Source organism: Budorcas taxicolor, chromosome 11 (genome assembly GCF_023091745.1).
Source record: "Budorcas taxicolor isolate Tak-1 chromosome 11, Takin1.1, whole genome shotgun sequence".
Classification (NCBI taxonomy): Eukaryota; Metazoa; Chordata; class Mammalia; order Artiodactyla; family Bovidae; genus Budorcas; species Budorcas taxicolor.
Genome location: NC_068920.1, coordinates 83,580,235 through 83,652,323, shown reverse-complemented (window position 1 = coordinate 83,652,323; position 72,089 = coordinate 83,580,235). Strand labels below are relative to the sequence as shown.

Below are 72,089 nucleotides of genomic sequence, written 5' to 3'. Positions count from 1 at the left end.
GGTTAGAGTTGCACAACAATGTGAATGTGCTTAGGGCCACTGAACTGTGCAGTTAAATATGGTTAAAAGAGTATGTTTTATATTTTGTGATTTTTACCAATAAAAAAATTCTCCCTCTTTAGCACTACATTGAACAGAGAATCTCAAGTCAATTTAGAAAAGCAATTATCTTTAATTTAAAAAAATCTACAAAAGTTCTAACTTTGAATTCCTGAGACAATATATAAAAGAGAATGAAACTTTTGCAAGTATTACCCGCACAGAGCCTCTGAATCTAGAAAAAAAGCTGATGTGGTAGAATAGATAATGCAGATGAATATGCTTCCCATAGTTTCTGGATTTCAGCTGATTGAATATGCACAGAAGAATACAAATTTTTCTTTCTTCTAATTGGAGTTCATAGCAGGTAGTTCATTCATTCATTGAGTATGCATTGAGTACCTATTGTGTACTTGGCAATGTAGATAAGTAGGATAATTAGAAGAAAATCTTGAGTTACTTATAGTTTTATAGGACAGATAAATAAATGAGCTGGAAAATAAAATTTAGTCTCCTAAGTCCTATAATATGGTGTTTGTTGTTGGACAGGGGAAATATCAGTCTTGGAGTGTTCAGGGATGGTGTCTAAATGATCGTGACACTGAATATTTAATGCCAGGGATGACATGATCAGATTTTCATTTAGAAAGTTGTCTCTGACTGCCAACAGGGGAACAGATTGAAAAGAAGTGAGGTTAGAGAAATGGAAACCAGTCAGGTGGCTGTTGTCTTGCTAATAATAGCTCACACTGAATGAGTGCTCACTATGTGCCAGGCACTTTTTAAAAGTACTTTACATATATTTATTTAATCCTCACAGCAATATTATGAAGTGAGTTGCTTTTCTTCCCCCCTCATTCTTGCTTTGCAATAGAATAGGGATTTTAAGAGTTTTCCAAGGTTGTACAGTTGGTAAGACACAGAGCTAGGTTTTGAATGCAGTCATCTGGCTCCAGAATCCAGGCTTTCAACCATTATGATATGCATCTGCCTCACAGAGTTATCCAGAAGAGAGATTAATAAGGTGAAAGAAGTGGCATTGGGGCTGGTATTGAGAGGATTCTTGGAAAGATACTGGTGAGCTAAAATCAACAGGACTTGATGCTTGATTAGATTAGGAGGCTAATGGAAAGGAAAATGCCAGGAGACTCTTTAGTTTTTGGCTTTGGCAGTTGGGTGAGTGGAAATTCCTTTCACTGCAATTGGGATCCCAAGAAGTGGGCTGGTTTTGTTGTTTAAAAAAAAAAGTGAATTCTGTGCATGCTAAGTTTGAGGTCTCTGTGGAATATCTTAGTGGAAACATTTAGTAGAGTGTTAGAAATGTGTGGAGATTGAGATCTGGATTGGATATATATATTTAAGAATTATTGGCATATTCATACATATATATGTGTGTGTGTATGTAAATATATACATGCCTGTGTATGTGTGTGTCTGTATACATATATATATACACACATGCATATATACCATATATATGTATATATGGTTAAAGTAATTGAAGTGGGTACGGTCATACTAGGAAAAGTTTTAGAGTACAATGAGAGCTAAACAGAAAACTGTGGGCAACCCTGTTTAAAGGAAGGGTACAGGAGAAGATTCCACAAAGATACTGAGAAGGATGGAACAGAGAAGTAGGAGGAACCTGAAGAGAGCCATGGAAACCAAAGAAGAGTTTTAAGAAAGAGGAAATGGTCTTAGGAGAGTCAAGAGCTATAGAGAAGCTAATCTGAAGGCAGAAAATTCAGAAGTTTACAATTTTGGTGAGAATAGTTTCAGTAGAGTAGTGATTGTAAAAGCTCCACACTGCACTGGATTAAAGAGTAAATGACAGCTCTAGTAATTTCTGGTGGAGTCTTTAGGGTTTTCTATGTAGAGAATCATGTCATCTGCAAACAGTGAGAGTTTTACTTCTTCTTTTCCAATTTGGATTCCTTTTATTTCTTTTTCTGCTCTGATTGCTGTGGCCAAAATTTCCAGAACTATGTTGAATAGTAGTGGTGAAAGTGGGCACCCTTGTCTTGTTCCTGACTTTAGGGGAAATGCTTTCAATTTTTCACCATTGAAGATAATGTTTGCTGTGGGTTTGTCTTATATAGCTTTTATTATGTTGAGGTATGTTCCTTCTATTCCTGCTTTCTGGAGAGTTTTATCATAAATGGATGTTGGATTTTGTCAAAGGCTTTCTCTGCATCTATTGAGATAATCATATGGCTTTTATTTTTCAATTTGTTAATGTGGTGAACCCAGCAATCCCACTGCTGGCATACACACCGAGGAAACCAGAATTGAAAGAGACACATGTACCTCAGTGTTCATCGCAGCACTGTTCATAATAGCCAGGACATGGAAGCAACCTAGATGTCCATCAGCAGATGAATGGATAAGAAAGCTGTGGTACATATACACAATGGATTATTACTCAGCCATTAAAAAGAATACATTTGAATCAGTTCTAAAGAGGGGGATGAAACTGGAGCTAATTATACAGAGTGAAGTAAACCAGAAAGAAAAACACCAATACAGTATACTAACGCATATATATGGAATTTAGAAAGATGGTAATGATGACCCTGTATGCGAGACAGCAAAAGAGATACAGATGTATAGAACAGTCTTTTGGACTCTGAGGGAGAGGGAGAGGGTGGGATGATTTGGGAGAATGGCATTCAAACATGTATAATATCATATAAGTAATGAATCACCAGTCTAGGTTTGATGCAGGATACAGGATGCTTGGGGCTGGTGCACTGGGATGACCCAGAGGGATGGTACAGGGAGGGAGGTGGGAGGGGGGGTTCAGGATGGGGAACATATGTACACCCGTGGCAGATTCATGTTGATGGCAAAACCAATACAATATTTTAAAGTAATTAGCCGCCAATTAAAATAAATAAATTTAAATAAAAAAATGAAAAAGTCATATCACAGAAATCATAGACTTCGTAGCAATAAAACCAGTGTCATAAATACCGAGTGTAATAAATTGGAAGATTAAAAGTTTAATTGGCAAAAAAAGAGTAAATGACAACTGAGAATATATAGACAGTTGCTGTACATACATCTTCAAGAGCAGTTTTATAAATTTTCAGATGGTAACTTTTATTCATGTCTTATGAAAATAATTTGCCACCCTAGAGAACCAGACAGGATTATTTATTACTACCTACTGGAAATTAGCAGGTATTCTCTATTTAGTGAGTTTTGAGACATCAACATTTCTTTCCCATCAGCATATCACTGGTACATGAAATTCTATCATTAATATTGCATGGCTGTGAGCTAATGCTCCTGGAGAGGGGATAACAGAATTAAGCTTCAAATAGTTATAACCCTTATATGAAAATACATTTATTTTGTCTTTTTCCTGGAAGTGATAAGAAGAGAGCAATTCCATACAGGTAACTTAGGATGAAAGTCGGTGAGGGAGGAGGCACAGAACTAGGGGGAAGCAGCTGGAATTCAATACATGGCGGGTATATCTGAAGAATACATGTTCATGTATTTGGATGTAGAGGAGGATGGGCAGGAAATGATAGTCCAGAAGATAAATTGTAATTTCTTCCTGCTCAGCTTTGCATAGAGCTCACCCCCGTCTGCAAGCGTCTGCTGCCCCGACTGCGTGTAAATGACCACAGCTAATTAGTGCAACTTACAAGTAGCAGTACATTTCACAAAACATCTCTGAATACTTCTCGAGTTTCTCTTTGTGTCCTTAAGGGAGCAGTTGTTAGTAGGCATGTGGCTTGTGAAAGTGCCTTCCTTTCTCATACAGTTTGAATGATGAGGAAAGAGTAGCAGAATACTGGCTATTTTGAGGGAAAGGAATATAACAACTGATGAGATAGCTATAGAAATATCTTTTGTCTTCTTTATGAGTTTAGATACTATTGATGTTCAGAATAAATGCTTGTCAGTTATGTGTGTGTGTAATCTTAGAGGTGTACTGTCCCCATATCCTGGGAATGTGTTAACAGATACACTGGCCAGCTAAACACCTCATTCCACTTTGGAAGTGTGCTGTTGGAGGAAAGAAGCATGGATCTTGAAGTAAAATCAATGTCTGTGGATACAGGGCAGAATTCTTAAAAAGAGGATGGAAATTCTCCTGAGCAAGGCTGGAAAATTGAGACAGTTTAAAGTGAGGACTGAGAGGAAAGAGCTCATCCTAAAGCAATTCCCTGAGAAGGTTTAATTCCTTGGATTTTCCCCTCTACCTCCCATAAGGTGGCAAACTATGAGAAAAGTCACAGTTAACATATAAAGTTCAGTTTAACCTTATGACCTAACCTTATTTCTAAACTTCATAAAAATTCTGATCCATCTCTATGTGGTGGTGGTAAAGATAACATAGAAAGAAGGGAGTTAGGAAAGCAGACCCTGCCTCCATGTCAGAGTTTCTTCTGCTGCCTGTGGACTATTACCCTTTACAGCAGATGACAGAATATGGTAATTGCTTCCTATGCCCACTGTCCCAAAGTTAGACTGCAAGTTGACATGAGATATTCAGAGGGGCTTGTGACTGTCACAGGAAAGGCAAGGGGATATTTATAGAACAAAAATGAACTCAAAGCCACAGTCTGTCAACAGACTGAGGGTGTACATGTTTTTAAGAATAAAGAATGCAATGCATGGCATCTGAAGGAAGGCTGTGGAGTAGATGTTTTTCCTAACGTTGGTTTGTGGGCTTCAGAAGCTCTAGCAGCTCTTGAGTCAATAGGAAGAATGAACCCCACCCTTCAGTGTTATTGGTACTTTCGTTCTCAGTGATTGGAGCAATGGGCAGCCATACTTTCCTTGGTTCCCATGGCAGTGATCTAATTTTTGTCTTTTAATCCATTTAAATATACCAACATGTATAATCTGGTCACTAGTAACAGAAAAATTCATTTGGGTTTCTCCTTAAAATGGCATGGAGAACCCAAAAGAACTTTTTGGCCAACCAAGTAATACTGGTTATCATCCTTGTGAGAAGTCTTAGGAGACAATCTCAAAGCTTCAGCTCGAGGCGCATTTCACTTAAAAAAAAAAAAACCCTATCTTTCAGCTTAGTATGTTACTTGATGGATTTTATTTCTATGTGAAAAAGAAAGTGAAAGTGTTAGTCATTCAGTCGTGTCTGACTCTTTGAATCTCCATGGATTGTAGCCTGCCAGGCTCCTCTGTCCATGGGATTTTCCAAGCAAGAATACTGGAGTGGGTTGCCATTTCTTTCACCAGATATCTGTATACCCCTCTCTCAATTTGAAGAAATATTTTACCATGTTTGCTTCAAATCTCTGCCCTCTGTCTTCCTCTGTCCTCTCTCCCCACTTGCCCCTTCTCCTCTTCTTTCTTTCCCCACCTCCATCTCAAAGAAATACAGATTACAAATACAGCCAAAGCACCATCCCTCTCCCTCTTTTTCTCTTTTCTTCCCCAGAAGCTGGTGTGTTTCATAACAAACATGATGTGGAGTAGAAAGCATGTTGCCAAAAGATACTTACAGTTCATTTACATATATGTAAATTTTAAAAGTACATAGAACAATACTATGTATTGTTTGATTAAAGAAATAGGAAGACTCTTTCTGCATAATAAATAGAAAAAAAATAACCAATTCATGAGGATTTATGTTCACAAGCAATAAACAACTTGCAGCAAGTCAAGATATACTGAACTGACATATCCACTCAAGGACATCTTAATGTTCTAAATTATTAGTCAATAGTAATGTGTCTTCATATACTTAATAAGAATACTTTTAGTACTAGAGCTACAACTACTCCTTTTTTTATCAGTTACATATCTTTTTTGGTATATAAACCTAGAGCCTTATAGATATGAAATATACTGCATAATAAAATGCTTTCCTTGGTTGGGTTTAGCTGGTAATAAAGTAATTAAATGCCCTGACTTGGAATTCCAACTGATTTACTTCAGTAGAAATTACCCCATAAAATTCTCACCCAGTTGTATAAGCTAAGTTTCCATTCTATTGCATTTTAAATTATTTATAGGGATGCTGGGGTCTAGGAAAATGGAAACAGCAGAACTATATAATACACTAAGGTTAGCTTTTTAAATGATTGGTCAAGGTATATGTACTTAATAAAGTTAAAGATAATATTAACAACCTAGCAAGTCAGTTTTCTCTGTGAAGCATGCCTTAATGCATAACCCCCAATAAACTTTCTTTTCTTATTCTTATCATTGAATTGCATTATTTTTGTTTTTTTTCCTCTATTTTGTATGTTTACTTTTGTCTTTTCTATACTCATAGTGTCTAACACAGTACTAGGCACATAGTAGGTATTGATGAATAATTATATTTTGCATGGTTTTAAATATTTTAAAATAAAAAGAATTTATCTTAGGCATGCTGCTGCTGCTGCTAAGTCACTTCAGTTGTGTCTGACTCTGTGTGAACCCATAGATGGCAGCCCACCAGGCTCCCCCATCCCTGGGATTCTCCAGGCAAGAACACTGGAGTGGTTTGCCATTTGATCTTAGGCATGCTGCTGCTACTGCTGCTAAGTCACTTCAGTTGTGTCCGACTCTGTGCGACCCCATAGATGGCAGCCCACCAGGCTCCCCCATTCCTGGGATTCTCCAGGCAAGAATACTGGAGTGGGTTGCTATTGCCTTCTCCGGATCTTAGGCATAGGATTATGTAAATAGGAAACACGAAGGTTGTGGTTCTTTACGAGTGTAAATTTACTGTTTCACCCATCTGATTCTTCATTCTGATTGTTAAGATACTAAGAAAAAATTGTAGAGTAATCCTAAAGAAAAATATAATAGGAACTAAAAAATAGAGTCTTTTGCATGGTATTTTAATTATTATGCTCTGGGTTATTATTTGTGGTAAAAAGTGTTCAACTAAAAAACTAGATTTGATTCATTGAATAGTATCAACTCTTTGCCATTACAAACATGAATCCATTCTTATTTTTATTCTTCTTACTGCTTTCTTCCTATCATTTTCAACTAGGTCTCCCGACTTTCCCTTTCCTGTTCTTCAATAGAACTTGGTCAGATTGTGTTGTTTCCTAGTGACATTCAGTATTTAGAGATTTTATCCATTTTAAATCTCATTCAAAGTTCAGTCTCTCCTTTTTCCATATACCAGGCCCCAGAGTGTTAGGATGGGAAGAAAGGAGAAAGTTTCTTTACACAAAAGATTACTATGCTAGTCTCCTTCCTTTGAGTTGCTGCTGCTGCTCTGGTTAACAAGTATTAGTCATCTATATCCTCTGTGTGGCTGGTGCCCACATGTTGGCTATCTTATGTATATGTATGTACAGAGGGTCAGAGGCTTCGAGGAGCTATGGGTCTTCTCACTGTACAGATTCCTACATTGGCCGCTATAATGCCAGATTCATCACTTCTACCCAATTTTTTGCCTTAAACTGCTGCCACTGATACGTACCCCACAGTCTTTTGCACCTGTGTATATATAGATTGTTGGATGGCATCACTGACTCAATGGACAGGGGTTTGGGTGGACTCTGGGAGTTGGTGATGGACAGGGAGGCCTGGCGTGCTGCGGCTCATGGGGTCGCAAAGAGTTGGACATGACTGAGTGACTGAACTGAACTGATATGTGTATATGTGCACACATGCAAGCATGTGTGTGTGTGTGTGTGTGTGTGTGGTGTGTTTTCTTCCAGCATTTACATTTTTTATGGTTGTACTAGCCAAATGACTATAGCCCAGTTACCATCAATGATGTCCATTTGACCTATGGGAAACTTACTTACCTTGAGCACCTCCAGATAGAAGTGGAGATTGCTTACCTGCAGGGCATCCCAGACCCTCTGCCTGTCATCTCTCTCCAGCTGCCTTTTCTCCTCCAAAGGCACAGGGGAAGATCAACAATCCCCCTTTCTTGATCATAACTCCACTACTGAATGAAATAGTAATCACAATTTTTTGCAGGAATCCCCAGTCTCTACAGTGATTCGCTTGGCATCTTCCCTCCTACTTGGTTCATGGAATTGTCTGTGTATACGGATAGGATGTAGGAAGAGTAGCCTCTTCCTCGTGTTCCCCATCCATCCTTAGTCTTAGAGGCTGCCTTAGAGGCTGGGGAGGTGGGTAGGAATAGATGCTTGTGGTAGCAAAAACATTTCTGTGGCCTTCTTGTGATTCTATGAAACTTTCTGACTCTAACCTTTAGTGGTTCTCCTTGTATGTGGGCATATACATTTAGTGCCTCTTAGTCCTCAGGTTTAGGCCAAATTTCCTACCATATTTTGAATTATAGACAGTTTCCAAAATAGCTGGCAATCGTCGATTCTTCCTGCTATTCATGCCTTTCCTTGTGAGGTACCTTCTCTTTGTGTGTGAACTGGATCTAGGAACTCATTTCTTTTTTAAAAATTTATTTTTAATTGGAGGGATATTGCTTTACAATATCGTGTTGATGTCTACCATACATCAACATGAATCAGCCATAAATATACATATGTCCCCTCCCTCTTGAACCTCCCCATCACCTCCCAGCCATTCCCACCCCTCTGGGTTTTCACAGAGGATTGATTTGAGCTCCCTGAGTCATATAGAAGATTACCACTGGCTATTTTATGGGTGGTAATGTATATGTTTCAATGCTACTCTCTCAATTCATCCCATCCTCTCCTTCCCCCACTGTGTCCACAAGTTTGTTCTCTATGTCTGTGTCTCCATTGCTACCCTACAAATAGGTTCATCAGTACCATCTTTCTAGATTCCATATATATATATGCACTAATATATGATATTTGTTTTTCCTTTCTGACTTACTTCACTCTGTATAATAGGCTCTAGGTTCATTCACTTCATTAGAACTGACTCGAATACATCCCTTTTTATGACTGAGTAATATTCCACGGAATATATGTACCACAGCTTCTTTATCCATTCATCTATTGATGGACATCTAGGTTGGTTTCATGTCCTGTGTCCTGGTGCTGCTGCTAAGTCACTTCAGTTGTGTCTGACTCTGTGTGACTCCATAGACGGCAGCCCACCAAGCTCCCCTGTCCCTGGGATTCTCCAGGCAAGAACACTGGAGTGGGTTGCCGTTTCCTTCTTCAATGCATGAAAGTGAAAAGTGAAAGTGAAGTCGCTCAGTTGTGTCCGACTCCTAGCTATTGTAAATAGAGCCACAATGAACATTGGGGTACATGTGTCTTTTCAATGATGATTTCCTTAGGGTATATGCCCAGTAGTAGGATTGTTGGGTCACGTGGTAGTTTTATTCCTAGGTGCATAGAATCTGGCAAAAGTGATGAGATATGACTCTGGAATTTAGGTTATAAAATCCTGGCACTTCTATCTTATTTGCACTCTTTCTCTGAATCTTCTCACTCACTTGCATTAATGAAGCAAGCTGGCATATGTGAGCTACATTATGGAAAGGCCCACATATCAAGGGGCTGAGGGCAGCCTCTGGTCAACAGCTGTAGGGAGTAATTCCTACCAAGAAACATGTAAGTGAGCTAGGAAATGAATCCTTCCCCAGTCAAGCTCTGCGCAAAATCTTGATTGCAGCCTGTTAACTCTGAAACAAATGACATACTTATGTGGCACTGGGATTTCTGACTCACTTATTATCCTGTGAGATAATAAATGTTTTAAGTCACTAAATATTGGGGATATTTGTTATACAGCAGTAGATAACTATTACATTCTGCTAATTCTCTTTGTATCTTCTTTGTTGATATTGCAAGGAGTAGGTACTGACATAAGCATTTCATTTGTACTCATCTAATTGTCAATTATCCTATAACATACGGTTTAATAAAGCTTATTTCTTAGGGATTTTTAAAAAATTTCTTTTGGAAATTTGAAGTTTATTCTCCTCATTTTCCTTGTCTGGCAAATATCTTAATTATCTTTCTGACCAGGCAAGATGTCAGGTGATTTTGCTTCTGAGTTTTTTGATGGCAAGTCTAAGTATTAATACATTGCTAGATAAAGAAAGTTTGACTGCCAGCTCTATTTTTCTTTAAAGGTCAATAGATTCACTAGGAATACCAGGCTTTAACTCAATATCTGCTTTGAGTATAGCCCATTATAATATAGAGTTTTAATTAAAAATTTTTAAAGAAATATTTTCAGTCCTTTTTCTCTAATGCTAGTCAAGAAAGGAGTGAGATGAGAAGGAAAGCAGACTTTCCCTTTCCCTAACGAAATATACATACCTGACCTTTCTCCTTGAAGTGTCTGAAATATAGTCCTTGAAAAAAAACCTGCCAGATTGAGTTTCTTGAGAATTTTTCCAGTTCTAAAAATTTCCCTTTCTCCAGATATCATGGATATATATTTTAAATTGCTATTGCTTAGAACAGGCAGGCAACATATTTTTCGTCTCTTTAAAAAAAAAACAGTCTTCTGTCTTTCCTTGTCTTTATTCAGTAATATGTACATAAGATAGCATAGCAATCCTCCTAACATCCTAGCCCTTGATGGAAAGCTGTCTTCTTGTCCATCCAATGGTATTCATACTGTATTTCTGAAAACAACCGTTTAGTTTCAGTTTTATAACTCATGAGACTTCCTCTTGGACTGATTCCTTGATTCATATGATAATCTCACCAGATGCAGAAAAAGCCTTTGACAAAATTCAGCACCTATTTATGATTAAAACTCATCAAAAAATGGGCATAGAAGGAACCTACGTCAACATAGTAAAGGCCATATATGATAAGCCTACAGCAAACATTATTCTCCATGGTGAAAAACTGAAAGCATTCCCCCTAAGATCAGGAACAAGAGAAGGGTGTCCACTTTCATCACTATTATTTAACATAGTTCTGGAAGTTCTAGCTACAGCAATCAAAGAAGAAAAAGAAATAAAAGGAATCCAGATTGGAAGAGAAGTAAAGTTCTCACTCTTTCCAGATGACATGATACTGTATGTAGAAAACCCTAAAGATAGCATCAGAAAATTACTAGAGCTAATCAGTGAATTTAGCAAAGTTGCAGGATATAAAATAAACACACAGAAATCACTTGCATTTCTATATACTAACAATGAAAAATCCGAAAGAGAAATTAAGGAATCAATCCCATTCACCATTGCAACAAAAAGAATTATATATCTAGGAATAAACCTACCTAAGGAGACAACAGAACTGTACACAGAAAATTATAAGATACTAATAAAAGAAATCAAAGATGACATAAACAGATGAAGAGATATTCCATGTTCCTGGGTAGGAAGAATCAATATTGCAAAAATGACTACTACCACATGCGATCCATAGATTCAGTGTGATCCCTATCAAATTACCAATGACATTTTTCATAGAACTAGAACAAAAAATTTCACAATTCATATGGAAACACAAAAGACCCTGAATAGCCAAAGCAGTCTTGAGAAGAAAGAAGAACGGAGCTGGAGCAATCAACCTTCCTGACTTCAGGTTATACTACAAAGCTACAGTCATCAAGACAGTATGGTGATGGCATAAAAACAGAAACATAGACCAGTGGAACAAGATAGAAAGCCCAGAAATAAACCCATGCACCTATGATTACCTAATTTTTGATAAAGGAGGCAAGAATGTACAAAGGGCCAAAGACAGCCTCTTCAATAAATGGTGCTGGGAAAACTGGAGAGCTACATGTAAAAGAATGAAATTAGAACACTTCCTAAGACCATACACAGAGATAAACTCAAAATGGGTTAAAGACCTAAATGTAAGACCAGAAACTATAAACCTCTTAGAGAAAAACATAGGTAGAACACTTGATGACATAAATCAAAGCAAGATCCTCTATGACCCACCTCCTAGAGTAATGGAAATAAAAATGAAAGTAAACAAGTGGGACCCGATTACACTTAAAAGCTTTTGCACAGCAAAGGAAACTATAAGCAAGGTGAAAAGACAACCCTTCAAATGGGAGAAAATAATAGCAAATGAAACAACTGACAAAGAATTAATTTCCAAAATATACAAGCAGCTCATACAACTCAATGCCAGAATATCAAACAACCCAATCAAAAAGTGGGAAAAAGACCTAAACAGACATTTCTCCAAAGAAGACATACAGATAGTTTGCAAGCACATGAAAAGATGCTCAACATCGCTCATCATTAGAGAAATGCAAATCAAAACTACAATGAGATATCACCTCACACTAGTCAGAATGGCCATCATCAAAAAGTCTATAAACAATAAGTGCTGGAAAGGGTATGGAGAAATGGGAATGCTCTTGCACTGTTGGTGGGAATGGAAATTGATACAGCCACTATGGAAGACAGTATGGAGATTCCTTAAAAAACTAGGAATAAAACCATCATTAGTCAGTTCAGTTGGTCAGTCATGTCTGACTCTTTGTGACCCATGAATTACAGCATGCCAGGCCTCCCTGTCCATCAACAACTCCCAGAGTTGACCCAAACTCCTATCCATCGAGTTGGTGATGCCATCCAGCCATCTCATCCTCTGTTGACTCCTTCTCCTCCTGCCCCCAATCCCTCCCAGCATCAGAGTCTTTTCCAATAAGTCAACTCTTCGCATGAGGTGGCCAAAGTATTTGAGTTTCAGCTTTAGCATCAGTCCTTCCATTGAAGAAATAGGACTTTAGAATGGATTGGTTAGATCTCCTTGCAGTCCAAGGGACTCTCAAGAGTCATCTCCAACACTACAGTTCAAAAGCATCAATTCTTCGGTGCTTAGCTTTCTTCACAGTCCAACTCTCACATCCATACATGACCACTGGAAAAACCATAGCCTTGACTAGATGGACCTTTGTTGGCAAAGTAATGTCTCTGCTTTTGAATATGCTATCTAAGTTGGTCATAACTTTCCTTCCAAAGAGTAAGCGTCTTTTAATTTCATGGCTGCAATCACCATCTGCAGTGATTTTGGAGACCCAAAAAATAAAGTCTGACGCTGTTTCCACTCTTTCCCCATCTATTTCCCATGAAGTGATGGGACCAGATGCCATGATCTTCATTCTCTGAATGTTGAGCTTTAAGCCAACTTTTTCATTCTCCTCTTTTACTTTCATCAAGAGGCTTTTTAGTTCCTCTTCACTTTCTGCCATAAGGGTGGTGTCATCTGCATATCTGAGGTTATTGATATTTCTCCCGGCAATCTTGATTCCAGCTTGTGTTTCTTCCAGTCCAGCGTTTCTCATGATGTACTCTGCATAGAAGTTAAATAAGCAGGGTGACAATATATCGCCTTGACGTACTCATTTTCCTATTTGGAAGCAGTCTGTTGTTCCATGTCCAGTTCTAACTGTTGCTTCCTGACCTGCATACAGGTTTCTCAAGAGGCAGGTCAGGTGGTCTGGTATTCCCATCTCTCTCAGAATTTTACACAGTTTATTGTGATCCACATAGTCAAAGGTTTTGGCATAGTCAATAAAGCAGAAATAGATGTTTTTCTGGAACTCTCTTGCTTTTTCCATGATCCAGCAGATGTTGGCAATTTGATCTCTGGTTCCTCTGCCTTTTCTAAAACCAACTTGAACATCTGGAAGTTCACGGTTCACATACTGCTAAAGAATTTTGAGCATTTCCTCCTAAAAAAACCATCATATGGCCCAGCAACCCCACTCCTAGGCATATACCCTGAGGAAACCAAAATTGAAGAAGACATGTGTATCCCATTGTTCAGTGCAGCACTATTTACAATAGCTAGAACATGGAAGCAACCTAGGTGTCCATCAACACATGAATGGATAAAGAAGTTGTGGTACATATACACAATGGAACATTTCTCAGCCATAAAAAAGCATGCATTTGAGTCAGTGCTGATGAGGTGGATGAATCTAGAACCTATTATACAGAGTGAAGTGAGTCAGAAAGAGAAAGATAAATATTGTATTCTAAGGCATATATATGAAATTTAGAAAAATGGTGCTGAAGAATTTATTTAGAGGGCAGCAATGGAGAAAGAGACATAGAGAATAGACCTATGGACATGGGGAGAGGAGAGGAGAGGGTAAGATGTATGGAAAGAATAACAGTGAAACTTACATTACCTTGTGTAAAATAGATAGCCAACAGGAATTTGCTGTATGTCTCAGGAAACTCAAACCAGGGCTCTGTATCAACCTAGAGGTGTGGGATGGGAGGGAGGTTCTAAAGGGAGGGGATATATGTGTATAACGATGGCTGATTCCTGTTGAGGTCTGACAGAAAACAACAAAATTCTATAAAGCTATTATCCTTCAATAAAAAATCAATTTAAAAAACTCATGTGAGACAGCTGTTTATGCTTCATTGGTAATGTTCTTTTGTATTTAACATCATATTCTAGTACTTCAGATAAAAAAAAAAAAAACAAGGATACTTTAGTCATTTCTTTCAAACACTGTCCTGGCTCTTTTTCTGGGTTCCAAGCTTCACTTCACAGTTCTCTCAGGCTTGTCAGCATCTTTCCTTCAGTCTGTATTTCCAACTTAGAAGGAACTCTTTTCTTTTCTGGTGTGGTGGTTATTAGGGCTCAGTCTAAGTTCTAGTTCCTCCAAAAAGCCCTTTAATACTCTTCCACTTTTCTCTCTTATTTGCTACTGCTAATGAATTGTTGAAAACTTTTGATTGTTTTCATTCCTTAGACATCACAGTCAAAGTCCATGCCTTTTCTATGTAGTTATTTTCTTGAGACTAAAAATGACCAGTAATTGGTCGAATTTTAAGCTTTGGAAGGTTGATGGGATGGACATTTTAGGGTCCGGCTATCTTCCTAGTTAGGCTTCCCTTGTGATTCAGCTGATAAAGAACCCACCTGCCAATGTAGGAGATGCAAGAGACAGAGGTTCGAACCCTGGGTTGGGAAGATCCCCTGGAGAAGGAAATGGCAACCTGTGTGGGTGAGGGTGATTTCAAATGGGAAAATTTCCTCCTTCCTCATACCCTTTATATCTCTGCTGGATCCTGTTAGTATACTTCAAGATTTCTCCTTAATTGCTTGTTGATCACTGAACCAATCAATATAATTTTTAAATATAGTTCTGTTCTTAGCAAGATTATTGTGAATGTGTTATTGATATATTGAATTTATAGAGTAACAGTTGTGAGTTTTTCTGGTCAAGACTCTTTTTGGTAGTCACTCATGAGTCCAATATATACATCGCATCTTAGTTATAACTTTTTAGAAAATCCTTGAGAAATCACAGGATATAAGATGGTTAACTGCTAGAATTGAAACCTATGGGTGGAAGTGACAGTTCACATAGAAGAGGAGGACCAGGTTAGACATACCTCCAAATGTTAGCCAAATAGGATTTTAGTTCAAGCTTAGGGTGTGTCTGGGGCATGGGGAAGGGGGAGGGAGGGAGAGAGAAGGAAGGAAGATGATGGAGAGCAAAATTGAGAGGCAATGTTATCAATATAAGTGAGTAATAGTGTGGGTTTTCTGGAGCTGAACATTCAAATACAATAAATGATTCATGAAAATTGAACTGAAAATATTGACCAACTTTGTTGACACCTAAGAGGCATAAATACAATGATTCATTTGACAGGAAAAACTATTTTACCTTTAGGAATTGGAAATATACAAAGATCTCAGTGTTGGTTAAGTTCTACTTTATGTAGAAAAAGTAGAAAAAATGCCCATTCAGATGCTTGCAAATGTTTTAATATTTGGAATTGTATAGACAAGACATCTATTTGAATTTTCATGTTAGATATATTTCATTATATGTAAATGTAAAATTAGAGACTTAAATCCCACAAATATTTATTAACTCCCTGCTGATGATGATATGCTGAGAGAAGATAAGAAAGGTGATAGAAGATGTTTGAATTTTATTTTGTATAAAGTGAAGAATCTTAAATTGAATAGTAGAATGCTATACAATATACATTTAGCATTTTATTAAATATTTCCTACAGCTTAATTGGATTTTTCTTGTGTACAGTTCTATTAATCTTAATACATGTATAGATTAAAGTAACTATTACAGCAATTAGGCTACAGAACTGTCCCATCACTCCCAAAACTCCTCTCAGAGTCACAGTGTTAGCCACACCTAAGCCCTGGCATCTATAGTTTGTTTTTCTTTTTGAGAATGTCATATAAATGGAGTCACAGACCATGTAACTTATAGGGTCTAGCTGCTTTCATTCCACATAATGCCTTTGTTGTGTGTATCAATATTTTGTTTCTTATTATTGCTGAATAGTATTCTACTGTATGGATATATCACTATTTAGTAATCCATCATCTGTGGAAGAATATTTGGCATTTTCAGTTTTGGTGATTATGCATAGAGCTACTATAAACATTCTTGTGTACAGATTTTTCTGTGAATGTAAATTTTAATTTCTCTAGGGCAACTCAAGGAATGGGATTGCTTGTGTCTGTACAATTTATAAAAAGTGTCTTATAATTTATAAAAAACTGTAAGAAATTGCCTAAGCTTTTTCCAGAATATCTTTCTGTTTTGCATTCTTACCAGTGGTGTATCAGAGTTCTATTTGCTCTGGATTCTCCCCAAACTTGATATTTCAATAGAAAAATTAGCTATTCTTATAGATGTATAGTGATATCTCATTTTGATTTTTGGTTGTATTTCTCTAATCACTAATGATATTGAACATATTTTTGCGTGTGTTTGCCATCCTTCTGTATATCTTTTTTGCTGAAGTGTCTGTTTAAGCTTTTTGCCCATTTTAAATTGGGTGGATTGTTTCCTTTATGTTGAGTTCTGAGAGTTCTTTATATTTTGGAAAGCTCTTACATTGATATCAATGCAGACAGCGGATTAGGCAAAAATATCTAAAGGCACAGAAAGAAGGGAGGGAGCAGTAATTGATTTTCTACTATGTATGGCTTCTTCTGTTCTGAAATGTTCTTGTACATCTGTTAGTATTTTGGATTCATGCTTATTTCTTGACTCTGAATATCTACTTGGATATTGAATGGCTGACCTGATGAGATGGCTGGATGGCATCACTGACTCGATGGACGTGAGCCTGCGTGAACTCCAGGAGTTGGTGATGGACAGGGAGGCCTGGCGTGCTGCAATTCATGGGGTCACAAAGAGTCGGACACGACTGAGCGACTGAACTGAACTGAACTGACCTGGCTGACTGGTTTTGATAGATTGCAGCTTAGTAATATCTTATATACTTGCTTCTCCCAACAACGAGTCAGTTATCACCACTCCCATGTCCCATGTGAGGAAACGAAAGGGCTCAGAGAGACCAGCACTTGCCCAAGGCCACTTAGATAGGTGAGCTGGAATTGGAACCCAGCAATGTGGTTTCTATATCATTTCCTTTTTCCATGGTCCCGGAACAGATTGAAAAGCAAAATATATTCCATTATCTGCACGTAATCACTTAGGGAGGGCAGAAACCCTCTGACCAGACCATACATTAACCATTTATACCATATGTGTATGTGGTATATATTTTGGTGATGGTCTAAGATTCTTGAGTATTTTTGGGTGGGAAACTCAAGACCTGATCTCCAGTATTCAGCTCCAAACTTACATGAGATCCTCAGTCGTATTTCAACTGTGTGCTAGCTAATAACTCTCTGCTCTTTTACAAGTAGAAATTATTCATATTTTTTTTCCGATCAAAAAGTGCCAAAGTAAATTTATTTAATTTTTATTAAAATAGATAGAAAGTTCTGTACAGATTAGTAAAATTATATGTAAAACCAGTTACAGTTTAAAAATAAAATATAGCTGGAACCACAACACAGCCTATTAAATTGGAACATTATTCTAAGCTTGGATGTGAATTACACAAAATGACTTGAGGAAAATCATATTTTCCAAACCTAGCAGATGTTATTATGCCTCTCAAATCCATTTCCATTTTTTTTAACTCCTCTGAATACAAATTTCCCCAACTGGTATTTATGGTCTTTGGAAAGTCATTTAGTTGTTCCCAAGGACAGAGAGGATATTAGAATCTTTGTAGAGTGGTGTACAAAAGCTAAGTGGAAGAGCTGGGAGATTACCCTCTAGGACTGACCCCTACATTGGGTTAAACCTCCATTCTTTACAGACCAAAGGCAAGTATTTTTCCCTGTCCCTCACTGGAGAATTATGAATTTATAGAGAAGTCTTTACACATGATTATACCATGAAATTTGAAGGAGTGTTAAACTTACTTGGGCTTAGGATAGCTTTTCTAGGAATATTGCCCTGGCAAAGGTGAAGTATTTTCATCAGATTTATTAGCCAAGAGAGAAAAGCTTACTTTAATGTTCCCACTGGCCCCTTAAGTTATTTCTGTCTATCTGCTGTGGAGGAAAATAATTAAATTATTGATGTTTGTTAGCCCCTATGTGCAACTGCTTTTTCATTTATATTGTTCATACACCCAATGTAAATATTCCAGACTTCAAGTAAATCAGTGACTCAAGACCAAAGATATATTAGTTTGACTAGTGATGCCAGTGTTTTCATTCCATCCAAGGAAAGTGGTATGGACTGACTTTTTTTGCTGCCAACATTAATCCCAGTGTGATTAAATTCAGAACATGTAAGTATGTATTTCCAGGGCTTGAAAAATTCCCGTGCCTTGGATTGCTTCAGAAATGTAAACCAACCTTTCTTTAATTATCACCCTCTAAACAATATCAAAGGATAAATACAAAGGTCCAACTATCCCATTACTAGGTCTGTGTGCAGCCTGCCAAATACTCCTGGGGAAATGAGGTGGCCAGGGAGAAGGACTGGCAATCTGTTTTCCTGGAGTCATGCTTTAAATGTGATCTTGAAAAAAAAAAAAAGTCTTATCTCTCCATCCCACTTCTATTCTGGGGCCCCTTGTTCTGGGTTCAGTTGAGTCCCATCTGAGAGTCTATACTATGCTGATATCACATAAAATATTATTGGACATTTTGCATTCTCCTCCTTTCCCCAAAAGACTTCATTTTCCAAATATTGGGTGAAAATATTTCCAGATTATATTGAAAGTTATAAAGTGGCTTTAAAAAAATAATTCTGTTGAAATAAGATTTAAAAAATGTCATTCTGGAAACATTGGCAAACACCTCAATGAAGTTTTAATAAGAACATTCTCTGGTGTTCCCTTAACTGACAAAGCACTTAGAGATGATCCTTCATCTATCTGAGGTATCAGGGAAGGAGCCCAGAGTGTTTGTTTCCACAGATAACCATTCATTTCACTTTGCTACATTGATAAACTTTGCAATAGCACTGCTAACAAGCAGAGAATCCAGTGATTTGAGATATCTCTAAAGAGAGAAGAAAGTAGTATTGTGTTTTGTATCGCCAAGGAGCCACTGATACAATAATTTAGGACAAATCCTTTCTTGTTCCCTTTGAAGATGGCAGCAAAAAGATATTTCTTAGGGGCACTTGCAAAATACTTGAGTGGCTTTGATTTGCAGTGTGAATCTTGGAGATCACACTAACATGAGCAGGGGGAAAGCTTAATGTCCGAGGAAGTTGTTTACTTCTTGGTACTTAAGCAGGTAGTACAACGTGGCACTTCCAGCATTCTTAATAAACAGCTTCTCCAGTGAATTACAGTGGGAAATCTCTGCTTCATCACCAAAACTTTTAAACTATTTACTCCTTAGACAAACTATAGCAAAGTAGTAAAATAGTTCAAAGGGGGAAACACCCCAAACAGCATGTCTCCTTTAATGAAAATACTTTGGCTCTTTTAATGGCAAGACATTTCTGACTCTCTCCTTTTATTACTTAAAAATGCTTTAGGGCTTTCATTTTTTTTTATGGATAGAAGGGGAAATAGCCACATGTAGTCATTTAGAAAAATTTTATTGGAATATAGTTGATTTACAATGTGGTGTAAATTTCTGCTATACAGCAATGTGTGTCAGTTACACATATATACGTATCTGCTCTTTTTCAGATTCTTTTCCCATTATATGCCATTACAGAATACTGAGTTCCCTGTGTTATGCAGTAGGGCCTTATTAGTTGTCTATTTTATATATAGTAATGTATATATGTCAATCTCAGTCTCCTAATTTATCCCATTTCCCCATCCCTGCTTTCCTCTGGGCACCCGTAAGTTTGTTTTCTACTCGTATGACCCTATTTCTGTTTTGTAAATAAGTTCATTTGTACTACTGTTTTTAGATTGCACATATATAAGTGTTATCATCTGATATTTGTCTTACTTTCCTCAGTATGACAGTCTTTAGATCCCTTCATGCTGCTTCAACCGGCATTTTTTTTAATGGCAACTCTAGTCATTTTCGAGGAGAATTAAGGAGCATGGGTCATTCCATAATTTCAAAACAAATATCATGTTATTTAATGCATAAAAGGAGCAAGATAATGGGAGAATTAATTACTTGACAAAATGCTTAATGCAATAAAATAAGAGAATTGGCCCCAGGATGAGGTCATGTCCACAATATTGTGGGGCAAGTGGTTTGGGCTCTTTGTTTTTGTCTAGTGTGTCAGGGAATTTACAAGCAAACTGACAGTTTTAGATTTCTGCTTTCCCCGCCGTGTTCTACTACACAGTCAACACAAATGCCTCACAGTCGTGGTGTCAAATAAAAATGGTCTCACTTGACTTTGGGGGATTATTAAATAATCTTTCCATACACAGAGAGCTCACACACAGCCCCCAGGCCTGGAATCTCACCAATTTACTTCATCAAAATGTTTTCTTGTTCCTGTTGAGCAAAATAGGGTTTAGCCAGCTTGAAAATAGTTTTGCAGTTGATTTGTAGTGTTTTTCTCATTCTAATGGATTAAGATAAGCACACACATACATTTACTGCATGGATTCTACTTCTGACATTACATCATTGTTATTGTTATTATTCAGTATTATTAACATAGTATGCGTGTGTTGGCACCTTAGTTGTGTCTGACTCTTTGCGACCCTGTGGACTGTAGCCTGCCAGGCTCCTCTGTCTGTGTGATTCTCCAGGCAAGAATACTGGAGTAAGGAGCCTTTTCCTCCTCCAGGGGATCTTCCAGACCCAGGCATCTAACTTGCTTCTCTTATACCTCCTGCAATGGTAGGTGGGTTCTTGACCACCTAATGCCACCTGGGAAGCCTATTGTTAACCTTGCTGTAGTCAAATGTATACATAGAGGAATTGAGTATTAAAAATGAATTTAGAATTGTAAGAGAACCATTAAGGTGTTGGTTTGGATGCTGCAAGAGAGGCCTTGTATTCTATGGATCACATGGTCCAGTTTCAATTTGGGCTGTATTTCTAATTGAAACAGACTCCTGGGCTTTGTTAAGTTTGAGTTTAGGTTCTGAGCCTGGGTTTGGCTAAATTTTTTTTGGTGACAGCTCTGCCGTAGTCCCTAACATTTGATTTTAGCCACCACCAGCTGTTGTGTGAGCCGGCAATCTCAGCACTGGGACAGTGCCCTGAGACTCCTTGGGTCAGCAATATTTAAATAAATATTTACATAGATATTTCAGATTTCCAACCTGATGTGCCTAACTCACCCTTTCCTCCCAATTTCCTACTACTTTAAATCTGCTCTTTCCTGGCAAAACAAATTTTATGAAGGCAAGTTTCTTTGCTAGGCTTTCAGAAATTTTTACAGAGAATAAAAGTTTAATCAGTTTTGCTCTTTATGAGAAAAATTCCAATAATGGAAATGGCAGATTTCTATTATGTTTTCTACATTTAACAAGAGGAAAGCTCTTAAGCAAGAAGGAACACAAATGGCTTTTATTAATATTCATACAATATTACTTCCCACTCACAATAAAACACATTAAAATTGAATCTAGTTAGCAAAAGGACCTAATGTTAATTCTCCAATCATGTTGTTCATATTTAGATCTTTATTCTGATGTTTCTTTCTTTGTTAGAAGCTATAAAAACACCTGCCTTCCACATCGTGTCTGTGTACAATTTCCACAGCCTAATACCATATAGAACATTAATTCCCATAAATTATAATTAGTTTTTCACGCTTCTTCTGCAATGTTATTGTCTATAATTAATATGCAACATAAATTTAAATGAGTAGAATAGTAAATAAGTTTTAATACTCAAAGTGCTTTAAAATTGGGGCAAAACTTTCTGTATGTGCCTAAAATCTTAGGTCTTCAGTCACTGGTGGATTTTGTAAACTACACCTTTATCAACAATATAGAGACTTCTAATGTAGGATAATCATTCTCAATCAGAGGTAATTTGGCCCCTTTCCCCAGAGGATAAGTGGCAATGTCTGGAGACCTTTTTGGTTGTTGTGACTGGGAGGTGCTACTGGCATCTAGTGAGTGGATGCCAGAGGTACTGCTAAACATCTTCCAGTGCACAAGCCAGTCCTCTCCCACCCCAACACACAGACATACAAACAACAGCACACTAAAACATTATTCAGTCCAAGGTGTAAACAGAGTCATGATTGAGAAATCTTCATTTAGGACAATACACAATATAATTTTGTGGATTCATGTTGATGTACAGCAAAACCAATACAATATTGTAAAACAATTAACCTCCAATTAAAATAAATAAATTTATATTAAAAAAACAAACAAAATAAACTGAGCAGCTGAGATATGTTAATTTAAATTACCAAGGAGTCTTAAAATATATTTCTTTGATTTTGGGGACCAAATAAGATATTATTGATTTTAAATGATTTTTAATTTAATGTCTTGTCAGGGAGGAAATTGTAGAATGATGAGGGAGAAAAGAAAAAAAAAATAGCTGTAGTGTTTTGTTTTCATTAATAGATCAAACTTCAAGTGTAAATTCTCCAAAGGCATTTTGGGTCAGCTTTAGTAGATAACTGGAAGAAAACGTCAGTGTAATTCTGCACGACAGCCTCTTTAAAGCTCTGTTGTAGAGCTATAGCTTAAGAGAAAAAGTGTTGTAACGTTGTTTCTTGGAATAGGAGTAGTTGTCAATACTGAAAAGTTTATTTGATTAAGTCTTACTCATCCTAAGAGTATTTCAGATTTCCTCTCCTTCCCCAAATCAAATTAATGGATAGCTTTTTCCCCTAGAGCTCTTAAAGAGCAAAGTATTTTAAAATTTCTTGTTTTATATAATCATTAACAATAGATGTAATTGTACTTTTTAAAATATAAATTTATTTATCTTAATTGGAGGCTAATTACTTTACAATATTGTATTGGTTTTGCCATACATCAACATGAATCCGCCACGGGTGTACATGTGTTCCCCACCCTGAACCCCTCTCCCACCTCCCTCCCCATACCATCCCTCTGGGTCATCCCAGTGCACCAGCCCCAAGCATCCTGTATCCTGCATCCAACCTGGACTGGTGATTCATTTCTTATATGATATTATACATGTTTCATTGCCATTCTCCCAAATCATCCCACCCTCTCCCTCTCCCACAGAGTCCAAAAGACTGTTCTATACATCTGTGTCTCTTTGGCTGTCTCGCATACAGGGTTATCATTACCATCTTTCTAAATTCCATATATATGCATTAGTAGTAGTTTTAAACAGCCCTGGTTAAGTTTGAGATAAATGCTCCTCAGATATAGAATATTAAAACTCAATTTACTCACAAGCAAAACTAATTCCATAGAATATATGCTGCATGGAAGCAGGACCTCCACTACCATGAAATTAGCTCTGGTTCCCAATACCTGGAATAATTCATTGTTGTTGTTCAGTCGCTAAGTTGTAGCGGTCTTTGTTGTAAGGTCTTTGCCACCTTACGGGTTGCAGCACACCAGGCTTCCCAGTCCTTTACCATCTCCCGGAGTTTGCTCAAACTCATGTCTGTTGATCTGGTGATGCTATACAACTATCTCATTCAGCCTCTTCTCCTCTTGCCTTCAATCTTTTCTAGCATCAGGATAAGATGGATTCAGGAAATATTAGTGAAATTAGCACACATAATCTAGTTGTGCCAGTCTGTGGATGATTCTGTAATGTGCCTGTGTTTAAGCATTAAAACTTACACTCAGAAGAGACTACTTAGAATGAGAAGCTGTATCAAAGAGTCTGCAGATTTAGTTATATATTCAAAAAGCCTGGAATAAGCAAGTCTAGGGTAGTGGCTTCCCTAATGCCCAAGATTTTTAAGTGCTTGTGGCTCATATTTGCTGTTGAGACCACTTTTTCTCGCTTCCTATGCCAGGAATGTTGTAAGGATTGTACACTGTAGACATTACTACAGTCACAGTGAACGACAGAACTTACTCCTTTTGCCTCCTATCCCATATAGTGTAGAGTGACAGCTGCCACCAACACGACATTTACTTACACAAAAGTTTCACTTAGACTAGAAATATTCTGATTTGTTCAAAGATATTTTATCCATTTTAACATTTATTCCTTTGGCTCTTTTAAAAGTTTTCTTTATGTATTCACTTTTGAAGTGCATTTAATCACATTTTTCCAACTATAACTCAGAGTGGCATACGAGCCATTAGAACTTTCTTGGATACTTCATCTGAAATGAGTGAATGGACAATATCTTCACTCCCAAAATTATAACTTCTGCCTAAGAACTGATGATTCCCACCTCTTAACTCTATTCCAGGCCTCTCAAGCAGCTCCCATGCTACTTCCCTAACTTTATACCGGAAGACTCTATTTGGATCTCCATTGGTTTCCAGTTAAACTTGCTTTAAAGTAGACTCACTACATTTCCCCTCCCAGAGCTTATTTTCTATGTTTATATTTCACTTAAATAAATAGATTTTCTGTTTCTATCCATGACAAAATCTGAAAAATCTTAATTCAGCCTTGTTTCTCAGCATATTACAGTTCAATCATTAACAAACAGATTAAGTTTTTCATGACTCATGCTTATGTTCTACAGTTGATTATTCATGTCACCTGGTTAGCAACTGGCCATTTAAAATAAAAGTAAGAAAACATTTACTGTCTGTAAAAAGATCCCTTAGACCTTTCACATCGATTTATGAATCTTTATTGCTAAGGCAATGGCACCTGGCTCCAGTACTGTTGCCTGGAAAATCCCATGGATGGAGGAGCCTGGTAGGCTGCAGTCCACAGGGTTGCTAAGAGTCGGACACGACTGAGCGACTTCACTTTCACTTTTCACTTTCATGCATTGGAGAAGGACATGGCAACCCACTCCAGTGTTCTTGCCTGGAGAATCCCAGGGACGGGGGAGCCTGGTGGGCTGCCGTCTATGGGGTCGCACAGAGTCAGATACGACTGAAGCGACTTAGCAGCAGCAGCAGCAGCATTGCTGGTATGAGGAAAGTTATATGAAAGCTAACATTCTGGAAAGCTACTTTTAGTTAAAAATCCAATAGGACAAAATATCATCAATAATAATACTTGACATTGGCCCAGGGTGATTTCCCACTAAATCTGAATTACAGTATACTCTCAGGGTTATGGTGAAAACTGTAGTCTAGTCCACTTTACACATTTGGAAAGGCAAGTACATAAAGACTGTTCTTTTTATGAGTCATACAATAAATTGAAAGGAAGAACTAGAATTCAGTTCACATTTGTATATTTCCAATTCAGTATCTCCTCTAAATCCTATTGCTTTCCATCTTTGAAAAATTGTACTTAGTGGGAATTTAGGATTAATTTTGTTTTTATTTTGTCCTTTGAATATACCCTGCTCCTTGTCTCAAAGTCTTTGCACATGATATTTTCCTGCTTGAAAATTTCTCTGCTTTCTCCCAGCTTTATTTCCCTTTAGCTAATTAAATGCCTTCATTTTCAGATCCCAAGCCCAGTATCTTTTCTTCAAGGAAGCCTTCACTTACATCCCTTAGTAACTCAAATGCTTGCTATAAATATCTGTAATTTTTTTCAAAACATGTTACAGTAAGTATTCTGTTTTTCAGTCTCTCTGTATGTGTGTGTGTGTGATTATTTGTTTAATGATTTTGTTTCCCCCTCAGACTATAAGCATTGTAAGAGCAAAACTTGTGTTGATTTTGTTCTCCATTGTGTTTGCAGGGGGAAGGATGTCTAGTACATATTAGAAATATAACTGTATAAGGGAATATAATACTTGAAAAAAGTAAGATGATATGTTAAAGGAAATTGTATTTAAATTGTGTAAGAAAAATAAATAGAAAAAATACAAGGAGAGAGTGTTTGTTATGGGCAGAAATTAGCTTCTAAAAGTCCTGAGACCAAAAAAGGAATTCCATGAACCCACTGAAATTTTCTTAAACCTGGAGATGCTTCTATAAGCTGCTTTCTGTTATTTACTTACATTATTAGCAACAGTAAATGTTAGTGTGCTTACCATAAATTTTACCATCTTATATCTGCCTAAAGATTTTGATCACTAATTACTAAATAATGGGTTCATTTGGGGTGCGCTGTCTAAATGAGGCATTTTATGGAGACAAGAATAGACACTTCTTTAGCATAAAGTTGTTCTCTGTGATTTATTTTATGGTTGAAATCTTTTATTAAACATCTTCTCTGGGAATGGACACCATATGCTAGAAAAGAAGTGAGCAGAGAAGGTCAAAAAAGGATTTTTAAAAATGCTAATGAACTATTTACTTTGATTTACTTGCCCTTTCAGTCCCATATAGTTTCATATTGTTTTTTATTTCCATCAATGAAATTTTCTTCAAAAAGTGTAATTTATTTCCCTAGTTGACCAGAGTAGAATTCTTCAATGAGTGTTTTTTATGTGCCAGGTACTTACTAGGTCATGCTGATAATAGTAAGATAAGATACATCCTTACCCTTCAGAGAGATGGCAGACTCTGAGAGCTGTTATGGGGAGGAAATTTCTCTTTCCTCTGGATCTGAATCTGAACGATGTTAACTAGGAGCTGTTGGGGTCTACCTTGGATAGCCTGAGGAATAAACTATGGCAGCAGGATGGATTTTGAGACAGAGAGGTGTCATGTGGGTATTATGAGGGCACAGAGGAAGAGGACTAGCCTTACAATGGTTCTGGTTATGTTTCCCAAGGAAAATGAGACTTAAGCTTATTCTAGAATAAGCAACAAGAGTTTACCATGTGAAGAAGGAAGAACTGGCATCTTAGAAAGAGGAAAAATTATGGGCAGAAGGACAGAGGAAAGAAAGACTTTTGAGGAGAGGGGTATATATTTCTTCAGGAGGAGCAGGGACCTTGGGAAGCATCTTGAATACCTTCATAGGATAGTTGAATTTTATTCTGAAGGTGGCAAACATCATTTGAAGAATTTTAAATAGAGAGTGGTGATTGATTATAGACAATTTGATAAGATTCAAGAAGGAGTGTAGAATAATTCTTTAGATTCTGATCTGGGCAAGACAGAGAATACAGAAGGAAGAGTAGGTCTGACAGGTAGGTAATTAATTGGTTTTTCTCATTAAACTAAAGCTGTAGCATATCCAAGTGGAATTGTGAAATAAATAGTTGGATTAAAGGATTTGGAGACCAGGAAAGCATTTAGGGCTACAAACAGACAAATATTTACAAATGGATGATTATAAAGGTGGTAGTTGAAAGCAGAGGTATGAATACAATATTCTTAGCACACACGGGGAGAAGGGAAACGATCCCCTATTTGTCTTGTGTTGAAAGTATTTTGGTTTTGCCATCCAGCATTCATTTATCTTACCCTTTCAAAGAATACTCCATGTTTCTTTTGGGTTACTACCTCTATCTAGCTTTTATCGATTGACACTGATAGTGTGATCGGCTGTGGGTCGCTGTTTACGTAGGCATCAGTCAGTTGGCATATTCCATTCCTCTGGCCTCAGTAACTGGTTCATTGGTGGGCATGTGACTGAAAATAGGCTATTAACGGTAAGAAACAGGATGCATTTGAGCTGTTGCGTGCATGCATGCTCAGTCACTTCAGTCGTGTCTGACTCTTTGCGGCCCTGTGGACTGTAGCCCGCCAGGCTCCTCTGTCCATGGCATTCTCCAGGCAAGAATACTGGAGAATCATTGCTTGCCTTTCTCCAGGGGATCTTCCTGACCCAGGGATTGAACCCAGGTCTCCTACATTACAGGCAGATTCTTTACTGCTGAGACATTAGGGAAACCCTATTTAATCTGGTGAGGGGAAGAAATTTCTCTTTTCTTCTGAACTTGAATCTGGAAGCTGTTAACTAGGAGCTGTTGGGGGCTACCTTGAATAGCCTGAAAATAAAACCAACACCAAAGAATCCAGAGGAGATTAGAGATGGAGAAGAACAGTTATGACAAAGACCTCCCTACCCTGCTGTACTTAAAGAGTACTTAAGTTCCATTAGAAAAAAATCAAAAACATTGTTAATGAGAGTTAGGAGATGCTGCATGACCTTGTCCCCAGCTGTCTCACCAGCCTCATTTTTCTCTCATGTCCTTGTAATGTGCCACGTTCCTTTCCATATGGGGTCTTTCCATATGCTATTTCTCCATTTAGAGCCTTATCTTTCTCTCTTTGCCTAGTAAGTACCCTCTATTCCAGAGACCCGAGAGCCAGTGCCCCAGGAAAGAAGGCCTCTCCTGACCAGCCATATGTCCAGTTGGGGTTATTTATATGCAGGCTTTCCTGGTAGCTCAAATGGTAAAGAATCTGCCTGCAATGCAGGAGACTTGGGTTTGATCCCTGGGTTGGGAAAATCCCCTGGAGAAGGGAATGACTACTCACTCCAGTATTCTTGAGGAGCCTGGCAGGTTACAGTCCATGGGGTTGCAGAGAGTCAGACACGACTGAGCTACTAACACTTTCACTTTTCTTATTTTAGACCAGGAGTGGTAAATGTTTTTCTGTAAGGTAGGTGCTTGTGTTCAGCTGTGTCCAACTCTTTGCAACCCTTTGGACTGTAACCTACCATGCTTCTCTGTCCATGGGATTTTTCAGGCAGGGATACTGGAGTGGTTTGCCATGTCCTTGTCCAGGGGATCTTCCCAATCCAGGGATTGAATCTACATCTTCTGCAGCCCCTGCATTGCAGGCAGATTCTTTACCCACTGAGCCACTGGGGAAGTCCACTTTTCTGTAAAAGACCTATTTTAAGCTTTATAAGCCATGTGGTCACCATCACAGCTACTCAGCTCTGTTGCTGTGGTTTGAAAGCAACCATACACCATATGTAAATGAAGAGACATAACGGTATTTCAATAAAATTTTATTTACAAATACCGTCAGTGGCCATATTTAGCCCACAAGCCACAGTTTCCTGAGCTGTGAAAACTCTGATCCTGGATTGCAATTAAATATTCACCATGGTAATTATTTGACTAATGTTTGCGTCACCCTCCAGATACTAATCTCGATGAAATCAGGGACTATGTGTTTTTGCTCAGCACCATATAAGAAGTATGGTGTCTAGTATATAGTACAGCTTTGTGCATGTTGAATTTGTATGTTTAAATCATTAGAGGAGAAGGAGCCCATGAAGAAGACTGAGAAGGAGTGAGCTGGAGTAAGTTGTAGAATATAGATGAAATGGAATTCTGAAATTTTTAAGGAGAAAGTTTAATGGAAAAATTCCTGTTTGGAAACTAGGGAGATATGGATTAGCCCTGAGAAAATACTTTTATTGCAGTAGTGGGGTGGGGAGGGACAATCAAGAGTCAGCTTATTTTTAAAGACAAGAAGGTGGGAAATATAGACAAGTATTTTGTGAAGTTGACTGTGAAGGGAAGGAGTAGGAGTGACAGCCAGAGGGAGATTTAAGCCACTTAAATGAAACCAACATTTCTAGAATAAAACAGGGCAATATTTTTTTGACACTACAGTATGTAAAAAAGGTCTTAAATAGAACATAAAATCACTAAACATGAAGGAAAATTATAACTTGGACTCCATTAAAATGAAACACTTCTCTTTCTCAAAGGACACTATTTAGAGTATTTAAAGAAAAGTTACAGTATAGAAGATCTTTTATATAGGTATAATATAATTCAGAAAACTAAGATCATGGCATCTGGTCCCATCACTTCATGACAAATAGATGGGAAAACAATGGAAATAGTGACAGACTTTATTTTTTTTGGCTCCAAAATCACTGCAGATTGTGACTGTAGACAGGAAATTAAAAGACGCTTGCTTCTTGGAAGAAAAGTTATGACCAACCTAGAGAGCATATTAAAAAGCAGAGACATTACTTTGCCAACAACTGTCCATCTAGTCAAAGCTATGGTTTTTCCAGTAATCATGTATGGATGTGAGAGTTGGACTATAAAGAAAGCTGGGTGCCAAAGAATTGATGCTTTTGAACTGTGGTGTTGAAGAAGACTCTTGAGAGTCTCTTGTACACCGAGGAGATCCAACCAGTCCGTCCTAATGGAAATCAGTCCTGAATATTCATTAGAAGGACTGATGCTGAAGCTGAAACTCCAACACTTTGGCCACCTGATTCGAAGAACTGACTCATTTGAAAAGACCCTGATGTTGGGAAAGATCGAAGATAGGAGAAGGGGATGACCGAGGATGAGATGGTTGGATGGCATCACCGACTCAACAGACATGAGTTTGAGTAAACTCTGGGAGTTGGTGATGGACAGGGAGGCCTGGCGTGCTGCAGTCCATGGGGTTGCAAAGAGTCAGACATGACTGAGTGACTGAACTGAACTAAATGTAATAATATATACTATGTATGTATATATTATATATTATAAATTATATATGAATTTATATATAAAATATAATTGTTATATATACATGCATATATGTGTATATATATGAAAGCGATGGAGAGAGAGGGACATTGGGAGAAATATATCTACAGCATGTAAAAAGAAATAGGAAGCAGGCATCCCAGAGAGAATCATGGACAAAATATTTGAACAGATCCTTCCTATCTGAATGATCAATTAGCCTGGGAAAAGTTGGTCAATCTCATTACTTGTCAGGTAAATGTAAGTTAAAACTGTAATTAGATATCTCTACGCCTGTGCCAGAATAACCACCATTACATACAAAGCTGAAAATACCAAGTTTTGGAGAGGACGTGGAACAACTGGATCTCTCGTATATTGCTAGTGGGAGAGTAACTAAATCCATTTACTTTGGAAAACTGACAGTATCCACTAAACCTGAACGTGTGCACACTGTTATACAGAAATGCTGCTCTCAGGTCTCTATCCCCCCAGATGGATGTATATGTCAGCCAAGGGTGTTCCTGGTAGCCCTATTTTACAGTTCCTACTAGAAATAAATCTGTCACATATGGAATACATTGTAGATTATTCCTATAGTAGGATACTATACTGACTTATTTGAAAGAACTGACTTATTTGAAGAACTGCCTCATTTGAAAAGACCCTGATGCTGGGAAAGATTGAAGGCAGGAGGAGAAGGGGATGACAGAGGATGAGATGGTTGGATGGCATCACCAACTCAATGGGCATAAGTTTGAGTAAACTCTGGGAGTTGGTGATGGACAGGGAGACCTCGCATGCTGCAGCCCATGGGGTCACAGAGTCAGACATGGCTGAGCAACTGAACTGAGGATACTATACAGCAATGAGAATTAATGGGCAAAGCTACATGCATGCAACAACATGGGTATTTTTCATAAGCACAATATTGATCCAAGAAACCAGATGCAAGAGAGAATATATGGATTAATTCACTTTAGAGAGAATTGTAAAATAGGCAAAATTAACCAGTTGTGTTAGGGGTCAGCATAGTGGTTATCTTTGGGAGAGGGAATCCCTGGTGGGGCAAAAATGAAGGTTTCTAGGGTGTTGGTAACCTTCTACTTATTGATCTGGATGGTGTTTACACAAGTGCATTCACTCTGAAAATTCCTTTTATGATTTGTGCACTTTTCTCTATATCCTATTTCAGTAAATAAGTTTATTAAGCAGATGAATGCTTAGAGTTGTTTGCTACCATTTGTATGTTGATTGGAAAGGGCCAATGAAAGGGAGGGAGAGGAGGAATTTGATGGGATGCAGCCCGAGGAGGTGAGTAGGATGAGGCGGGGGCATAGGTGTTTTTAATTAGACAGAAGGTCTCCTTTCCTTTCCTTTACATCTTTTATCCTAAACTTCTCTTACTTGTCTGTCTCTCCCATCTTCACTCTTTTGGGTAGTTCAAATTTGTCTAAAGAATTGCAAAGACTTGCCTTAATGTGCAATTCTTAGAAGTGTTGAGGCTGTTTTTTTAAAAAGGTTTCCCAATGGTTTTGTTCTTGGTTAGACCATCCTTGGGCTTCCCTGGTAGCTCAGCTGGTAAAGAATCCTCCTGCAAGGCAGGAGACCGCAGTTCCATTCCTGGGTCAGAAAGATCCCTTGGAGAAGGAATAGGCTACCCACTCCAGTATTCTTGGGTTTCTCTGGTGGCGTAGCTGGTAAAGAATCCACCTACAATGTGGGAGACCTGGGTTTGATCCCTGGGTTGCAAAGATCCCCTGGAGGAGGGCATGGCAACCCACTCCAGTATTCTTGCCTGGAGAATCCCATGGACAGAGGAGCCTGGTTGGTCTACAGTCCATGGGGTCACAAAGAATTGGACACAACTGAGCGACCAAGCGCAGCATAGCATACAGACCATCCTTACATTGATTAGGAACTAAGACAGATTGTGTTTTCTTCTTCTCTTCATTCTGTGCATATGAGAATAAAGATTTGATTGGCTTCTTTTCGTGCCTAGTGCAGCCATGGCTCGGGGTCCCAAGAAGCACCTGAAACGCGTAGCAGCTCCAAAACATTGGATGCTGGATAAACTGACTGGTGTGTTTGCCCCTCGTCCATCTACTGGCCCCCACAAGCTAAGGGAATGTCTCCCGCTAATCATTTTCCTAAGGAATAGACTTAAGTATGCCTTAACTGGAGATTAAGTAAAGAAGATTTGCATGCAGCGTTTCATTAAGATCGATGGCAAAGTCCGCACAGATATAACCTACCCTGCTGGTTTTATGGATGTCATCAGCATTGATAAGACTGGAGAGAATTTTCGTTTGATCTATGACACCAAGGGTCGCTTTGCTGTTCATCGTATTACACCTGAGGAGGCCAAGTATAAATTGTGCAAAGTAAGAAAGATATTTGTGGGGACAAAAGGAATCCCTCATCTGGTAACCCATGACGCTCGTACCATCCGTTACCCTGATCCCCTCATCAAGGTGAATGATACCATTCAGATTGACTTGGAGACTGGCAAGATTACTGATTTCATCAAATTTGACACTGGTAACCTGTGCATGGTGACTGGAGGTGCTAACCTGGGAAGAATTGGTGTGATTACAAACCGGGAGAGACATCCAGGTTCTTTTGATGTAGTTCATGTGAAAGTTGCAAACGGCAACAGCTTTGCCACTTGGCTCTCGAACATTTTCGTTATTGGCAAAGGCAACAAACCATGGATCTCTCTTCCCCGTGGAAAGAGTATTCACCTTACCATTGCTGAGGAGAGAGATAAGAGATTGGCAGCCAAACAGAGCAGTGGATAAAACGATCGCTATGTGATGTGATTGGAAAGGTCTTTGTAATTAAAGATAATACCAAGTGATTAAAAAAAAAAGATTTGATTGGGCGCTCTCGTGTAGGCACTTATAATAGGATCAAGTACAGAATAGAAATACTCTCTGTATGAAATTAAAAAATAATAAGGCCCCAACGTATACTAAAAGCAATTTATTACATTCTTTAACAACTTGGTTATCTCCTTTGGAAAGAGTGAACACTTCTGCCTACTTCTTTTCTGTTACTGCCCAGATTTGCCTGAAGTGACTCACCACTTTACAGTTGCAACTGAATTACTCTTATAATTGTTTTGGTTTTCCACCTGGCTGAAGTCATGGGGGCTTTCTTTCAGAATTGGGCCAAATTAGGCAGAATTTCTTTGGAATAACTATACATCATGGTACACAGAACATTTAAGGACTAGATTTGCAGAGGAAATGAAAGTAACTTCTTGGGAATTGGAACTCTGTCGTTTGAGCTTTCTGAAATGTTTTGACTGGCACAGTATCCCTGCATTTGATCATATCGGGGTGATCTCTTTCCTTAAGGGCTTTATGGGTAATCTTCCTTTCCAATCCGTTATCTCTTGACTACTGGAGAGTGAGACTGTGCAGATCATTTCACAGAGCCTTTGTAACCAAGTCACTGCAGATTAAACAGGAAAGAAAATAGTTTCCTGATGTGTTCCAATTGTCATGGCTCCTAGATTTGTTTAATAATGACACAAACTGTCTTTATATTGTTTCTTTCTCTCATCAAGGGAACCACTTTTTTCCCCGTTTTTTACTTTCTGCTAAAACACAAGATAAACCTAGCCACATGTATGCAGGACAAATCCTACAACTTATGAGGTCTAGTTTAAGTTCTATATCTACATGAATGCTTCCAACATTGCTACAAACCTTAACTATCTTTTTTTGTGAATATGTAAAATGTGTACACACTCCACCTGCAAGTCATTGTCTAACAATATAACTTTATCACATGTACTTGTCTGATATTTCCAACTGGATTAAAGCTCTCTGAAGAAAAAAATCATGCATTACGTTTCTGATTTGTAAACTCTGTAAATGGTTTCTGCTTTTTCATGACATCTTAAAAAATAAGTACAAGAACCCTATTAATATTAGGAAAGAAACCTACATTCTCAAGTCAATTTCATCCAATTTCAGAATTAGGCATTTTTTGTAATAACTCACTTCTTTTTTGGAGTCCATAAGAAAAATGAATTGGTAAGCAAGAGTTGGAATGCAGAACTCAACTTCAGTCAAGATGAAAATAAAGAGAAGTAGGGAGTTATGAGTAGCTTGGCTATTTATGTTTGAAAAATTTTTTTCTTCAATTATTTGGAACATAGCCACACACATCTGCTTATGTGCCAGAATTTGGGTTTACACCTTTGGTGTGATGGAACTAATTTTACTAAAAATATCTTGACTCAACAATTTTATAACTTTAAAACCAAATGTTACTTTTATGAGTTCTAGCCATTTCCTTTTTTTCTCCCAAAGCATTAGAACTAAGAAAACACAATTGCAGCTAACCATCAATGGGAGCTATTTGTTATAATGACAAGTGACAGTTGTTTATAACTAAATCATTCATTTCCGTGGGGAAAAAAAAATAAGGCTTTGTGCAGAAAACATAAATACCAAAGCACAGTTTTCAGCTTTTCTAAGCACCAGTTTCATTTATTTTTTTAAATTGAGCTTTACTTTTGAGTATACTACTTTGTTTTTATTTTTTGGGTTTTGATTTTCTTAAGTCCTATGAGTGGTCCAGAATACATTTAGCAGATCACATATATTTGATTAGATACTGGTGAGATCAATCAATGTCATGACGACAAAATACAGCAATTATCCCAGTCTGGCATTACAAAGATGTTTTCTAAGGCCACAGGAAAGATCAGAGCAGGACAGAGTGGCAACCAAAGGTCTCCATGTAGAATAGGGGAATTGATGTGGGGTGTTAGGGAGGCAGGCTGAGATGGCAGAGCTCAGCAGCAGCAGGTATATTATGACTCACTTGAGAACACTGAGGTGTCATGTCTCAATTCCCAAGCCTCCTCCTGCCTCATGCTCTTGTTCATGTTCCATACTTTTTTGTTCAGTCCTATTCCACACCCTAGTTGGCCAAGAACTGTGACAATTTCAATCACTTCCGATTTTCTTTACAAAATTTCTTTTTAATTGAAGGATAATTACTTTATAATGTTGCATTGGTTTCTGCCATACATCAACATGAATCAGTCATAGGTACACATATGTCCCCTCCCTCTTGAACCTCCCTCTCACCTCCCACCCCTTCCCACTCCTCTAGGTTGTTACAGAGACTTGGTTTGAGTTCCCTGAGTCATGCAGCAAATTCCCATTGGTTATTATTTATTTTACACGTGTCCGTGTGTTTGTTTCCATGCTACTCTCTCCGTTTGTCCCACCCTCTCCTTCCTCTCCCCCTTTCTTGGGTCCATAAATCCATAAGTCTATGAGGTGGATGAATCTAGAGCCTATTATATGGAGTGAAGTAAGTCAGAAAGAGAAAAACATCATATATTAATGCATCTCTCTCTATATAGAATCTACAAAGATGGAACTGATGAACCTATTTTCAGGGCAGTAATGGAGACACAGACATAGAGAAAAAAAAATTATTTTTGTCTCTGGGTTTCTGTTCCAATTAATCCTTTCTCTTCTTTTGCTTTGTCTCTGGTATTGAATGCATCCGGTGTTTGTTACTTTCCTGATTTCTGCAGAATTGGATCTCAGTTTCTAATTCAACCTCAAGGACCAGTAAGTCATTCTTAATGTAGAATTTTTAGAAACATTATTGATCTAATTTTTACAAGGTTTCTGCTTCTTGACTAATTTGTGCCTTGAGCACTACTTCCTTGTAAATCCACAGAGCCCTAAAATCCACAAAATAACCCAATGGATGGAGTACTGTAGGTTCAACTGTGGTAGCAGTAAGTAATTCATAATGTGTACATGGAAACTGGAGAGAGAGAATTGCAGGAAACCCTGGACAGAGGTGTGATAATGGGTTATGTGATTATGAAAATTACATCTGAGGAAGTAACAGAATTAGAGGACTATAGGGGCTCAGACGACTTTAGAGGCCCAATTCTTTGGCTGTGGGAGAGGAAAGATTAAAAGGAAGGAAAGGGAGAAATATGCTACTGAGGGGCAGATTTTTTTCCTCTCCAATAGAGAACTGATAAGAGAACTGATCAGCCTGTAGAACTGATAAGAGATTGTGGTGGCAGAATCGATCAATCAGCAAGCCAGATTAACAGCGCATAGAGGTAGGAGAGCTACAGGATGTGGCCTCTGTAGGTTTTGGTGCAACTGCCCAGACTGTCATTAGGAAGCTGACAATTCAGTGTTCATGGGGCCAGTTCTATCATATTTATTTCTGGTAAATAAATAGTACATTGCATTTTTGTTTATTTTGGCAAACATGCACTAAACACCTATGATGGGCTAGGCCTATGCCATATGCTAAGGACAGAAGAGAGAAACAAAGGAAGAAATGATAAATAAGAAAGGGAACAAGGGGGAGTTCCCTGGTGGTCTAGTGGTTAGGATTCAGTGTCTTCACTGCTGTGGCCTGGGTTCAATCCCTGGTCAGGGAACTCCCTCAGGCCTCATGGTGTGGCCAGAATAAAAAGAGGGTGGGGGAGGAAGGTAGAAAAGATGGAAAGAAGGGGGAATAGAATTAGTTCCTTGGTTCCTGTCCTCAGGGAATGTATCTTCTCATAAATTTTGTCATCACTCTTAGGTTGTATTAATAAAATACTAAGTTAGAGTGATGTCACACTATCGTAAATATAAATATTATAGGTTACTTCAAGTGGATGGTCCAGCAACTCTCACTTTCTCAAAACTGTATGCTGATCCAGAGATAGCTGAGTGATTGCTTCAGCTTAGCTGTTTCATCTTACATTTGGACACATTTGCATTTTACATCTTAGACATTTATAAATGTGCCCTTATGATGACAGCTCTAGTTTTTCTTTTCCTTTCTTCAACATTATCAGATATTTGATACATGGTTTTTGGCGCTGCAGATTTTGGTCAGATGGTCAGATGGGTATGAAAGAAGTCAGATCAGTGGCATCTGTCATTTTCATGGGCTGAGGTAGGCCTGGGACAGAGACAGAGTCTGTGAAGTTAAAGATAAAAAAACTCGCTTAAGATGGAAGTTAGGAGGCCCCGAGTAGGAGGATATATGGGGTTTTCAGAAATTGAGAACTAAAGCCTATAGCTGGAACAAAGTTTCTCTACTCCACATTTAAATTTTGGGGTACCCATCAGCTGTCAGGCTATCCACTTTCCTACAAGGATGGCTAAGAAATGCCTCTTCATCAGAGGTAGGCCCTTTCAGCCTGGCTCTGCCCCTTTGAGTTCATGAGTTCATGTAAAACAAAGGCTGGAAGTGAGCTGGTTATACCTTTTGCAGAGAGTGATTCTTCATGCAGAGAATCACTTTTTTTTTTTTTTTCTGTCCATGCAGTGTGGCTTATGGGATCTTATTTCAGCAACTGGGGATTGAACCCAGGCCCTCAGCAGTGGAAGTGCTGCGTCCTAACCACTGGACCACCAAAGAAGTCCTAGAGAAGATACTTCTTTCATTCTCCTTTCTATGGGAGCTGAAAGGTATCCAACTGGTTGCTGTCTCTCAAGGCAAAGGAAGGGAATCACAGAGTTTGGGCAAGTCTATTAGACTGGTAAAATGACCTCCAGTGTCCTGTAGAATCTCTGCCAGGCAGCTAAGCTTGCTGATCTGCCCTGATATTGCTGAAATCAGGCACAGAGCTCTGAGATGCTTGGCATCCTGGTATGGTGCCTTAAGTTCTCGGTCCCCAGAGTTAGGGAGAATGGACTTATCTATATCTTTAGGCTTCTGAGTTGTGGGTTATAGTGGTATATGGGCCTTGGCTTATAAGTTTGCTGGGGTCTGCTATATTTAGGAGCAAAAGCTCATGTGCCAAAAGACTGCTGCTTAAACCAAACACAAAATAAGAAGAGGAATAGCCTTGCCATAGGCAGCACATAGAAAAATACCTTTCTTTCTCCCTTTTTCCGATAGTATCAATGATAATCTCAATGAAAAGGTCAGGGACTGAAGACTAGGGCAGTTCTGGTTTAAAATATTCTCACCTACAGTGTTTAAAGGATTTTTCCTAATTTTTTCTAATTGTGAGAGTAAATATTTTAAATGAGCAGAATAGAGTGTTAACAATGAAAATGGAACTGCTTTAGAAAGTGCATGTTAAAAAATTTGAAAAAGAGTCAGATTAGTATGTCATGATGAAGCTCATTGCCCAGAGAAAAGGGGAACTCAAGACAGCATGTTGGTTACAATTATTGGCAAAAATAAAGTTGTTTTATATTTATACCACATGACTTGATATTGCTCAGTTTCAGTAGTTAAGAGTTCTGCTCAGTGAGCCCTGCAGGAGGTGGATAGCCAACAACTGGTGCTATTTGGAATCTTTCGTCCTTGGCTTGTGAGTTTTAATGATTGACTTTGGGAAAATAGCATACACTTCACTAAGAATTACACATTATCTTATCACATTAAAAATACGCTAGATAAAAACATGAAGGACAGGCATCCTACTTGGTAGGGACACACTGAGAGTTTTCTTTTTGTTGCTATGTGTAGGAAAAGATGCCGTTAAAACTTTCCTTCAGAAGTTTATTGAAAGCATTAGGCAGCAGAGGAAAAGATTCAAAAGATAAAAAGATTGGAAAGGAAGATACAAAATTGTCATTATTCATAGATGACATGCTAATATATGATTTCAGTAATAGTCTAGCAAGTTTCCTGAATACTAATTAATGGATAAAAATAATGGACTTTTCTATACATTAGTAATTATAGACAGAGAATGATGCCATTTAAATAGCTTTAAAAATAGCAAATGGGAATTCCAAATTCCTGTAAGGTTATGGTATTTAACTACCTAAATCTGAACTTCTCTCTGTATTTTCTAGAAATATTTAAGGTTAAAAACAGGAAGAAAAACGCACTCTTAATTCACACCTACAGCATAATCAGGAGAAAGAGAAATCTACAAACTGACTTGAACCTGTAACTGGGAAAATAAATATTTAAAACCATCAGAGTCACCTCTAGATCCCAGTCTAGGACAGAGTCAAGTAGAGGATATGTAGAAACAGGAGGGAGGCAGGTGTTAGCAGGAGTGAAGCACAGATCAAATCACTCTCTGAACAAAGGGTTCCACTCTCAGTGTGAATGCTGAAAATTGATGTGAATCCTAGTGTAGGAGGGTACCAGGGAATCAAAAGGAAGAGGCTTGAAAGTTTATGTGACCAGCAGTGACCAACGTGACAAGGCATCTATTCTGGGGAATTGGAGGCAGTTTGGAAGGAAGAATTTTTTCTTTGAAGGCTGATTGGTGAGGGAAATTAAAGGAACAAGCAAGATATAAACATTACTTATTAAGAATATTACTAAGTATGAAACATCTGCCAAAGGTACATCTACTGGGAAAGCTCAATTTTTCAATACCAACCAAAAACTAAGAAGACATTAATCCACCTAAAACCTTCACTTCAATCTCTTCCCATGGAGAAACACCTGTTATTTATGGTTCAGGAAAGTCCAAAACATTGAAAACTGAACAGAAAATGACAGGCAACACCTACCCAGAGCTAATTTAAGAGGGAAATTAGAAGTGAAAGATCAAAGTTTTTCACACTGTAAAAACATTTCTTATCCTCCCACACCACTAGAAAAACAACTAGGAAGTAGAGGACAACTGAAACACATCTCAACATTCATTAAATACCATTAAACAAGTATTTTTACATGTGAAAGAACACTTGGAATCAGAAATTCAAAAACCTAGAATGGAGAAAAACAACAGCATAAAAGGAGAAGAAAAGAAAAAAAGAGGAAGATGTGAGACAAAAGTTGACCAAATAACCTCAGGGGGAACTGTTGAGAAAAATATTTTTAATAATCATTTCAGAGACAAAGACAAAATTATAGCCTATGCAAGGGAGAATGGTTAGACTGAAAATATGAAGGTGAGGCATGGTCATAGCCAATGTTTTCTTTTTTTTTCTAAGTCGCTTCAGTCTTGTCCGACTCTGTGCGACCCCATAGACAGCAGCCCACCGTTCCTGGGATTCTCCAGGCAAGAACACTGGAGTGGGTTGCCGTGTCCTTCTCCAATGCATGAAAGTGAAGAGTGAAAGTGAAGTTGCTCAATTGTGTCCAACTCTTAGGGACCCCATAGACTGCAGCCCACCAGGCTCCTCCGCCCATGGGGTTTTCCAGGCAAGAGTACTGGAGTGGGGTGCCATTGCCTTCTCCAGAGCCAAGTGTAGGAAAAGCAAATAAGAAAAGTAAATGAATGAGAAAAGATTCGATGTAGAATACAGGCAAAGAGAGTCCAACATACAAGTGATTGTGATCTCCAAGGAAGTATAAATAAAGTAATAGAACTAATATTTTAAAACTATAATTCAGTAAAAGAAATTGTGGAAATTTAAAACTACACTTACATTTATCTGATGGAAGGGCCTACTGTGTCCCTGAACATCTGACCATAAATGTCATCTCTGAGACATGTCCTAGTTAATATTTTAGACTTAAGGAAAATTCTTGAGATAGGCAAAAAGATCATCTGGTATTCCCTTCCAGAGTACACATATTGAAGGGCTAAAACCATCATTCCTCAGATGTCACTGTGGCTAAGGTTTTGAATAAGATTTAATTTCTGCCAATAAGATGTACACATGAAACTGTGAATTCAGAACTGAAATAGGTGGAGAGAGATACAGTGGTAGGCAGAGATCTGTTTTTCTGGCATTGTTCTAGCATGAGAGTCAGCAGTTCTGGCAGCAGCTTCTAGACATCCAGGTTGTGATCTCAGTGGTGTAATGTTAGAACCAGCTGTTAGCACAAGGACTTAACAATTTTGCACTTCTCTGACAATCGCGAAGAGAGCAATTTCCCTGGTGGGCCAATTCTGGGGTGTTCTGGGAGTCAACTTTGGAGCACAAGAACACTTAGTCCTCTGAACTAAGATCTCTTCATTCTTAGAATAGTTAGAGATATTTTCCCTCTTTTTAAAAACTGAATCCTAACTGGTAAAATATCCTATGGGAGAAAATATCTTAAGGAAAATATCTTCAAAAGTTGATGTGATGTGTGTGTGTGTATTGCTGATTCACTTTGGTGTACAGCAGAAACACAGCATTATAAATAAATCATACTCCAATAAAAACAAAAAAAAATAGTTGATGGTATTCTCTTGAAGCTCCTAAGCCATAGAATTCATTATAGAATACCCTGAACTATTAGACTACCAATATTTGCAGCCTTCAATACGCCAAGTAACCTGGCTATTCATCCTCCAGTCTCCACTGAAATGGTCATTCGAGAATCAAGCCCGAATCAATCATTCCCTTACTGTCTTGCTCCTACCTCTTGTCTTATGTTCACTACTTTTCAATGATTACAGCAGCTACTGCCATATCAATCAAAGCAAGCCACCTCTATTAATTCTGCAACCTGCATTACAGAGGGATCGCCTAGGCTTTTTTAGGAAAAGTTAGGACCGGACTCTGGCCTGCCATCTTGGCTAAGGCTAAGACAAATAGGGCTAGCTCTTCCCATAAAGTTCCTTGTTATGGGGCTTTGGGGACTGGCAGAGAGGCTTAAAGCTTTGCTTTCAAGTGAACACTGTTCCTAGCTCTGCTGTTACTGTTTCCTAGGGAAGGTGAGTTCTTAGAATATTGTTGGAGAAAAAGAGGATTGTATTCCATTATAAAAGTTAGTCTATCTAGGCGAGGACCTAACAGAGACCTGGAGTTTGATCACAGAAGAGCAATTGCCTAGGCCAAACCTAGAAAATGAAAGGATAATTTAGGTTGGTCCCAAGGCAACGGAAATCAGAGGGTAAAGGCAAAGGCAGTGGTGGGTTGCCTGTCATGCGCTTATCACAGCAAGATTGTGAACTTAGGAATGAAAGCATGTGTGTTGGCATAATAAGGTATGCTTATTTTTGTCTCTTGCCTTCGTGCTTACTGCAAAGTCTTCCCAACAGTTTTATGCAGCTGGTCTCGCTCCTATCTGAGATAAGTATTGGCTAATTATTAAGAACATGAATGCTGCCATGAACATGCCTCCAAATCCCCATTTTACCCTTTAACATATCTGTGATCTAGGACTTTCCACGTGACACAGTGTTAAAGAATCTGCCTGCAATGCAGGAGACACAGGCGACTTGGGTTCGATCCCTGGATCGGGAAGATCCCCTGGAGGAGGAAATGGCAACCCACTCCAGTATTCTTGCCTGAAAGATCCCATGGACGGAGGAGCCTGGTGGGCTACATTGTGTGGAGTTGCATAGAATTGGACACGACTGAGCAACTGAGTATGCAACAGGTTATATGGATATAGATGTTCATAATTCAATATAGATATAAATGTATTTTATTTATTTGTCAAAATAGCTGCAGTTGTTAGAATGCCTGAGTAGAGGTTTATGGAGGGCAATGGGATTTTTGGGTGCATGGAGGAGACAGACCCCATGGCAGGCAGCAATGGGGCTTCTCAGTCCTGGGAAGAGAATTCATGGGAAGATGGGAATAGATAACTCCTGAAGTTAAGGGAATGATGGAGAATACACTTACCATGCAGAACAGAGTAGGCCTTTGCGCAAAGAGGAGGTCAGGACAATAGGGCCACTGTGGACAGCTTTAATGCCTTTGTCTTCTATTTAATCTATTTAACCTCCTTTGGTCACTACAGCCTAGTAAGTCACATTGAAAACTTAACTTTACTGGCTCAGGCCAAATAGCCTAGGGGAGTCTTTGTTTCTGTAATTGAAAAGCAATATAAGAAGCAAAGGTTTTCAGGATGAGCTATCATCTGCATCCACAAAATTCAATACTCCACTAGAAGTGAAAGGTGCACTCGATTATTAAATGTCCACTTTATTTACAGAAACATGCCTAGGACAAGACTAAACAGCAAGCTTGCAAATTTTTATTTGCTGAATCAGTGAACAGGCTGGTGATAACTCTATTCTTTATGGTAATTGATTCACAATGGTTGTTTTTTTTTTTTCCTGGGTATGTGATGAGGAAGGAGGAAGAAGAACAAATGTTTTCTCTCTCTACAATGCTTAAATCAACTTTCTAGTATTTTAAATGTTTGGAAGAAGCCCATGCATTACATAACTGAGTGAAGTGGGGTTTCAAATGGCTGCACTCTTTTCTATCCCTAGGTCAGCTAGCTTATCTCACTGAGGTAAGAAAAACCTATACCTTATTACGCAAAACCTCTCAGTGTCCTTTTCAGCTGAGTCCCACAAAAAAAAAAAAAAACAAAACAAAAAACACAAAAACCCACATTGCATAGGCAGGGACCATGGCTCATGCTACTTATTTTTTCAGGTATATTTCATATCTATATCAGACCAGTTCTCTGACTCCTTTGTATCCAGTAGTCATTGTGCTAATTTTTATGCAACTGATTTAAAAATGTGGTTCCAAATCTAAAAAGGGCTAGAAAAAATGAGAGGACTTGTTTGATAGATCTTCCTCCTTTGCCATTTTAAGAGTTTTGTAATTATCTGTATAATGTAAACATCTGCAAATAAATTAATTGGTTTACTATAGTCTGGGCTTTAGACTGGGGCTTTCCAGGTGGCTCAATGGTTAAGAATACACCTGCCAATGATGGAGACACGAGTTCGATGCCTGGGTTGGGAAAATTCCCTGAAGGAGGAAATGGCAACCCATTCCAGTATTCTTGCCTGAAGAATCTCATGGACAGAGGAACCTGGTGGGCTACAGTCCACAGGGTCATAAAGAATCAGGCATGACTGAGCCACTGAGCATGCACACACGCACTCAAGGAACTTTGAAAATTTTCACTTCTATTCAATAGAAAAATAACAGAAAGGAAAGAGAGTAGCTATTAACTTGGCCTTGTGAGAACTATATCTTCTGGCTCTCAGAGGGTAGAGAATATTGACTTAGTGACTTTTCACCTCCATTCATCCTTTGGGCAGTTAAAATTTTTGTACCCACTGTGTGCCATGCCATCATCCCACAACTCTCAGAGGCTCCATAAAACTTCTGAAGGTGCATAACATCAGCACGTTATAGCTTACTGTCTTAAAACTTAAGTCCTTGTTTCTTCTACATGCTTAGTATTGGCTGCTTTTCTTTCAAATGCTTGGAGAATTCATTTTCAACCTTTCTCTCCTGGACTCCTCTGCTCCTGCCCTTTCCCGCACCACCACTCCCCTTGAACCTTTCAATGCCTCCGAATATTCTGAAATAGGTGTGACACATCAAATCTGTTTTCTTTGCAAAATGGCTCACTCTTCTGTTGCAGAACTTAGAACTTTATTTGTTGAGGAAAGCACCACAATGTTCCCTGATGGAAAAACAACAACAACAACAACAACAACAACTTAATTTTAAAATCACTTATTATCTCTTAGCCTGCAGCCACCTGATGTTTAAAAAAACAAAAACAAAGAACAAGCAAAAAACCCTCTAGAATCCAACTCTCTGTAAATGATCCTTTTAATTCACCTTTGCCAGAAAACACTTTTTTTTTGCTGAAGGAACGCCCAAGTTTTTTACCATTTAACTTCCAAACCACATCATTGATTTACCCTTTCTTCTACCTGCAGGCATTTATGACTATCCATCATGAAGAACACAGACCTTAGACTAAAAACAAGGTTAAAGATGAATAGGTTTAACATACATATACCATGAAAGACAGCTGCTCTGCGTTGTCACTTAAATCAAGCTGTGTAAGAGTTTCTCTCTTGGTTGGCTGACAAGAGAGCAGTGAGCTATGTGAGGAGAACGCTGCACTATTTCCCTTGGGCGCTTTGACCGAAAATCAAGTGTGATAAGTCACAAACCATTCCAAGTGCCAAGGTAAAGAAAATGTATAAAAGAAAGCTCCTCTTACTTGGTAAGATTAGCAGGAGACTTTTCTTAGAAGACTAATTGTATTAGAATGCCTTTAAAAAGTCTTTGTTTTGCACCTTTCTGCAAACTAAAAGTAGATATCCATTAAAAACTCTGGGAGAGGAAAAAAAATCACTCTTGTTTTTACATGATAGATGTCGATATTTTGGTCTTTTGTATAAAATAACAGATTGGTCCTTTCTGGGTCTACGTGCAAATCTATCTTATAGGGCCAAAGGATCACACCAGCCCCAACTATGTGCACGCACACACACACACACACACACACACACACACCCTGCCAGTATATATTTGCATAAATAATAACTCTGTTGGGGAAAAGAGTCGATGAGGATAGAAATTCTGTGTATGGGTATCTAAGGTAAGAAGGAGAACACTAGAGAGAGAAGCCTCTAGTTCCGCAGGGTTGTGTCGGGCTAAGTCTGCCACACTTTCTCCCTGGTTCTATTTGAAATACATCCTAGATCGGGTAAAATCAGGACTGAAAGGTGATCATCCCATCTTGGGTATCCTGTGGGTTTTCTGATTCATGCATCCCAGGACACAGCACCCTGGGCAAAGTGATAATCCCCGGATGAACAATGCAGAACATAGATGAGAGCTTGATGCCTGGTGGGGCCTGGCAGATGTTCTCCATCCACACTGGATGCCATGCTGAGGCCTGGTGGGTGAATGGCAGTGCCTGGTGAGCACAGACTATACTGTGTGAGACATCTCCCAGGCACTTGCAGGAATATTCCCTAAGAGGCTGCCCAAAGAGGGCACTGTATTCCCTGCCCAATTTGGATGACCTCATGAACTAGAGCAGTGGTTTCAGTTAGAGGGGACTGAAGACTGCAGGGAGATGACATGACTTGTGTAAATTTGATGAGAACCAGTTAATCAGAGTTACGTAAGACATAAATATCTTTTTATGTAAGGTGCCTTTCCTGAAAATACTGTGGGTTTAAATTTACAGATTTAATTAAAGTGTTTATGTTCCTAATCTTTAAAAACTTTGTTAAAAAAATACTCCTTTAAGAATTGAGTTCCAGGCAAAAGCAGTTTACCTTAAGCAAACTTGGGACTTTGTGTCATAAAACATCCCCAAAGCCCACTAGATGATCAGGAAAGGTGAAAACACATCAGTATGAAAACTCAAATTCCACTACCTAAAAGCCTCTACATCCTCACAGAACCCTCCTTCTGTGGCTGGTGGGATTTGCAGTAGTTTGAATGTGAGGAGGCTGAGATATTGATTTGTTAGTGATGAGTCTGCTTTCCTATATAATCACTGAGTTATCCTGCTTTCTTACCTCCACCATGTTGACTGAAACTCTCAAACCAGGCTTCTGCTTTGGTTGACCTTCTAAGAACTCCTGTTCCTTAAAGGGACCAGAGCCTTTTTTAAAAATATAAATTTATTTATTTTAATTGGAGGCTAATATGTATGGCAGAGCCTTTTCTTTAACCCAACTCTCCATGCTTGATGTTCTGGTAATTGTAGTAGTAGCTTTGACCAACTCTTGTAGAGGTCTGGACCCAGAGGAGGGAGTACTTCTCTGATCTTCCACCACTGCTGTGAATTCATCCTCGGGGCCACGATGTCATTGCTAATCAGATTTGACATGGACTGTCTGTCCATATGGTATCTCAGCTTTCAAGTGACTTTCCAACCCACCCAGAATATCATTAGTGATTCTGAACTTCATGTGAGTCTTCCTTGCCCTCCCAGAGCTTCACTGATGCTTCTCAAACTGAAATATGCACGTGAAACACACGGGGATCTTGTTAACAAAGCAGGTTCTGTTCATCCGGTCTAGGGTGGAGCCTATAGTTCAGCTGCTGCTGCTGCTCCTGGAACCACACTTTGAGTAGCAAGGCTTTTTTTTTTTAAATTTTTTACCCAAAGTGCTTTCTCCTTAGACTTCTCCCTGTTGGACCTCAGATTCTTCCTATTTCTTTCTGACCCCTTTCACCAAAGTCTCTATGTACTTTTGCTTGAAGGTATCATGAATGCTTTCCAAATCAAAAGTACCAGACCATTTGTTGACCCAAAGTGAGGTGAACTTCTTCAAATCAGCTGAGCAGATTCTCATTGCAAACGAGAAGTTCTCTGTATCTCTTACTCTCTTCCTGCAGTATATTATTACCTTCTGTAACCTATGAAGAAATAGTTCAAGTTCAATAGCATTTGTCCTGTCTGCAACATTCTGTCTATAACATAGAGTCCCAAGCCACTATGAGAATATGCTTCCAAGTCTGCGGACAATCACCTAGAAACATGAATCCAAGTTCACTCAAAACGGCTAACACTCTGTCTCCACTGAACCTGAAATATAAAGTAGCATATTCTCTTTGCCATGTTGTATCTTGAGTTTCCTCTAAACTAGCATGCAAAACTGATGAAGGGCCTACATTAGAGGCTTAAGATACTTTTGGAAAGGAATGACAACTGGCAGGGAAAGTTGTTAAAAATTCTAGCAAAATTGAAATATTTGCTTGAATGGCCATAGAAAGGTACTTAACAATAAACCTTTGCAATGATAGTGGACACTTCTGCCAGTGTTAACCTCACTTTCTTGATCTGAATTTTTCTCTAGGCTTCCCAAGCATCCCTCTGACATCTCTCATCCTAAAGGAAAAGATAGCTTCACTCCTTTGTTTCTTCTGTATCCTTGTCCTTTATCTGTCCCTTACAATGTCTCAAAGCTTTGGGGAGTGGCATGGACTTCAGCTGGGTAGGCAGCAATTCTTTTCATTGTCTGGTTTCAAAAGCTGTTCAACTTTACTTTGCTCTTCAGTATTTTCATCAGTTTGAACTATGGGTTTGAACGTTCTTTAATGGATTGCCCTATTGGGAGACTTGGAGCACAGAATACATTTAATTAAAAAGAAAAAAAAAACCTGTTTATATCCATATTGAGAAAAATGTATTTCCTCAGTGAACAAGGGCATGTGGTATCCTACACTTGAAGTTGATTGACATGTTACAGTGATCATTTGTTTTTTTTTTGTCTCTGCTAAGAGTCTGTTGAAATGACAAAGAGCGAAGTCAATCTCTAATGGACCAAAAAAAGTGTCAGATTTTGACCCATTATGTAATTTTTACCCTGAGGCGTGGTTTCCTTATTGGTAGATAGAAGCTCTCAGAATATCACAGAATTTTACAAAGGGATCTAAACCTACCCTTGATATGGTGCCATGGGAGAACAGAAAAACCTTCATTTTGGCCCTTTGATACACTGGGGCTCATTAGATTGCTAAATCACTCACTAACATCATGTTCTAGAATTGATATTTTCACTCTGATTTATATCCACATGGGATGATTCATGAATTAAAGGAGATAAATCTGATGGTACCAATTGTCAAGTGTTCCATTATTAGTGGTCTGCCTTTCATCCAGTTTTTAATTGGAAAGGGCTTTACCCTTCAGTCAATCATCACTGACATAATCATCATTAGAGATGCACAAGATGTCTCTCTCTCTCATCTGAGAGGAATAGGACACTTAGAGAGATTCTATAAATTTCTCAAGGTCACACATGATGTGAGTAGTAATCAAGAGCTCGAATGTTCACTTCTTATTAGAGTACTTGTTAATAAACGAGTCTATACACATTTTTAAACCCTAATGCGATTTTCAGAGTACCTCATTTTCTCTGTTATTAAAAACCTCCATTTCAGCAGGCCCTTTGGCTATAGTCCACATCTCTACAGACACCAGGCCCAGAAAGTGTGCTTAAAAACTAAAATATACTTCTGGGAGGTGAGAATATGCTCCAAACTCTGTTCGTGCTTTTCTACTTGCAAAAGAGTTAAAAGTGTTTCTTACTGTTCATTTTTTCCTCACACTTCAAATACCAAGCAGCTCAGTGTTATTATCATTCTAGTTTGGCAGGAACCATGTCAATGACTATCTCAGTCATCAGTAAGCTGATAGCATCATGGAGATGGGTTGTCAGAACTATTAAGTGTGTATCATTGATGGACCACAACATCTGGTTCTTGCAACATCTCTATACCTTACTTTCTCAACTCTTAGGTTTCCTCACAATACCAAATTTTAAGAAATCCTATTATCCATTATTTAAAATTTTTACTTTAAAAAACTTATATAATATTTACTACTTTCCAGGCACTGTTCTAAGAACTTTACGTACTTTAACTTATCTACTTTTATAACAACCCCTATTGTAGTAAATACTATTGTCATCTCTGTTTATAGATAAGAAAACTGAAGCCTATAAAGACTAATTGTTTAAACCTACACAGCTAGTTGGAGGAGGGCATGGCAACCCACTCTAGTATTCTTGCCTGGAGATCCTATGGACAGAGGAGTCTGATGGGCTACAGTCCATGGGGTCACAAAGAGTTGGGTACAACTGAAGCAACTTGGGATACACACAGCTAATAATGTTTGAATTGCCCTTGGGACCAAGCCTGATTTCTGAATCCATGCTCTTGATCACACTATTCTCCATTATGAATTACTACCCTTGCCTCAGTCCTTACAGTTGTCAATTTCTTAACTTGAGGTTTGAGAGATCTTTCTTTTCCTTACTTAACCAGTGCTTTGAGGCTTGCTCTGCTAGATTCATCATAAAATATATCTGGATTAATGATGAAAGATGTCACCAAGTCCCTTGGTTAGCCTTGTAAGTTACCAGTCAAAAACATTCAGACCTTTTAGAAGATTCTCTTTGGAGAGTTCTCATCTGTTAAGTGAAGAATTATACTTAATAGAAATACCATGCCTGAAGAAGTCCAATCAACTGTCCTGTACTCTCCCAGCCCCTTTTCTGGCTAACATGTACACTGCCAGGCAATCGATATAATTGGTGACTGGACCTTAGCAAAAGTGGATTCTGAAACAGATTTGATTCATAGAGAAGGTGACTTGAATATTCATCTTGAACTACCAAAGTAGTTTTTATTCCCCCTGAGTTTCTCAAAACCGAAATGTATGGAAGCTCTTTCTTTTTAACGATTGAAGTGCTATCAACATAGTAGATAGAAGTTAAGTAATATTGGGAGTTTTGTAGGAAAATTCTTATGTGAGATTTTTGAACTGAGAGAAAGTGTGGTCCTTAGGTGTATAATAAATCAGCCCTGTGTATCAGGAACATGGAATATATTTCATTGAGTATGTCTTTTCTTTTTTTTTTTTGTGGGGAGTCCTTTGCTTGACCTAAGGCTTTATTGTGGGAACTAGGAGAGTTCAGCTGTGTTGGAATGGAAACGGTAACACCTGCATTTGTTTCTCAGCATTTAGTGGTTGAGGAAAAGGGCCTAAGTGCCTCGTCCTTCCTATGAGGCCAGTGGTATTGCTGTTGTGAGCCCAATCCAAGAAAGACATAGGCAGTTTCACAAGGAAGCTCCCACAGGTTGCTGACAGCAATATAGTTGTGTCCCACTTGCAGATAACATCATACACAAAACCTAGGCTTTAAATAAAGATTAGTGATTGTCTATTTGCATTTTTGATATATTCTTCATAAGGGATTCAACAGGGAGTTACTTTAAATAGCTTGTTTCCTTAATGTGCTTAAAATAAAATTTGAGTTAAAAACCACTTCACAGAAACATAACTACAATAAGGGAAGTGTAATTATAACTTTAGAAAGAGAATAATATAACTCTTTATATAGAACATGTCAATAGGAGATAGATGTGTTTTTGTTTCCTTTAAATCCTTGTTTGATATTCATATTACCTGATATGTAAAGTTATCTTATATTTTTATCATGATTTATAGCTTACATTGATTTCAGGTGTGTTCCTATTGTGACTGGACCCTCACTGTAATATCCCTGTGAGGTCAGTGATGGAGGAACTAATAGCTCATTTTGCAGATAGTAGAGCTTGCTACAGTTTTGAAAGGTTGGGACATGCCTCTTAAGAAACAGTTGGAACAGCATTTTTCAGCCTTGTGAATCTGTGTAAATGGTATCTGTCCATGCTTCACCCCTGTAAGCTTCAATTCAATAGGGTGAGCCTTGGGAATTTATGTTTCCAAGGCTCTTTGGGTGAATCTGAAGAACATTTAGGGTTGAAAATAATTAGGAAGATTTGAAGGACTTCGATTCAAACTTAGATCTTCGACCTCAAGTCTTCTATATTCTCTGATTTACTTTGCTGCTTCCCTGAACCTAGATTCTCTCTGTTGTAGTTACTAGTTAAATTGCTAGACACTCTTGAAAGCGTGAGTAGAAAACCACAGGAAGGCCATTTATGAAAGGGTGATGATGCCAAAGCCCATAATTCAAATCCTGCTTCTCCCAATATCTTGCACAAAACTTTTACCTGGTTTCTGCCTTGTGTGCATCAAGTGCTGACAGACAGGAGAGGGTTGTCAGGGTGGGCACCCCAGAGAGTAAAGGTGATGGTCTGGAGCACTAGTTATACTCACCGCCCCCAGCTAAGCACAGAATAAATAGGAGAAAACATGCAACTCCTGGCTTCTCTCTGGTGACAGAAATAGTTGGGGTTTCTGTTTAATGACTTTATGAAGAGCTGTTTTAGGGACTGGTTTCTGCCTTTTTTGACTCAGGGTGTTGATGCAATCAGTCATTCTCTAGAAGTCAGGGGGCTGATGAAAACAGAAGAGAGCTGGGTGAACAGTGGCAGCTCCAGAGACCTGCCATACTACAGATTTATACCAGAGGGAGCAAGAGATGACAAGCAATGAAAATAAAACCAGCAAATCCTCTAATTTGAAATTGAAAAGCAGGGGGGCGGTCCTAAGATGGCAGAGGAATAGGACGGGAAGACCACTTTCTCCCTCACAAATTCCTCAAAAGAACATTTCAACGCTGAGCAAGCCTGACTTCAGGCTCTACTACAAAGCCACAGTCATCAAGACAGTATGATACTGGCACAAAGACAGAAATATAGATCAATGGAACAAAATAGAAAGCCCAGAGATAAATCCACACACATATGGTCACCTTATCTTTGACAAAGGAGGCAAGAATATACAATGGAGTAAAGACAAGCTCTTTAACAAGTGGTGCTGGGAAAACTGGTCAACCACTTGTAAAAGAATGAAACTAGATCACTTTCTAACACCACACACAAAAATAAACTCAAAATGGATTAAAGATCTAAATGTAAGACCAGAAACTATAAAACTCCTAGAGGAGAATATAGGCAAAACACTCTCTGACATAAATCGCAGCAGGATCCTCTATGATCCACCTCCCAGAATACTGGAAATAAAAGCAAAAATAAACAAATGGGATCTAATTAAAATTAAAAGCTTCTGCACAACAAAGGAAAATATAAGCAAGGTGAAAAGACAGCCTTCAGAATGGGAGAAAATAATAGCAAATGAAGCAACTGACAAACAACTAATCTCAAAAATATACAAACAACTTATGCAGCTCAATTCCAGAAAAATAAACAACCCAATCAAAAAATGGGCCAAAGAACTAAATAGACATTTCTCCAAAGAAGACATACGGATGGCTAACAAACACATGAAAAGATGCTCAACATCACTCATTATTAGAGAAATGCAAATCAAAACCACAATGAGGTACCACTTCACACCAGTCAGAATGGCTGCGATCCAAAAGTCTGCAAGCAATAAATGCTGGAGAGGGTGTGGAGAAAAGGGAACCCTCCTACACTGTTGGTGGGAATGCAAACTAGTACAGCCACTTTGGAGAACAGTGTGGAGATTCCTTAAAAAATTGCAAACAGAACTCCCTTATGACCCAGCAATCCCACTGCTGGGCATACACACTGAGGAAACCAGAATTGAAAGAGACACAGGTACCCCAATGTTCATCGCAGCACTGTTTATAATAGCCAGGACATGGAAACAACCTAGATGTCCATCAGTAGATGAATGGATAAGAAAGCTGTGGTACATATACACAATGGAGTATTACTCAGCCATTAAAAAGAATACATTTGAATCAGTTCTGATGAGATGGATGAAACTGGAGCCGATTATACAGAGTGAAGTAAGCCAGAAAGAAAAACACCAATACCGTATACTAACACATATATATGAAATTTAGAAAGATGGCAATGACGACCCTGTATGCAAGACAGCAAAAAAGACACAGCTGTGTATAACGGACTTTTGGACTCAGAGGGAGAGGGAGAGGGTGGGATGATTTGGGAGAATGGTATTGTAACATGTATACTATCATGTAAGAATCAAATTGCCAGTCTATGTCCGACGCAGGATACAGCATGTTTGGGGCTGGTGCACGGTGATGACCCAGAGAGATGTTATGGGGAGGGAGGTGGGAGTGGGGTTCGTGTTTGGGAATGCATGTACACCCGTGGTGGATTCATGTCAATGTATGGCAAAACCAATACAGTATTGTAAAGTAAAATAAAGTAAAAATAAAAATTGAAAAAAAAAAAAGAAATTGAAAAGCATAAGACCAGAGAAGAGGCAGCCAGAGAAAATTGAAAGGCCCAGAAAACCTCTAGCTGTACTCATTGGTGGTTTTCCCTATATGAAGTCAGTCTTTACAACTGACTAGGACTAAGACTAGGAGGGTAGCTGTTGCTTCAAACACAGATATCTCAATTAAAAGCTACAAGGCATACAAAGAAATAGGGAAACATGGCTCAATCAAATGATCCAAACAAATCTTCAGAAACCAACTCTTAAATAAAGGGATTATATGTGTTGACAAAAATTTCAAATTAGCCCTCATAAAGATGATAAATAAGCTTAGGAATGAAGGGCATAGACAAAATGAGAATATCACAGAGATTAAAAAAATTTAAAACCAGAAATTTTGGAACTGAAAAATACAATAAATAAATTAAAATATTTGCTAGAGGAGTTCAACAGAAAACTCAATCAAGCAGCAAATGCGGAAAATAGGATGGTGGTTTCCAGGAGCTTGAGGGGAGAGAAGAGCAGACATGGAGAGTTGCTATCCTCAACAGATAGAGAGTTTGTCATGCAGGATGAAAAAGTTTTACAGATCTTTTGAGAAATAGGGTGCATATAGTTAACAATACTGTATTGTACACAAAAAATTAAGAGGGGGGAGATTTCATGTTTTGTTTTTTTAAGCACACACATACACACATGCTTCAAAGTGAGTGATCATGTCTCTATTCTTCCAGGACCTAAAATCATTTGTAACTCAAGCCCTCTAAAAGCAACACCTTTTCAAAAAAGACTTTCCTAATTCTCCTATCCAGAAATAGTACCTCTTCTCACCCTCTGTCACCTTATCTGGCTTTATTTTTTCCCTAGGATTAATTGCAATGTGCTACTATGTTTTATGTTTATACGATCTTCAAAATATTTATTTTCCCTTTCCTCTATTAGACTATAAGGTATCTGGGAACATTCTGCCTATTTTGATTAACTTTGTGACATAGCATATAGTGCCAGGCACCTTTTCGAATGAATGAATCAATAAATGTTGAATGAATGAATTTTTTTTTAATGAGTCAGAGTCTGACTTTTGATATTCCTGACTTGTTGAGCAGCATGACTTGGAGCTGATTTGTTTCCTGGACACGATTCCTGGTTTCTGTCTCCTTCACCCCAAACCTGACTATTCTACCTTGAATCCGTTCATCTGATCCAAGACTCCATATTTTCCTTGCACATGTGCTAAGTCACTTCGGTCGTGTCCGACTCTGTGACCTCATGGTCTGTAGCCCACCAGGCTCCTCTGTCCATGGAATTCTCCAGGCAAGAATACTGGAGTGGGTGGCCATGCCCTCCTCCAGGAGATCTTCTTGACTCAGGGATCAAACCTGTGTCTCTTGCATTGCAGGCAGATTTTTTACGACTGAGTCGCTGGGGAAGCCCATTATTTTCCTTGGTGTTCTTGAATCAGGCAATCTGGTTGTAGTAGAAGCTTCATGGGAAGCGCATGACCATTACTTTCTGATGTTAAAGCCTGACCCCTGGTGAACAGATGCACAATCTAGAGCCTGGCCTAGAGGAACCAGTTGAGTTCACATTGCCTTTAATGATATCGATAAACTAAGTTCTTCTTCTCAGATAGAATAACTGACAGGATTATATTGGCATGGAAGACAGCTATAGTGATTGGGAAGATGAGAACTCTTTGGAAAGGGTTAGAGGCAATTTTTATCATACAAATGAGTAGGTTGAAATCTAACATCTGTAGCACCTTCTCTTCCATATTTTTGAGAAAAAATTTTTTGAAAATGGGCAGAGGTAGATACCACATAAAGACAAGTTTTTGTTTCAATAACATTAATTAGCACTGATAGTTTCTGTTCTTAGAAAATATAAAGAAAATGATAGTAATAGTATGTAATGGTAAAAATACCTGTAATAGTAATGTACATAATAATAAGAACGATGATGTCAAATACCCTTTACAGGCAAATGTCAAGAGTGTTTGAGTAATGCGTAGAGCTTTGAAATATGTGGGACCTTCATTCTATGTAAGGTGGGTCTGAACTTCCTTCTTGACTTTTATGCTGGTAGTGGTGGTTTAGTCGCTAAGTCATATCTGACCCTTGTGACCCTATGGACTATAGCCTGTCAGGGTCCTCTTTCCATGGGATTCTCCAGGCAAGAATACTGGAGTGGGTTGCCATTTCCTTCTCCAGGGGATATTCCGAACCCAGGAATCAGACCTGGGCCTCCTACATTGCAGGTAGATTCTTAACCAACTGAACTATGAAATGCAATAATATTGTTCAAGTACAGTTCCCTAAGAAACTCATAACAGTGTGAGCTACTTTTAAGTAAGCTGGGTCATTAAAGGGATTTGTGTGTGTGTGTGTTTCTGTATATGTGTAGGATATTGATATTTCACTGGAGGAATTAGGGGTCCAGCCTGGGAAGATAAACTATTTCAGTGAGACACTGTAACAACCATAGAGACAGAGGTGTTTTAGAATTGGGATGGAGCTCTCTGGGCAATGCTCATCCAGAATGTGTAGGATTATGAAACTCATTCCACCAGAGCAGCAAAGGCAATTGAAGCCATGTAGGGCATTTACAGAAAGTTCCACAGGATATTCAAGCCTCCTACAAATTTTTATGATCGCAATTAGTAGTAGAAAGCAAATAAGAAACACCATGTACCTGGAATCTCAGTTATTGTTAGGGAAAAAAATATTGATATTGTTTTGTCCCCTTTTTATTATGAAAATTGTTTTTTCTTTTCTTTTTTCTGGATTCTCATTAAAATACTTTTTTCGCCATCCCATTTTAATAGCAGCCGCAGCACCACCACCACCATTGCCACCACCATAGCTTTCTTTGACCCTCACTCTCCTCTACACGCACAATCTTCATTTTTGGTTTCACTTCCTCATATACTCTTTTCTCTTGACCTCACTTATGTCAGACTTTTACCCTCAAAACTCCCCTAAAACAGATTTTTAAAATCAATGTCTATTATGACTGTCACACACCTTCATTCAATCACTGTTTGTCCCTTACTGTTGCTGCTCAGCTGCTAAGTCGTGTCCAACTGTCTGTGACCCCATGGACGCAGCACGCCAGGCTTCCCTCTCCATCACCAACTCCCAGAGCCTGCTCAAACTCATGTTCATCAAGTCGGTGATGCCATCCAACCATTTCATCCTGTCGTCCCCTTCTCCTCCTGCCTTCAATCTTTCGCAGCATCAGGGTCTTTTCCATGAGTCAGTTCTTCACATCAGGTGGCCAAAGTATTGGAGCTTCAACATCAGTCCTATTGAGTAGCTGGATCTCCTTACAGTCCAAGGGGCTGTCAAAAGTCTTCTCCAACACCACAGTTCAAAACCTTAAGTTCTTCAGTGCTCAATTTTCTTTATGGCCCAACTCGCATATCCATACATGACTTCTGGAAAAACCATAGCTTTGACTACACAGACCTTTGTCAGCAAAGTGATATATCTGCTTCTTAATATCCTGTCTAGGTTTGTCATAACTTTTCTCCCAAGGAGCAAGTGTCTTTCATTTCATGGTTCCAGTCATTGACTGCAGTGATTTTGGAGCCCAAGAAAATAAAATCTGCCATTGTTTCCACTTTTTCTCCCATCTATTTGCCATGATGTGATGGGACCAGATGCCATGATCTTAGTTTTTTTTGAATGTTGAGTTTTAAGCCAGCTTTTTCATTCTCCTCTTTCACCCTTATTAAGACGCTCTTTAGTTCTTCACTTTCTGCATTAGAGTGGTATCATCTGTATGTCTGAGGTTGTTGATATTTCTCCTGGCAATCTTGATTCCAGTTTGGGCTTCATCCAGCTAGGTATTTTGCATAATGTACTCTGCAGGGTGATAACATACTGCCTTGAAGTACTCCTTTTGCAATTATTGTTCCATGTCTAGTTCTAAGTATTGCTTTTTGACCTATATACAGGTTTCTTGGGATTCAGGTAAGGTGGTCTACTGTTCCTATCTCTTTAAGAATTTTCCAGTTTGTTGTGATTCACACAGGACATGGAACAGCAGACTGGTTCCAAATAGGAAAAGGAGTACATCAAGGCTGTATATTGTCACCCTGCTTATTTAACTTATATGCAGAGTACATCATGAGAAACGCTGGGCTGGAAGAAGCACAAACTGGAATCAAGATTGCCAGGAGAAATATCAGTAACCTCAGATATGCAGATGACACCACCCTTATGGCAGAAAGTGAAGAGGAACTCGAAAGCCTCTTGATGAAAGTGAAAGAGGAGAGTGAAAAAGTTGGCTTAAAGCTCAACATTCAGAAAACTAAGATCATGGCATCCGGTCCCATCACTTCATGGGAAATAGATGGGGAAACAGTGGAAACGGTGCCAGACTTTATTTTTGGGGGGCTCCAAAATCACTGCAGATGGTGGTTGCAGCCATGAAATTAAAAGATGCTTACTCCTTGGAAGGAAAGTTATGACAAACCTATATAGCATATTTAAAAGCAGACATTATTTTGCCAACAAAGGCCCATCTAGTCAAGGCTATGGTTTTTCTAGTAGTCATGTATGGATGTGAGAGTTGGACTATAAAGAAAGCTGAGTGCTGAAGAATTGATGCTTTTGAACCATGGTGTTGGAGAAGACTCTTGAGAGTCCCTTGGACTGCAAGGATATCCAACCAGTCCATCCTAAAGGAGATCAGTCCTGGGTGTTCACTGAAGGGACTAGTGTTGAAGCTGAAACTCCAATACTTTGGCTACCTGATGTGGAGAGCTGACTTGTTTGAAAAAATCCTGATGCTGGGAAAGATTGAAGGCAGGAGGAGAAGGGGATGACAGGATGAGATGGTTGGATGGCATCACCGACACAATGGACATGGGTTTGGGTGGACTCTGGGAGTTGGTGATGGACTGGGAGGCCTGGTGTGCTGCGGTTCATGGAGTCACAAGGAGTCAGACACGACTGAGTGACTGAAATGAACTGAAAGGCTTTTGAGTAGTCAATGCAGCAGAAGTATATGTCACTTTAATATATCAATTATTTGATATTATTTTCCTTTGATTAATTAAAAATAAAATTAAATTCATTATTTTTACCTTGCTGCTGCAGCTAAGTCGCTTTAGTCATGTCCAACTGTGCGACCCCATAGACGGCAGCCCACCAGACTCCCCCGTCCCTGGGATTCTCCAGTCAAGAACACTGGAATGGGTTGCCATTTCCTTCTCCAATGCATGAAAATGAAAAGTGAAAGTGATGCCTGTTTAAAACTTGGTTTTCTTTTATAATTACAGTTTTAAAATATAAGGTGAAATGTATGAGGAAAAAAGCAAGACTCTGAGCTCCTTATTCATGAAATCCATTAATGGAATCATTTGGCTATTTTATAGTCAGACAGCTGAGCTAATCACAGCTTTATGACTGGGAAAGTTAAGAATTTTTCCATTCACAGATGACTTGCAAACTCAATGAGCCTGTAGGAGATGAACTACTTTATGATCTCAATCATGTATCGTATATACAACCTATGGCTTTTTATCTGTCTTGAGTGGCCTGTTAAGAATTTCTGAAGCAGGCAATAGTGCATAAAATATCCCAACTCATGCAGTCTCATAGACTGAAAGAGGATTCAAAAATTTAGTTGGACTCTATTAACATTTTTAATAAGTAATGACTTTAACATGAAAATTAGTAGAATCCTTTAAGATAGCAGGTAAACCTTACAATTGTTTTTTGTATCAGAAAAATTGTCCCTATATGCCCCCTTTTTAAAAAACCTTAATTTTCAGATAAAGAAATACCTGTATAAATTCATTGTCCTGGGTTTCTGCTGTATTTGTTTATTCCAGTGCATGCATTCTTGATGTTTTGTAGTTTCTGTAGACCAGAGATCACATTCCTGTTTTCAGTAAATGAAGGCTTACATTAGACCTGGCCTTTTTAAGGAAAAAGTTTAGAAAGAAAAGGATATGTTTAACAGTCTCATCACCTTCATAGAAGACTCTTTTTATTGCTCATTTAAAATAGTACATTTCCAAGTTTTGTATGTACTATTATTACCCAAATTAGTTGTAACCATTGTAATGGACAGATATAAATAATAATACACTAACGGGGATCCTACCATTTTTTGGTCATGATCAATCCTCATGTATTGCAGTTTTGATGCTAGTGTTTATTAATGCAGTGTTGTAGATTGATGGCAGAGGGTGAAGATGTCAATATCCAGGTTCACAGGGTCCCACTAGCTTTCCATGTGTAGATATCAACTCAGTCTATTTTGTGCAGGTACTGTATGAGTACTGTAAAAAAATTATATATATATGATATACTTATAGACAACCAACCAATCTGGGCTACACAGCAACTATGAGGAAGGTAGACCAGGAAACAAAAACAAAAGAATAGAGCTAATGACTGAGTATGGAACAGTGATCAGTTTATTTACTTTGGAAAACATCTTCACTGTTTCTTCATGAAATTCAGGAAAGCAATAGGCTTCTTCACCATGTAGTGCTTTTATGTTTGACTCACAGGAGCAAGTGACCCATGAGTCTTCTTTTTCGTTTCTGCCCAAATCATTAAAAGCCATAAAAAATGGCTCATTGACTTACTCCTTAGATCAGGGTTCCTTGTGATGACTCGTTATAGCTTTCTCTTCTTTCATTGAGGAGAATTTTTCTAATTCCCTGAGAGAAACCAGACCTACCTGCATTGTCTGTTTCTACCAGCCAGTTCATGTTCCTAAGATGTCTGGTAGTTTTCAGTCATGGAAACTATATTTTGCAAAAAAAAAAAAAAAAAAAAAAGTGATGAAATTTTGTTCATACAATTGGGATACATTTTTTATTAAGATCTGTAAAACTATAATATAATTTTAATGTTTTATCTGGAGTAATATCTGAAGATATTTGATGACAGAATAAGAGAAAGGCATATTAAAAGGAGTTTTTAAGGATAAATGTGTAAATGGCAATGAAATATGGTTAACTGAAGAAATAAATACAATAGGGATAGTTATTTGGGTATAATCGCCTCTTGATGTCATTTGGAGAAATGAGTATGTCATTATGGCAATATATGAATGTAATATGCAGAAATTAATAACTGATCACATAAAATTGTCCTCTAAAAGTATAAAATATGGTGCTGCTGGTGAATGCTATATAGGGCTACTTCTAAGACTGGATTGAACATGTTTCAATATATATAGAATCTCTGTGTACCTTTCCTTCCCTGAGTATATTAAGGAGTTTCTTTTAATGATGAGTGCACCCTATACATAGATCATAGGTCATCTCATTTGATAGAAAGAAAATCTTATTTGAATCCCTCATTTTAGGCACACTTTGTGATTAAGTTTATTTATCAGAGATATATGGAAGCAACATCTCTGGGTGTTATTGTCACCCTGCTTATTTAACGTATACACAGAGTACATCATGAGAAACGTTGGGCTGGAAGAAGCACAAGCTGGAATCAAGACTGCCGGGAGAAATATCAATAACCTCAGATATGCAGATGACACCACCCTTATGGCAGAAAGTGAAGAGGAACTAAAAAGCCTCTCGATGAAAGTGAAAGAGGAGAGTGAAAAAGTTGGCTTAAAATTCAACATTCAAAAACTAAGATCATGGCATCTGGTCCCATCATTTCATGGGAAATAGATGAGGAAACAGTGTCAGACTTTATTTTTGGGGGCTCCAAAATCACTTCAGATGGTGATTGCAACCATGAAATTAAAAGACACTTACTCCTTGGAAGGAAAGTTACGACCAACCTAGATAGCATATTCAAAAGCAGAGACATTTACCAACAAAGGTCCATCTAGTCAAGGCTATGGTTTATCCATTGGTCATGTATGGATGTGAGAGTTGGAATGTGAAGGAAGCTGAGCTCTGGAGAATTGATGGTTTTGAACTGTGATGTTGGAGAAGACTCTTGAGAGTCCCTTGGACTGCAAGGAGATCCAACTAGTCCGTCCTAAAGGAGATTAATCCTGGGTGTTCATTGGAAGGACTGATGCTAAAGCTGAAACTCCAATACTTTGGCCACCTCATGTGAAGAGTTGACTCATTGGAAAATACTCTGATGCTGGGAGGGATTGGAGGCAGGAGGAGAAGGGACGACAGAGGATGAGATGGTTGGATGGCATCACCGACTTAATGGACATGAATTTGAGTGAACTCCGGGAGTTGGTGATGGACAGGGAGGCCTGGCGTGCTGCGTTTCATGGGGTTGCAAAGAGTTGGACACAACTGAGCGACTGAACTGAACTGAACATCTCTGGATACTTAAACATATTTTAACTTCACTCATTGCCTATGATCATAAATCAGGAGGGGTGTCTAATAATATTAATTCAGAGACAAATTCAAGGAAATATTGATTGCCATTGTATGAGTTTCCTCAGGGCAGTAGGAACATGCATCCTGTTTTTATCCTTTTGCAAATAGAAAGTCATACACACATAATAAAGTAGACCCTGCTTATCGACAGCTTCTCCTTTCCTAGTTTCAATTACCTGAAATAACTTCAGTCTGAAAATATTAAATGGAAACTACCAGAAATAAACAACTAACAGGTTTTAAATTGTTTGCTTTTCTGAGTAACGCGATGAAACCTAGCACTGCCTCATTCTGTCCTACATGGGACATGCGTCATCCCTTTGTCCAGCCTATTTATTGATACATTCAGCTGCCTGTTAGTTACAGGAAAAAACATGATATGTATAGGGTTCAATATCATCCATGGCTCCAGGCACCCATTAGGGGCTTTAAAATGTGTTTATGGTGGATAAGGAGGACTACTGTATTCATTTCAGGGTATTAACTATATTCCAAAAGCAAAATTAATCTGCATAACCCAGGGGAGATAATGGGAAAGAGAAAAGCAACAGAAAAAAAAGGAAAATATATTTAATTTGTATATATCTAATGGTGATTTAATAATACCCTCAGACATAAGGTTTTTTTGAATTTCTGAAGGAAGAAACAAATTTTTACTTATGCTTAGCTGGCCAGGGAGTTATGTACCATCTCAGAGAACATATTATCAGAGATCCATACATCATAAACGTGTTCTTAAATAATTGTTGCATTAATAAATTTCACCAGCATGTTGACTGTTCTGAATTCAGTTGCAAAGGAAAGCATTATATTACTGGCAGTTACAAATGGATCAGAAAAACTGACAGCATATCAAAGGTGGTAAGTACTAAATGATACATAGAGCAGTTAGTATTTTTAAGGATCTCTTAAACCAAAAGGCCTCTCCAGTATCAGATAAGCTGGCAGGATAATAGTAGGCTTTATTATCATCAACAAGACTGTCAGTATTTAAGCAGAATCTTAGATGCTATTCCTATACATAAATACACTGTTAGCTTTTTTAAGCAGATGATTCACTGCCTCATGCACAAATAGCAAGGGCATCCAGAGTGAGAAACCAATAGTCTGCCATTTCCCAAACTTCATTCACTTCACTGGAAATAGGACCAGCTTTCAAACTGCTAAAAATACCCTATGAGTAACTTATGAAAAGACAGTGCTCTCTTTGGGAAACTGGGTTCCCTGAGAGAGTCAAATGTTCTATTTAAGCTATGTTTAAAAGGGCATCAGTGATTAAGTTCACACATACAGTTGAAGGAAATGACTAGATTCATTGTTATTATTTGACATGAAGAAAATAACTTTCAAATATCAAAGCTTGTTAAAAAGAATTATGGTAAAGACTTATGCTATGAGGACATCTCAATAAAGAAAACAAAATTCATGTACTAGTAGAGTCAGGAAAGAATTGTCTTCCTGGAACATTAGAGAAAGTCTGAGATTCTTTTTTCAATGAGTGAATCATTTTTGATACTCTCCTTTATTACATGCAAAGATTATATATAGTTTTATTTTCATACTACTTTTATCCTTCTAATATTTATTTGAAGTTTTTTTCATTAAAAAATTATTTATTTTAATTGGAGGCTAATTACTTTACAATTTTGTATTGGTTTTGCCATACATCAACATGAATCCGCCACGGGTGTACACGTGTTCCCCATCCTGAGTTCTGGTCTGTAGTATACGGATATAATTATTCTCTTTCTATGCATTTTCAGGGTGGCTCTGGATGTGAAGCACCTGGGTTAAGGTCAGGATTATCCCTCTTTTTCTAGGAAATATCCTGGATATATAAAAACTTAGGGCTTCCCGATGGCTCGGCTGGTAAAGAATCTGCCTGCAATGTGGAGACCTGCGTACTATTCCTGGGTTGGGAAGATCCCCTGGAGAAAGGAAAGGCTACCCACGCCAGTATTCTGGCCTGGAGAATTCCATGGACAGGATAGTTCATGGGGTCACAAAGAGTCAGACATGACCGAGCGCATTTTATTTCACTTCATATCAAAATTTAAATTTATGTCAAACTATCTGTTACTTTTCTTTGGTAAAATATACAAAGCATAATATTCAGCAGTTTAACCATTTAATGTCTATAGTTCAGTGGTGTTGAGTACATTCACTGTTGTACAATCATCATTACCATTTGTAGTGAGAAACTTTGCATCATCCTACACTGACCTCTGTACCCATTAGATAAGAACTCTCCATTCCACCCTTCCCCACCCCTGGAAATCAGATTCTATTGGCTTTCTCTATGAATTTGACTGCTCTAAGTACCTCATATAGTGAATTATACACTGCTTGTTCTTTTGCAATTGGTTTATTTCACTTAGCATAATATTTTTTACAGATAATCCATGTTGTAGCATGTATCAGAATTCATTCCTTTTTAAGGCTGAATACTATTGTACTGTAGATGTATAGACCACATTTTGTTTATTCATTTATCTGCTGATGGACATCTGGGTTCTTTCAGCCTTTCGGCTACTGTGAATAATGCTGCTGTAGAAACTGAGTAGCTTATTTTTTTTCTCTCACTTCATCCATACTTTCTGCATTATATTTATGTTCATAATATATTTTCTGTTGTGTATTGTAAGCTTCTTAGGACAGTCATTGCTCTGTTTTATGTTTATAATGCCATAATATCCAGCACAAATTTTACATATCATTTCAGTTCAGTTCAGTTCAGTCGCTCAGTCATGTCTGACTCTTTGCAACCCCATGGACTGCAGCAAGCAAGGCCTCCCTGTCCATCACCAACACCAGGAGCTTACTGAAACTCATGTCCATTGAGTTGGTGATGCCATCCATCCATCTCATCCTCTGTTGTCCCCTTCTCCTTCTACCTTCAATCTTTCCCAGCATCAGGGTCTTTTCAAATGAGTCAGTTCTTCACATCAGCTGGCCAAAGTATTGGTGTTTCAGCTTCAGCATCAGTCCTTCCAATGAATATTCAGGGTTGATTTCCTTTAGGATGGACTGGTTGGATCTCCTTGCAATACAAGGGACTCTCATGAGTCTTTGCTAACATCACAGTTCAAAAGCATCAATTCTTCGGCACTCAGCTTTCTTTATAGTTCAACTCTCACATCCATGCATGACTACTGGAAAACTCTAGCTTTGACTAGATGGAATTTTGTTGACAAAGTGATGTCTCTGCTTTTTAATAACCTCTCTAGGTTGGTAATACTTTCTTCCAAGGAGAAAGCATCTTTTAATTTCATGGCTGAAATCATCATCTGCAGTGATTTTGGAGCCCCCAAAATAAAGTCTGTCACTGTTTCCACTGTTTCCCATCTATTTGCCATGAAGTGATGGCACCAGATGCCATGATCTTAGTTTTCTGAGTGTGTAGTTTTAAGCCAACATTTTCACTATCCTCTTTCACTTTCATCAAGAGGCTCTTTAGTTCTTCTTTGCTTTCTGCTTTAAGGGTGGTGTCATCTGCATATCTGACGTTATTGACATTTCTCCCGGCAATCTTGATTCCAGCTTGTGCTTCATCCAGCCCAGCATTTCTCATGATGTACTCCGTGTATAAGTTAAATAAGCAGGGTGGCAATATACAGCCCTGATGTACTCCTTTCCCAATTTGAAACCAGTCTGTGGTTCCATATCCAGTTCTAACTGTTGCTTCTTGACCTGCATACACATTTCTCAGGTGGCAGGTCAGGTCATCAGGTATTCCCAACTCTTTAAGAATTTTCCACAGTTTGTTGGGATCCACACAGTAAAAGGCTTTAGCATAGTCAATAAAGCAGAAGTAGATGTTTTTTCTGGAATTCTTTTGCTTTTTTGATGATCCAGCAGATGTTGGCAATTTGATCTCTGGTTCCTCTGCCTTTTCTAAAACCAGCTTGAACATGTGGAAGTTCACAGTTCATGTACTGCTGAAGCCTGGCTTGGAGAATTTTGAGCATTACTTTACTAGCATGTGAGATGAGTGCAATTGTGTGGTAGTGTGAGCATTCTTTGGCATTGCCTTTCTTTGTGATTGGAATGAAAACTGACCTTTTCCAGTCCTGTGGCCACTGCTGAGTTTTCCAAATTTACTGGCATTTTGAGTGCAGCACTTTCACGGAATCATCTTTTAGGATTTGAAATGGCTCAACTGGAATTCTATCAACTCCACTAGCTTTGTTTATAGTGATGCTTCCTAAAGCCCACTTGACTTCACATTCCAGGATGTCTGGCTCTAGGTGAGTGATAATCACACCATTGTGATTATCTGGGTCATGAAAATCTTTTTCATATAGTCCTTCTGTGTATTCTTGTCACTTCTTAATATCTTCTGCTTCTGTTAGGTCCATACCATTTCTGTCCTTTATTGTGCCCATTTTTGCATGAAAAGTTCCCTTGGTATCTATAATTTTCTTGAAGAGATGTCTAGTCTTTCCTATTCTATTGTTTCCCTCTATTTCTTTGCACTGATCCCTGAGGAAGGCTTTCTTATCTCTCCATGCTATTCTTTGGAACTCTGCATTCAAATGGGTATATCTTTCCTTTTCTCCCTTTCCTTTCACTTCTCTTCTTTTTATAGCTGTTTGTAAGGCCTTGTCAGACAATCATTTTGCCTTTTTCCATTTCTTTTTCTTGGAGATGGTCTTGATCAATGCCTTCTGTTCAGTCATGAACCTCTGTCCATAGTTCTTCAGGCACTCTATCAGATCTAATCCCTTGAATCTATTTGTCACTTCTATGGTATAGTCATAAGGGATTTGATTTAGGTTATACCTGAATGGTCTAGTGGTTTTCCCCATTTTCTTCATTTAAGTCTGAATTTGGCAATAAGGAATTCATGATCTGAGCCACAGTCAGCTCCCGGTCTTGTTTTTGCTGGCTGTATAGAGCTTCTCCATCTTTGGCTGCAAAGAATATAATCAATCTGATTTCAGTATTGACCATCTTGTTATGTCCATGTGTAGAGTCTTTTCTTGTGTTGTTGGAAGAGGGTGTTTGCTATGGCCAGTGTGTTCTCTCGGCAAAACTCTATTAGTTTTTGCCCTGCTTCATTCCGCATTCCAAGGCCAAATTTGCCTGTTACTCCGGGTGTTTCTTGACTTCCTACTTTTGCATTCCAGTCCTCTATAATTAAAAAGACACTTTTTTGGGGTGTTAGTTCTAGAAGGTCTTGTAGGTCTTCATAGAACCGTTCAATTTCAGCTTCTTCAGCATTAATGGTTAGGGCATAGACCTGGATTACTGTGATATTGAATGGTTTGCCTTGGAAATGAACAGAGATCATTCTGTCATTTTTGAGTTTGCATCCAAGTATTGCATTTTACACATAATGAATTTACAAATAATTCATTAAGATTTTACACATTTTATTTATTTATTTTTTAATTTAAATTTATTTATTTTAATTAGAGGCTAATTACTTTACAATATTGTATTGGTTTTGCCATACATCAACATGAATCTGCCACGGGTGGGAGGGGGTTTCAGGATTGGGAACACGTGTACACCCGTGGTGGATTTTACACATTTTAAAACCCCTTCATCTTCTTTATCAACCTCTCCTTTTAAATCATAATTTGAGTTCCTTTTTTCCAGCTGTAACTTTGTGAATACCTTCTGGTTGTTGACAGAAAACTGAAGATGAGAATTTGGATGGCGAAAGGGGGCCAAAGGCTAAGAAATTGACTTCTTCTAGTGAATGTTAAATGCTACCAATTAGATCACTAAATGCCTCTCAGATAAACTCTGGACTTTGTTCATAGCTACCACTATCATCAAAGACAAGGAATAAAAATAAATAAAACTTCTATTAATTATCCTGGTCAAGTTCCTCTGCTCCTTTCTTGAATTTCCAGTTTCTTAAAGAATGCTCAGAATAAGTAGGGAAAAGGAACTACTCCAGGCTATACATCCAAGTGTGATAAAGTACATTACTCAACTACCAAAAGTAGTACAAAATTATATCAATGTTATCAGCATGAATCTGAAAGATACAGCATTTAAGTTTCAGCCTGACTCAGTGAGTTGTTTAACAGCTTTCTTTGTGACTATAGGATAAAAACTCAATAGATGACAGTCACTCTTTGCCAATCTCATAGTGAAGTCTTGCAGGTGAATTAAATACCTAACTAGCCTGCCAATAGCTATTTTTTCTTAAGCTGATATCATTTTCACTACCATACATACATACCTATATTACATAAATTTAGAAATATTCTTTAGCAAGACTGATGCATAAATTGATTATAAATCTAGAGAAAGAGCTAGAAGTTAAATGATAAAAATTATATAATTTATTGAGCGTTTTCTCTGGCCCAGACATGATGTACCAGGTTACTTGGCGTTCAGAATTTTACTTGATCATCATATCTCTGCAAGGTTTCTGAAGGTTTCTGCATATTTATATATATATAGAGTTTACCTTTTCATTTCTAACCACTTGCTTTTTAGTAGAAAACAAAGGAGACTATTTCTTTTGTAACTATTTTAAAATAAATTTAAATTATCTTAAAATAAGTATACTATATACACAGAATAATATTCAGTAGGCATAATTAATGTGTATAAATGAAATCTTCCCAGCCCTGTGTCTAAATACCTATTTTTCCTTTCTAGGAGCAACCACTGTTAGGGATTTGGTTTGCATTATTCCATAGATATTCTCTGAAAATATAAACATAGTACTCTACGAAGTTGTTTTTGTTTAAAATATCTTAGAGACTGTTTTATCTCAGTACAAATGGTGCCTCTTCATTGTTTTAATGGCTGTGTCAGATTATACTTTGTGGTTGAATCCTAATTATTTAACCAGTTCTCTGTTGATCAACATTTAGATTGCTACATTTTTCTTTCATTACTGAAACTAAAGCTTCAATGCATATCTTTGTGTTATATCATGTATGTGCTAAAATATTTCAAGGATAGTTTCCTAGAAATGAAGTTTCTGGAGATCACATGTAGTTTTAATTTTGTGACTATAGTATAAAAACTCAATAGATGACAGACGCTACTTGCCAATCTTGTAGTGCACAGATGTTGATTTGAATTTCTTTAAACATTTTTAAGGTTATTAAAAATGAATTTCCTCTGAAAAATTTGTTTATAGATTTCACAAAATCAGTATTAGAATACAGGGAGGAGACAATCAGCAATTATTGCATTAAAGCTATAATTAAATTAAAAACCAGTGGCATTTTTTGTAGTGTGGTTGAGGTCATTATAGATCTTGTATATCTGTGAGGCTTGGAAGAGTAGCAAAATGTTAGGAGAGGAGCATTTTAGAGGAAGAGGAATAAGGATAGAAGTAGAACCTAATATCATAGACATATCCTTTGAGGCCTGAAGGGCAGAACCATATTGGGGCAGAAGAAGTCAATCTCTGAGTATTTGGCCTTGTTTCCCCATCCAAATTCCCATCTTCAGTTTTCCACCAACAACCAGAAGGCACTGACAAAGTTACAGCTGGGAAAAAGGAACTCAAGTTATGATTAAAAAGGAGAGGTTGATGAAGAAGATGAAGAGGTTTTAAATGATATCAACTAGTTAAAGGAACTGGTGCTTAACCTGGGGAAGACAGGCGTCAATATGACACATAGTTTAAATATTTAGAGTGCCCATGGACAGATTTAAATAGAGCAAAGAGAACATGGTTTGTTGCTTTCACGTTTTCTCAGAACACACCCATTAGCGCTTATCTGTAAATATCAAGAATAATGCCTACAAGCATCAACCTTGATCTCAGGAACAGTAGTGGAACGCTACTGGTACTGCAATGCAGGCCTAACCCATTGTAAGAGATAAAAAAAATACAGCTCCTCATTTCCTTGTCAAAATGGCCTTCCATGCTGATTTTCTCACACTCTGGACACAAAACTGTTCTTGTGTATGTGAATACAAACAGTGCCTCTTCCAATGTTTCTTCTGGATGCTAGTCTAATGCTTTCTCTGAAATTCTGTGCTTCTGTTTCTTAATCCTTCTGTGTTTTTTCCAGGTTTATTTGTAGATCTTTATTTTATAGAGTGGTTTAGTTTACAATAAAATTGAGGGAAAATATAAGATTCTCTTATATAGCAATTCCCCACATATGCATGAAAGTGAAAGTTTCTCAGTCGTGTCCAACTCTTTGCGATCCCATGGACTATACACTCCATGGAATTCTCTAGACCAGAATACTGGAGTGGGTAGCCACAAGGGAAGTCCGCTCCTCCATTTTCAACATAACTTACCAGGATAGTACTTTTTTTTTTTTTCTTAAACCAAGGATGATCCTATCTTGACACAATATAATCACTCAAAGCCCATGCTTTACTTTAGAGTTCACTCTTAGTTTTTTATATTCACTGGTTAAGAGAAATGTATAATGACAAGTATCCATCATGATGATATAATATTCTACCCTAAATATCCTCTGTGCTCTGTCTATCCATCCCTCCACACATCCCTCAGTCCATGGCAATTGCTGATCTTTTTACTGTCTCCATATTTTTGCCTTTCCCAAAATGTAATATAGTTGGAGTCCTGCAATATATAGCCTTCTTAGATTGACTCCATTCACTTAGTAATATGCATTTAAGGTTCCTCTGTGTCCTTTCATTACTTGGTAGCTAATTTCTTTTAGCATTGAATAATATTCCATTGTCTAAACTATCACTATCATAGTTTACTTATCCATTCACCCACCAAAGGGCATCTTGGTTGTTTCCAATTTTTAGCAGTAATGAACAAAACTACTATAAACATAAATGTCCAGATGTTTAGACGTAAGTTTTCAACGCCTTTGGTTAAATAGCAAAGATTAATAGTGTGATTATTGGTTCATATAAGAGTAAGTGTAATTTTGTAAGAAACTGCTTAACTGTCTTTCAGAGTGGCTAAACTACTTTGTATTTCCACCAGCAATGTGGTTCCTGCTGCTCTGAGTCCTCACCAGCATTTGATATTGTCAGTGTTTCGGGTTTTGGCCTTTCTCCTTAGTGTGTAGTGGTATCTCACTGATGTTTTAATTTGCAGTTCCCTAATGATGCCAAAGAATGCTCAAACTACCTCACAATTGCACTCATCTCACATGCTAGTAAAGTAATGCTCAACATTTTCCAAGGCAGGCTTCAGCAATACGTGAACCGTGAACTTCCTGATGTTCAAGCTGGTTTTAGAAAAGGCAGAGGAACCAGAGATCAAATTGCCAACATCCGCTGGATCATGGAAAAAGTGAGAGAATTCCAGAAAAACGTCTATTTCTGCTTTATTGACTATGCCAAAGCCTTTGACTGTGTGGATCACAATAAACTATGGAAAATTCTGAAAGAGATGGGAATACCAGACCACCTGACCCGCCTCTTGAGAAATCTGTATGCAGGTCAGGAAGCAACAGTTAGAACTGGACATGGAACAACAGACTGGTTCCAAATAGAAAAAGGAGTACGTCAAGGCTGTATATTGTCACCCTGCTTATTTAACTTATATGCAGAGTACATCATGAGAAACGCTGGACTGGAAGAAACACAAGCTGGAATCAAGATTGCCGGGAGAAATATCAATAACCTCAGATATGCAGATGACACCACCCTTATGGCAGAAAGTGAAGAGGAACTAAAAAGCCTCTTGATGAAAGTGAAAGAGGAGAGCGAAAAAGTTGGCTTCAAGCTCAACATTCAGAAAACAAAGATCATGGCATCCAGTCCCATCACTTCATGGGAAATAGATGGGGAAACAGTGGAAACAGTGTCAGACTTTATTTTTTGGGGCTCCAAAATCACTGTAGATGGTGATTGCAGCCATGAAAGTAAAAGATGCTTACTTCTTGGAAGGAAAGTTATGACAAACCTAGATAGCATATTGAAAAGCAGAGACATTACTTTGCCAACAAAGTTCCGTCTAGTCAAGGCTATGGTTTTTCTAATAGTCATGTATGGATGTGAGAGTTGGACTGTGAAGAAGGCTGAGTGCCGAAGAATTGATGCTTTTGAACTGTGGTGTTGGAGAAGACTCTTGAGAGTCCCTTGGACTGCAAGGAGATCCAACCAGTCCATTCTGAAGGAGATCAGCCCAGGGATTTCTTTGGAAGGAATGATGCTAAAGCTGAAACTCCAGTACTTTGGCCACCTCAAGCAAAGA

At 38.2% G+C, this 72,089-nt stretch overlaps 1 non-coding gene and 1 pseudogene across 1 annotated transcript; one reads left to right on the top strand and one right to left on the bottom strand.

Annotated features, from left to right (window-relative positions):
- The first annotated feature begins 32,460 nt into the window (after positions 1-32,460).
- LOC128055384 (40S ribosomal protein S4, X isoform-like) lies at positions 32,461-33,318 on the top strand (annotated as a pseudogene).
- Positions 33,319-37,802: 4,484 nt separating this feature from the next.
- Positions 37,803-37,872, bottom strand: TRNAG-UCC (transfer RNA glycine (anticodon UCC)). The gene has a single exon. It is a non-coding gene; the product is annotated as a tRNA-Gly (tRNA).
- Between the last annotated feature and the right edge of the window lie 34,217 nt (positions 37,873-72,089).